This window comes from Sphaeramia orbicularis, chromosome 17 (assembly GCF_902148855.1).
Source record: "Sphaeramia orbicularis chromosome 17, fSphaOr1.1, whole genome shotgun sequence".
Lineage (NCBI taxonomy): Eukaryota > Metazoa > Chordata > Actinopteri > Kurtiformes > Apogonidae > Sphaeramia > Sphaeramia orbicularis.
The window spans coordinates 27,447,490-27,519,012 of NC_043973.1; the positions used below are offsets into that span (position 1 = coordinate 27,447,490).

The 71,523-nt window shown below is 37.8% G+C and overlaps 5 protein-coding genes and 2 long non-coding RNA genes across 8 annotated transcripts; 1 reads left to right on the top strand and 6 right to left on the bottom strand.

Annotated features, from left to right (window-relative positions):
• The first annotated feature begins 3,781 nt into the window (after positions 1–3,781).
• LOC115437375 (arf-GAP with GTPase, ANK repeat and PH domain-containing protein 3-like) lies at positions 3,782–6,676 on the top strand. Its single transcript, XM_030160604.1, has 3 exons — positions 3,782–3,786; positions 4,508–4,847; positions 6,281–6,676. The coding sequence occupies exons 1-3, from the start codon at positions 3,782–3,784 to the stop codon at positions 6,509–6,511; spliced, it is 576 nt and encodes a 191-aa protein (XP_030016464.1). The 3' UTR covers positions 6,512–6,676.
• An 8,387-nt stretch (positions 6,677–15,063) lies between these two features.
• Positions 15,064–16,653, bottom strand: LOC115437730 (homeobox protein GBX-1). Its single transcript, XM_030161054.1, has 2 exons — positions 16,203–16,653; positions 15,064–15,675 (listed from the first exon to the last, which is right to left on the bottom strand). The coding sequence occupies exons 1-2, from the start codon at positions 16,651–16,653 to the stop codon at positions 15,161–15,163; spliced, it is 966 nt and encodes a 321-aa protein (XP_030016914.1). The 3' UTR covers positions 15,064–15,160.
• Positions 16,654–18,870: 2,217 nt separating this feature from the next.
• Positions 18,871–30,838, bottom strand: asb10 (ankyrin repeat and SOCS box containing 10). Of its 2 annotated transcripts, none has more exons than XM_030159385.1 (5): positions 30,448–30,838; positions 26,481–26,748; positions 21,441–21,945; positions 19,895–20,008; positions 18,871–19,543 (listed from the first exon to the last, which is right to left on the bottom strand). In XM_030159385.1, exons 1-5 carry the CDS (start codon positions 30,764–30,766, stop codon positions 19,358–19,360), a joined length of 1,392 nt encoding a protein of 463 aa, XP_030015245.1. In that variant the 5' UTR covers positions 30,767–30,838; the 3' UTR covers positions 18,871–19,357. The 2 variants fall into 2 exon arrangements, with proteins under 2 accessions (XP_030015245.1, XP_030015246.1); XM_030159386.1 differs by lacking the exon at positions 30,448–30,838 and adding an exon at positions 28,432–28,683.
• Positions 30,839–36,134: 5,296 nt separating this feature from the next.
• Positions 36,135–39,817, bottom strand: LOC115437376 (GREB1-like protein). The gene is made up of 4 exons (XM_030160605.1): positions 39,653–39,817; positions 38,608–38,808; positions 37,807–37,945; positions 36,135–37,198 (listed from the first exon to the last, which is right to left on the bottom strand). Exons 1-4 carry the CDS (start codon positions 39,815–39,817, stop codon positions 37,035–37,037), a joined length of 669 nt encoding a protein of 222 aa, XP_030016465.1. The 3' UTR covers positions 36,135–37,034.
• An 18-nt stretch (positions 39,818–39,835) lies between these two features.
• Positions 39,836–40,230, bottom strand: LOC115436566 (uncharacterized). Its single transcript, XR_003937847.1, has 3 exons — positions 40,203–40,230; positions 39,972–40,074; positions 39,836–39,857 (listed from the first exon to the last, which is right to left on the bottom strand). It is a non-coding gene; the product is annotated as an uncharacterized LOC115436566 (long non-coding RNA).
• Positions 40,231–45,882: 5,652 nt separating this feature from the next.
• LOC115436567 (uncharacterized) lies at positions 45,883–49,048 on the bottom strand. The gene is made up of 2 exons (XR_003937848.1): positions 48,968–49,048; positions 45,883–45,990 (listed from the first exon to the last, which is right to left on the bottom strand). It is a non-coding gene; the product is annotated as an uncharacterized LOC115436567 (long non-coding RNA).
• A 5,239-nt stretch (positions 49,049–54,287) lies between these two features.
• Positions 54,288–55,676, bottom strand: h2bk1 (H2B.K variant histone 1). The gene is made up of 2 exons (XM_030159436.1): positions 55,563–55,676; positions 54,288–54,524 (listed from the first exon to the last, which is right to left on the bottom strand). Exons 1-2 carry the CDS (start codon positions 55,674–55,676, stop codon positions 54,288–54,290), a joined length of 351 nt encoding a protein of 116 aa, XP_030015296.1.
• Positions 55,677–71,523: the final 15,847 nt, after the last annotated feature.

A 71,523-nucleotide genomic window follows, 5' to 3' on the forward strand; every position in this document is an offset into this window, starting at 1 on the left:
TTTTTCCATCTTTGTCGTTTTTTCCCTCTCAGCCCCTCGCTGTCTTTTCTGTTCCCGTCCCTCTCTTCCTCACTGTCTGTCTCTTTCTCCCCCTTCCCTCCCCTCGGTTTGTGGAAGTGAAGCTGCTGGCTGCATGGGAATCGGTCCCATACAAAGTTGCCCACCCCCACTGTGAAGTCTGTTCAGGCTGGTCAAATGCAAAGACCCCTCCAACCCTTCACCACCACCACCATTTCTCCCCTTGAGTGCGTCTATTTGATGTGTCCACAGTGAAATTGGAAGTGCGGGGATGAATAGGAGGAGCCAGCTAAACCTTTGATTGTTTAGGAGGATTCAGTGTTGTTTGAAGGATGGGGCTGTTGGTGGGACGGACATCCTGCTTTCCCTGCGGACCTTATTCTCGTAGGTAGTCAGATTGGTCATTCTGCTGCTACTTCGACTCTGGCTCCGCCCACTCTGTCTCAGCTTCCCTTCCCTTCCTATAAATTCCCATTCGCCTTTGTCTTTCAGGCTTGACTAATTATCCTTGTTTGTCCCTCTTTATTTGGATTCAGTCATGTGTTCTTGACTCCGTGGGCTGGGTTTAGGAGAATCATTCCGCCATTTGCCACTTAATTAAGTCAGGGTCAGAATCCATTGCTCAACAGAGGGCTGAAGGGACAGAACTCTAATAGAATTATAAAAGAGGCCTTCTTTGAGGCTTTCTACTGTTAAGGCTGCCTTTATCTAGGTGGGTTCTGCGTAGGCAAATGAAGGGAACACCAGCCCCGAACAGGAATCCAATTTCAGTGTTTTGATGTTTGCTCGGGTTGTCTTCCCAATCAAATTTAATGAAGAGAGGGGGGTTAAGCAAAGATGTATCAGTTCCATCAGCTGTGAGAATGATAATAGGATGTTTATGGCGAAACAAACACCAGTTGTTTTTACGTGAAGAGACAGGCATTTTTATTGGCAACTTTAAGCTCCCCTCTGTCCCCTTAGCAACAGAGAAATTTAGAACAAGTATGTGCTCAAGGGTGGGGAAATTGGTGTGTATTGGTGCTTACAACGTAGATGTGTAAGTAAGAGTAACCATCAGTTCAGTTTCCTAAATATCCCCCCATGCTGAGAAAATTCACTCATTTCCCTCTCCATCTCCCCCTTACCCTGTCCTGGCGCTTTGACATGCTAAATCTGCTGATTTTATTTTTCTTCCTCCTGCGGTGAGGAAGTGTCCTTTTCAAGGGTCTCAGTTTTCCCCCTGACAGTCTAAACCCTACCTCTGTTTGGATTGTTTTTCTATTTCAAACAAAAGACAGAGGCGGGATTACCATTTCACTTCCTTTCACACTCTACCTTTCAAGTGGCAGCAGCTGAGGAATTTTTAAAACCACCGCCGCCCGGCTGCTTCTGCCATGTTTTTTTTTTTTTTTTTTTATGTCTTAAACACAAACATCCAAAACTGTGGTTGAATTTTAAGCTCAGCATCAGCAGCGAGACCTTTCCTGCAGGTCTCCGGGGCTGATTTTTCTAGCAGAGGCTAACAAAGTGTCCTCGGGCCTCCTTTCTGAGATGTTGACGTCTTCTTAATGGCTCTCCTCAGCCTTTTTGTTTCACGTCTTGGTGCAACTTTCTGCCTCATTTAGCTCATATCAATTCACTTGGCTCCACCGATTCAGCATCTCATTCATGGTCCAGCTTTCTGAAACAAACTTTGGACGGCGGCTCTTACTGATTGTTTTAGCCATTCTCGGGTTTTTGTCAAACCAAGTAAGGTTGTAGATTTTTGCCTTGAGGATTACTAAGTAGGCTACAGAGTTTGGAGGCGTAGTTTATTCAGTTAGGAAGGAAAAAAAACACGTGTTTCTAACAACGCACCGGAAGTAAGAGGGGAGGGCAGGACTGCCCCTTCCTGTTCTGGGCAGTCCACTTGTTCTAAGGCCAATTGATTTGCTAACAGGCTTGTCCGCACATAATTACTGAGTAGGAATTGATGGAGGTCTTACACCATAAAACCCGGAGCTGCTGCAATTGCCTGCCATTATAGCTGTATTGTTGTGCACATAATACCCTCATCCTTAAGAAAAGATTTCCTTATGCTTTAGTGCCTTAAAGGACACTCTCCCCCGCAGTTTTTCGAGGTCATAACCAAAATGTACCCATATGCTTACCAATCCAGTTGACTATTTTAAGATATGGCTTAAGTACCTTTATTATGTGCTCTGCAGTTAATCATTCTGTGCTTGGCCATTGATATAGACTTGCCCCTTTTCCATTACATCCTTAATCCTGTAGTTAGGGCCAGTGCCAGGCTCCTCTGTGCAAGACGGACTGCTCTGTGAAGTGAGCCTGGCAGCTGACATATGAGTCTGAAAATGGTTGCTGTCTGTGGGAAGTTGGCAGCTTTGACACATGGCTGTTAAGACCGTAATAAAGGAGAGTGACTAAAGTGACTAATGTTGAGCCGGTTACTATTCTTAACTAAATGTTGTAACTGAAAATTAGTTATTTGGGGATGAACAATATATAAGACGTCAGTCCACATAAATGACAAAACGCAGCTCAGTGGTGTCAGTTTTACATTATTGCCCCTACAGAGGGATGTCTGAATTATTTAGAGTAGCCAGGATAGATGTAGATGTAGGATACGGCTTTAAAAGACATTTGTGTTTTGTCAACAAATGCTGTGGATATAGTTGAATACTTACTAAAATGGGCCAAATTCAGATGAGACAAATAACATGAAGTTTTACTAAACTGATTAAAAATGGTTTAAATCTGTGGAGCTGCTTTTATTTGGTTACTAATTCCCAGAGTGGAATGTGTAATAATAAAATGGCTTTTGAATTCATTGTTAAAATGAAAACAAACAAAGCATGTTCTCTGTCTAAAAGAATGCAAATAACAAAAGACTAAAACAATATAAATGTCAAAAAATATTTACAACACAAAATGATGTCATGAAGCCAAAAATGACACAAAAAATGTGGGTCGTTGGTCTTTTGAGTTTCACGCAGAAAAAGTTTAGGCACCACTGTCCTCACCAGTTGTCAGCCCTATATTTAACACTTATACCTTACACCTGTATTGTTTTTGTAAATCTGATATCCAATAAAATAAATTAGTTAAAAACTGCTATTTTGGCTCTTATGAATCCACTTCTCTCTGTAGCTGATTTTTACCATACCATAAAATTGTCAAAATATGACTCGTAACTGAGAGTCGATTTTTACTTTTGTTTTTTTACATTTTCTTTATAAAACTTCTAGGAGGTATTTGTTTAATTTATTCTCGCATAAAGAATTTTGCTTTGAGCTTCCTGCACTTTTTGTTCTTAAGATATTTTACACTATCACTGCATATATCAACTATTAACCCCCATCATACTAATAATTAGTATTATCAGGTGACCCTTACTCAAATTATAGTCAATATCTCCAGGGTTAAATACTTGGAAGTGAAAGGATATTCAGAATATATAAGGATATCCAGTAAGATGCAAGACATTGCATTTAAATTCTAATTACGGTTTCTTTTTTATTTACGATTTTGTGTTATATATTGACCAATTAACCTGCAGGACCTGTTTTTTCCTGTGACTGTGGTAAAGTGAATTAGATTATCAGTGGGTACATGCTGCGAGGCCCAGACCTGATGATAGAGGGTCCCATGAGGGGCTTGTCACTCTAGCCGGCGTCACCACTTTAACTTATCCTTACAGACATTCTCCTCTCTGTCACTCACCCACAAATCCAAACAACAGTCTCTTGCTGTGACTCTTATCACATAGACTGACAGGGTCATGAGGTTAGTGCCATACTGGGCATGCTCAGTCATTCACATATTGATATTGATTTTTTTTTTTTTTTTTTGGACAGTTTGTATGTGGGCAGAGAATAAAATGGAGTGGGGGGGTGAAGATGGAGAGCAATAGATAGAATTCTACTTGGCGATAGAGGATGGACCCTTCCCTGAGTGTCTATTCTCTGCTGCCGGCTGGAGTGACGGAGCCCCACATCCCACCGTCCCTCTCTGGCTGCCATTCAGCCCCATCGATCTGACTCAGGGCCCAGCCACCCCAAGGGAGACCGGGACTCGGAGACACACTGCCTCTTTTGTGGGGGGATCCACCAGTTCAGACTGACAGCCGACAGCGCAGATAAAAATATGTCCCCCTCCTTTTCTGTATTGTCCACAGTAGACATGCTGTTGAAGATGTGTAACCTTTAGAAAGCTCGGCCAGGCTCTAACCGTCCTGCTGTCATCCGTAATCATACAAAAGTGGAATATTGTCCACAGCGTCACACCCTTTGGCATTCTCCCATCTCTCCAGCCCATCTCACTGTATTATTTCCCACTGTGATAGTAGAGACTAGTGGCTTTTCTGTGCTCGAATAATTTAGAAATGTCACTTCACATCAGCGAGTCTCTTAGGCCAATTACTGTAATCTTTCCCTCGTGTCTCTACATTCCTTCTTCTTTAAATCACCGCCTCTGAATTATAAAATATGCTTTGAAAGTTCTTTAGCATAGGTGCTAAATTGCTCGGAATACTTACCGCATGCTTCACCCCGGCTGACCTGAAGCGTCTCTGTCATTTCCGTCTCTCCAGGGAGGAGAAGGAGCGCTGGATCCGAGCCAAGTACGAGCAGAAGCTGTTCCTGGTGGGGCTGCCCCAGTCGGACGTGCCCCTGGGGCAGCAGCTGCTTCGAGCCGTGGTGGAAGATGACCTGAGGTTGGTGGTGGTGCTGCTGGCCCACGGCACCAAAGAAGAGGTTAATGAGACCTACGGGGACGGAGACGGACGCACCGCTCTGCACCTCTCCTGCGCGATGGCCAACGTGGTCATCACACAGCTGCTCATATGGGTGAGTGAAGGAACACACAGTTAGTGATGCACCAATACAGTCCAGATGGAAACCCTGAACTTGTGGGGCATTTTGAAAATCAGCATGAGAAGTCTGAAGGTTTATCAACACCATAGAGATGTACACAATGCTTAATCACGGGATTTTACAGTACTAGAAATCGAGCTGCAGCTATTGATTTTTTTTTTATCAGTTAATCTGTTGATGATTTTCTTCAATTCATATAAATAATTGTTTGAATAGGCGAAAAAATAGTAAAAATGTTAGAAAGACTTGTCTGAAAATGACAAACAACTTGTCCTTCATTCCAGGACCAGCTGAAACTGCAACCACAAAAACTATAAAAGTAAAATTAGATTTAAAAAAAAAAAACAATAATGACAATATAAAATTATGTATAAAAAGATCTAACAATATAGAAATAATAACAGTGATCTAAAAGTATATATAAAAATATCCATGTGTATATACATAAACAACAACAAACAAGTCAAATGACATCTACAAACTATGTGCACTGCAGTCTGCAACAAATTTATATACAATTTACTAACAACTTCAGATGTTACTGACATAAGACTTTGTGGTGATCCTGGCATGTGTGTTATGATGTGTCAATGTTTAGTGTCAGCAAAATTAAGGCAATGAAGTTTCGATTCATGAAAAGTGTAATTGAATAATTCTTTTAATCGATTGGAGTCAATGAATCATTTCACGTCTAATTAGAAACTTAGTAGAACATCAATGCATTTATATTTTGTCACAATAATGAAGAGATAACAGGTAGAATTCCTTGGTTCCCTCCTGGTATTAACAATATAAAGTCATTTAGCACCAGTGTTGAGGATACTTTAGAAATGTAAGATCTTACAGATGAGATGTTAGCCCGTTAAACAGAATAACTGATCTAGTTTAATAGTACATCAAAGTAATGTAACCTATAGCATTTGATTATTTCATCTTTACCCGATTACATTTATTTTGTCGTGCAAACATAATACCACTACATGTATCTATTATAGTTCCCACCATTGTCTGACACATGTACCTGACAATTTAAATATACTGGATGTAAAAAAAAATCAAAACTGAATCTTAAATATGCCAAAAAAAAAACAAAAAAGATTACAAAATTCCTTATTTTAGTGTTCTCAGTACTGCCTAAAACACTATAGTTATGTTTGCAAAGATTCATTCAAGCTGTTTTCAGATGCAATTGCTTGAAGTCTTGGCAAATATGTGGAAAAGGATGGAAAAGTCATCATGGATATTTTAATTTTAAAATCCTTCCCTTTTTTCCCACTGTTTAGGATAATTATATCAGCTACTACACATAGTTTGGAAATTCCTGCAGTGGTTATATATATATATAAAAAAAGTTTCTACTGATTGATTTGATGATGTTTCTTTACTATCACTACTTTGCCTCACAGTACGGCGTGGACGTGAAGAGTCGGGACGCTCGTGGTCAGACGCCGTTGTCCTACGCTCGGCGAGCAGGAAGCCAGGAGTGCGCAGACATCTTACTTCAACATGGCTGCCCCAACGACACCGGCAGCCTGGCCTCCGTCCCCACGCCCAACATGAGCCGTCGCAACCCCAACCCCAACATCAACAACAACAACGCTCAGTGTGAGCTCAACCGCAGTATTAGCATCATGTAGGAGCCAGAGAGTGGCCGCAGACAAACACATCCCACCTTGAACCCGCCCTAGTCTCTTCCCAGTACCTCCTCTGTTTCACACTGTGTAATCCAGAACAAGCACCAACGCGGAGATATCAGGAGTGACGGACACGATGTTGATATTCCACTACGCTGAAAGAAAGAAGTGGGTGTTTGGGGTTCGGACAATGTACATTAATTGTTTTATATTATTATTTGTATTTGTCTGTGTTTGTAAAACCCATTCAGTCTTGGTTTTAAATGGTTACGATCAGCTTTAAGCTTTTTTTGTTTTTTGTTTTTTAAGCATCAACCAAACAAATGACTTACTTTGGCATTCATACCTACCCTACGAAAGCATTCCTTAATGCTCGAACATTTCCTTTTATGTCTTCCCCTTTCTTGAACATGAACTGATTTTATAATGAGGGTGAATGAGAATTTCCTTCAGATTCCAAGCCTAAGTATAATAACATAAAACTGTGAGGAATAGTTTTTCAAGTGACGAAACAATGATGTGAGAAAGAAACTAAATCTTCCACCGTACCAGTGGCTGCTACAGCTTTAGTAATGATGCATGTCTTCAACACAGCTATCAAACTCTTGACATACTGTTCATATACAAGGCAAAGCAATTATGGTTAAAAAGTCCAAATGATTTAGACACTTAATTTGCGGCAAAATGGATTCGGATTCCCATAAAGGGGTTGATTGCAGAATTCCTTTTGGGTGAAAGTGAGTCATTTCCATCGTCACCCTTATCATGATCCTCTAGTAGAAGTGTCCATTACTATAGAGGAATTAAGGGGCATGATGTTTTATGTCCATTGACGCACACAGCTTTGTACGTGTGCCTCTTCAATCAGAATTTATTCAGATCCGAAGCTTTCCTTGAACATTGAGATTGTGCCATTATGATCTCTTTGTTGAAGTAATTTTTACACATTGACTAGATTGCGTCGGTAATTGTTTGACACCGATTTCACACAATTTCAAGCAAGAGTGTACTGGAATATCCCTTCACCTCCTGTGGCCTAAGGCACCAGATTGGTACTCTCAAGAGCATTTCTTCTATTGTTGCTGTGAAATACATGTACGGTACTGTGAGTGTGTGTGTGTGGATGTATGTGTGTGTGCGCACGCATTCGTACATACGTCTTCATCTGTGACCACGCGCAGCAGAGATCAACCGGGCATTTCTGTTCATAAACATCGGAGAAAGGACACTGGAGAGAAGACGAACGTCCGCAGTGACGATGTGGGAGCATAACTGTGTTTTAATGTACAGACCGCTGTAAAAAGTAGTTCTTGTTCCTTCACCTTATTCCTTATACAAACAGTTTGGACTTATTCTGACTTTTAGAGTCAATGAAACGTACCCTTTTCCTTGTCCTTAAACCTGTGTGCCCTCTCCCGTCCTAAAAGCCTATAAGCCTAAAAAGCAGGGACTTAACAAATGCATTCAAGCAACAGGCATAAGACTGACAGATGCAGCAAAGAATAGACTGACAAATAAAAAATGAGCAAGGTTTATAGACACTTGTTGCATTTAGAGAAATGTAAAGTATTCCTGTGTGTTACTTCAAGACATGATAAGCCATTTGAAGTAGTAAGTCATATGAGCAGAACTGAGTTCAGGGGAGGTTGGCACATGTCTGTTTATGTTGTATTTTCCCTTTTATTCGACTGCCATTTTAAAGGTTTTAAACCATCTTTGTTTTAAGGGTTTACAATGCCAGGATGTATGTTTACAGAGCAAGTTATTAACTTGGTACCTTATCTACATAAGATTGATGTTGCTTTACAGTATTTTAGCTCACAGACAGTGAATATGTGGTCACTAGAAGACATTAGGGGGTTTCTAAAGGAGTAGCTTGATATTTTGACTAATTCACTTGCTGAAAGCCAGACGAATTGATCTACACGTCTCTTGTCTGTGTGTAAAGAGGCTGTTAGCTTAGCATGAAGATTGTGTCGCAGGGAAAAAGACTTAGCCTTGCTTTCGGAAATTTGGCAAAAGAAGCACTACTAGAAAACCCCTTATTTATGTGTTGTATTGTTTGGTTGATAAGTAAAATTACAAACAATAAGTAGGAGTTAAAGGGAGAGTTGTGTATTGTACTCTTTATCAAAGCTAAGGTAGCTGGTTTCCACTTCAGTCTTGAAGCTAAGCTAGGCTAACAAGCTAACTCTTAGTACAAAGGGAAATAAGTTTGTCAAAATGTCCAACTGTTCCTTTAAAATATCCCACAACTGGCCACAAATTCAACCAGATTACATATGAACTAGCTACACTTGTACTGTACAGTGGTACTGGCCTTATTTCCAACCTTTACTTGATTTTACTGAGTACAGTAGTCCGAGGGGATTACTAGGAGACTTAAATGTGTACAGCGATAACCTGAAGCCACACTATTTACAAACTGTAGATGCTAAGAAAAAAAAACACTAGAAACCTGCCTGTTTTACCTAAACACAACATGAAGTGTACATATTAGCTTAATGCTTTTACCGGCAGAAAAAGTCCTCATAGGGAAACAAATTGAACTGGTTTTCGGTCAACGGGCCCCTTTGACCCGCAAACCATATTTTGATATGTTGTTTTTGTTTCTCCTTAAGCATATTTTTAAGGTACTTTGGTTTGGTCTCGACATTAACCGACCATCTTTGGTACTTGTGTATAATGATGTACATTTGACATATTTATAATGCAGTATGTAAATATTTTTTTGTTTTGTTTTGTTTGGTTTAATTTTCCTATTGTAATTCCTTTGCGTTCAGAACGTGAAACAAAGCAAAAGCTAAAGAGTAACTTGTTGTATGCTTGGATGCTTGGCTGACTGTTGACCTATTAATAAACACTCAAATAAAACAATGTAGCCTTCCCTGGATTTGGGGAAACTGATGTTTGCGTCTTGTATGTGCTTCAGTCGTCTATCTGTCATGTCCTTGTGTAACATTTGACTGATTTCAAAGTCTCCTTGTCATTTTACACATGCACTACCGTGTTTGCATGCTCCATCAATCACACTGAAACCGACTCTTGTAAATGTGCTAGAGACAACTCAACCAGGCCTGTTTCGAGGTAAGTAAAGCAACCCTCTTCACTTCCTGCTATTAGGACCCCCCTCAGTTGCTGAAAGAGGATTAAGATACAGAGCCGGGCTTAGTGTCAGGCAGCACAACACTGTGGGGAAAAGTGAAAGGTCTCAGTGTTCAGAGGAGTCGAGCCCTCACTAATCCACTTCTTATTTCCTGCTAATCTTGTCTCAGCATATCTTCATCCCCTTCCTCTCTCTGTCGACTGGTATTGTTTGTGCTTTATCACCTGGTTTCTCTTTAATTTCCCCTCTTCCTCCCTCAGCATGGCTCGACATGGATCCACTATGCATCAGGTCGTGCTTAAGTGGCTTGAAAGTTGTGAAAAATGGCATCCTGCACTAATGACTTCCTGTGTTAACACTAATTTCTTAAAGATTCAACCATTTTTGTATTTCTGTATGTTTATTCCTTTGAAGTTGACATGTCAAAAAGAGCTATCTAACCTTATCAGATAGAACATTGCCCTTTTTTTATGTTTATGTGTTTATTCTGAATATTCAATATCTACATATCGTCGGCTTCCTGATAAAACCTGCTAAATGACATTTTTGGTAGGGAATAAAAACCTGCTATCTCTCCTAGTATAGCTTCAAATTTCAGTCTCCTGTGAAAGTTGTTTACATTCCACCGTAAGTAAATTAAAGAAACAGATTTTGTTTTTGTGTCATATTTCACAGTTTCCTGTTATATCAAGTTTTTTTTCTCCTGTAAATTTTAGGAAGCCAACGTTATCTCCTTTTTAAACTACCTTCTTTTTCTTCCTCAGGTCTTTTAATATTCATCATGAATTCCTGTTGATTAAAAGTTTTCGAGGGTTTTTGTGAAGCCTTGAAAAAAAACTGTTGCATGCTTATTCCACAATTCTAAAAAAAAAAAAAAAAACAACATATCTTTTAAACAATCTGTCCTAATTTATTACCATATTGCCTTGGCACACCCAGGCCACTTGTGTTTGTTGTGGTGAGACTGGAGCGCTTGCTTGCACTGCTGTGTGTTTTGATATTTCATCAGGGCCTGCTAAACAGTGAGGAGGGCTCTCTGCCGCCCACCTCTTCTCAGACAAATTGCCTCCAAGATTGCAGAGGTGGGTCTGAGGCTGATGGATGGGTACACAAAGACCTGACGAGACCATATTTGCAAACATTAAATCCATATTTCCATAACATGTAGGAGCTCCTGGCCACGGGCCACTTTACCAGCCCTTTTAGTGAGCTCCAGTCAGTGACGTGGCTGCCTGGAACATAAATGTTTCATCACGGTGGCGTTGAGCAGAGGTTTGTCTAACATGTCTGCTCAAGCCTGTCTTGATTTTAACAGGTTACTACTCCATCCTGTTGTTTTTTTGGGGGTTTTTTTTGGTCTTTTTCCATCCCCTCCTTTCAATCCTGTAACCTCTTTAACCAGTAATTATATCCACTCTGACCATCTCCCCCCTCTGTGGTCCCCCCAGACCTGAACATCCATTTATCAATTTCAGCTCCATCATGTCTCACCAGTACATCCATGTTGTACTCTGCCCTTTCTGACTGCCCCATACCCATGTCTTCACACTCATTTCCATATCCTTGAACCTCTTGCTAATCAGTGGATTTCAGTGTCTCTTTTTCCCTCTCCTGCCGCCAACCTGGATGTTTCATACCCACCATGCCTTCCTTCTTTCCTCCCTTCTTCATCCTCCTCTCTCTCTATCCTTTGTCTTATCTAAACGCTCTTTTCCCATCACTCTCTCCTCCTTTTCCTCTCTCTTCCTCTTCTCTTCCCCGTTGGCTTTTGCCTGCATTTCTCTGTTAATTTGCCTGAGAATGCATTAGCTGTAATGAAGGCTGAGGGCCGAGGGAATCCTCCAGGGTTCCATTAATCATCCCCCCTCAGACAGGCAACCTTGATTACAAGTGGCAAGAAATTCATTAGAGCCGGGCCTCTGACAACTCTTATCTCCGCCACTAGATCTGACTCATTAGGCAGCCAAATTAAAGCTATGATGGCCCTGATGAAACTCATCGCTTGTTTATCTTGTGCGATTTGATGCATCTGCCCATACATCACTGTAGCCACCACCGTCCAGACCCTCCCAAGAAGTCAGGCCTTCCAGTCGGTGCTGAGCAGCCCTGCACTCACACAAGCAGCAAGTAATGAGGTCCCTCGCTTTCCTCTCTCTCCAGGTGGGAATGTGGAAATGGTTTAATGTCTCTGCTGAGGAGAACCTCTGATATTTCAATTTGTGATTCAAGCAGCAGAATGGCAAAATGATATACGTACTGTCTTGAGACTGGGGTGTTCACTGAAGATGTAGGCTTAATGGTGGAGAGATTATTAAAAATCATAAAGGAAGAAAAGCATCTGAGGAAGCTAATATTTTAAAGAAGACTCATTCCAATTTACACCTACACAGGAAATTTACCTGTGTAAAATTTACTCAAATTGAAGAAAATTTTACTCTACTCAGAAAACATTTGGTCCCTCTCTAAAAAGAGTAAAAGGTAGAGCTTTAGAAACTCAATATAGAGCCAAATTTACTCTAAATGTTTCTCAGTAATTTTTCTTGTATATTAACCCTTTCATGCATAGGTCACTCCAGTGGACAGTTCTTCTCCAGCTGTTCTCTTGTATATTAATGGGTTTTGTTGTTTTAGTTCCATATCAGCCAACACAGTGATGCTTATGCTCCATCCCATGCACTGACATTCATACAATAACTGTAACTGTGCTGTTCTTGATAAAGCTGATCTGCAGTAACATGTTTGAGTGTAAGTCAATTGTTATTTGTTAGGCAAAAAGTTTTTTGTTTTTTTTTTGCATATTATCTCCATGAAGTGAATAATTACTAGCATTAGAATATGTTAAAATATGAGAAGACATCAGATTAGCAGCATTAAAAATGTTTTTATTTCATTGTTTTCATATCACTTTCTGATATTGGGTTTTAAACATGTTTCTTTACTTCAAAAATTAAAAACATGACCATTTTTCTAATTCCACAGAAAAAATAACTCAATCGCATTGTTTTTTTTCATGCCTAAGGAGGAATAAAAAACACTCAAAAAAAAAAATCTTCACTATGGTTCTCATAATTCCTGCATGAAAGGGTTAATATTGCATGGCACAGTATTGGGAATAACCAGATTCTGTAAAACCCTACTTTTTTTTCCTGTCACTTTGGAGTAAACCTGGACTCACTTGCATGGTGCTGATAATAATAGTCAGCTAGGGGTTAGTAACTGAGCTGTGTCATGTCTCCTCATCACCACCTCCACCATGAGGTTCACGGATACTGAAATAGCTGTTGCGCTCTGGCACAATGTCGTTGAATTGACCATCTGTATTAGTCAGCTCTCAGACCATAATAAAACTTCCACTGCCCCTTCACACCAGCAGTAGGAACAGCCTCATCATCACTCCTTGAATCCCCATCCAAGTGTCACAGTCTTGATGTATGAAGTGGACGGTGAAATAAACTGTACCACTCATGGGTGCCCAGGTCATCAAGTGTCTGTTTATGCACTGAGGTCAAAGTGAGATAAAACTATTCTCAGTGTGATGGTGCAGCCTGACATCCATGAGAGGCCTGAAGAAAATGAAATAGAACATAATAATGCACAATGACCCCCACCCACCCACCCACCCACCCAGCTGTAGTCAGGGTTTTAACAATGCACAGCACATTTAGTTTAAATACTGACTGAAGAGATGGTCGGTTAGTCTAATAAAATATTAATACTAATAAAACATTTGAAGAATTCAGCCCTATCATCATACTTCAACAGGTGCTGCTGGGTTAAATATGGCTTGAGGCCTGAGTCTTATTTTGGAAAGAGTGAAACCAATCACTTTCTCTCATCTGAGCTGTGTGGGTTTAGTGAAATTATTCCAGCATAAGCCTTTTTGGAGACAGTTCAGAGGAAAGCAATGTAAGCCCAGAACCACTCCATATGAAAGTTTGCATAAAACATCAAGCGTTATTTCCCCCCTTTTCCTGTAAATGGATAGCTTTGTGGGTAGATGTTATTTTAGTTGTTAGAAAATTTCAATAATGCCACTCTTAAATGTGCAGTATTAACACATATATTTGAAATGGCAGGTTTATTCACTTATGTTACCCAGTAGCCATAACTCAGCTTTATACGTTTATTGACCCATAAAATATATAAATGTGTTTATTTATTAACTTGGGTTTTGCAGCTACAATCCGTCTTTTTCTATAATAATAAAAACAGAATTGCTTCTATAAATTCATCAAACATTCCCTGTTTGACGCATCCACCCTCTTTATTTTCTGTTTTTTGCGCTATTTCCTTTAAATTAAATTTCTTTTTTTTCATACAAGCAGCGTATAAGCCTTTATTTACAGGTTTGGAAATAGGTTTACGGTGTGATTTTATTTGTAAACCTGCAGGAATGGATGCTGTCGGTTCTCTGATGGAGAAGTTCATTACAGTGTGTTGTCTAATGAGGATCCATCATGGATTCCTAAAGAGAAATCAATCACTCCAGTTGGTTAAAAAACACCTGTCAGGCCATCACTTGGTTTTCTTTTTGTTTTGTTTTTTTAGTAAATTAAAAATAATGTTCGGATGTTGCAGCGTTTTCATTTTGAAGTTTCAAAGCGCATCTTAATTGTAATTCAAGCACCTTGCACTTTTTCAGTCGGATTTTTCACATACTTTACATTCATCTAAAAAATGCAACGATAAATTAAACATATTAATTTATAAAAAGGTTAAGCATATTGCAATTTTTCATTTTTAAATGTCTAAATATCACAAAAATCTCATATCATATAGTGCTGTATCCTCTTTCTGTTTAGTTATTTTTTCTCCATTTTTTTTTTATATATTTAAGGCCACATTTTACATTTTACTTAAAAATAAAATAAATCCTACGCATTTTCCCACTCATACTTGAGGATGCAATATTTTATCCTCTAAATAAAAAAAGCAAAATGATTCAATCTGATTCAATCTTTCGTATAAAGCGATTTATTAGGTCAATATACTTTACAATTGTCCCTTGTTTGGTCATTTATTTCCTTCACATCTTTTTTTTTTTTTTTCACAAATAGCTGTCAAACGTGATTCCTACAGTCGCCAAACAAAATGTCAAACGTCTTAAGTTACATGCAGATGTGGTCAACAAATTGTACGAAACACAAAACAAAATTTCAGAATACCTTCACCAAATGAGTAAAGAACATGCACATAACCAACAGAACAATTTGGCCCCACATATAAATACTTAAAAAAATCTTTACAGTCTCATTTCATAGTGCCCATTTGTACCGTTTGTTGTTGTTGTTTTTTTTTTTAGCCCATTGAGATTATATTTACATATTCACAAAACAATAAATAAAAATGACAGCGTATTGCCAAATTATGGATCTGTCTGTGTGTGCAGATCCTCTCTGGTTCTCTGCTGAGTCTCACCTCTCAGTCCAAAATAACTGAATCCTCCTTTTTGTGCTTCATGCGTTCAACAAATCAGTGGAACATACAGTCAGTGTGAGTGTTTTTGTTTTTCTTTTTACTATTAATATTTGTGTTTTCATCTGAGTTCACGGCCTGGTTCCTTGCTCTATTTGTTGATGCTGACTCCTCACTGCAAACCTGTTGACGTGCACCGGGATGGGGACCACAATTTTGGGGTTTCTCACCGGTTCTCCTGACCGGTTGTTGACGTTACCGGCTTTGATCCGTTTCCATTTGGCCCTGCGGTTCTGAAACCAAATCTTCACCTGCACTTCGCTCAGTTTAAGTGCGTGCGCAATTTGGGAACGTTCAGTCAGAGAAAGGTACTTTTTACAGTGAAATTCCTTTTCGAGTTCCAGCAGCTGCTCACTTGTAAAAGCTGTTCGTCTCCTCCTGCTCTTCCCCGCTGAGCTGCCGGTCGGTATCGTCTCCTGTGAACCAGTTTTTAGTTTGCTCTTCTGGGACAGAGAGCCACAGTTGTTTCCATCCGAGAAACTTTCGTTCTCGCTGTCTGCGGAGCTGTCCTCCCGGTCGCTGCAAACGGTGTCTGCAGACTTTAGATCCAGCTTCTCGTCGTCTGAACTGTACAGTTTGGTTTCACCTAAAATGTGGAGAAAGAAACACACACACACTTTTAAGTCACTCATTTAACAGGATGCTTTAACCGAAGAATTACGCACGATGAGAGAAAATGGACTTTCTAAATAAATAAATAAAAATACTTACATTTATAAAAGTATTGGCCTTATTCTTAATGCTCCCCAATGTTGGAATTATTGCTACATAAATCAACCATATTTTGGTAAATTTATAAGCTGCATGTTTACTTTTATCTCCAAACGAAACCACTCTTCTTCTGTTATAGTTAAAAGCGTCACACTCGTTATCCAAATTCATTATCTTTACAGATAAAAGTCTGCTTTGCTTCATTTAACTACATGTAACTGGAAAGTAATTTTCACAGCCTTTAGAAAATATTTATTACCTCCTTCTTATTCCATACCATCAGACCAAACAGGTCACGGATCGGCCACTTTCTTTTTTTGTTACTTTTACGCACGGTGGTAACTTTTACGCATCAGCCTCGAGGTTTAAAAAAGATTCAGTTCGAAGTAAGGCCGAGCTTACCTGATATTGTTTGGAAAGTTTCTGTGAAGTTGAGCAGCTCAGAGCCCTTGTCCCGGCTGTGCAGCTCCTCTGAATGCGGACTTTCCTGCCTCCTCGCTCCGGGATCGGCGGCGCTTAAACGCGGACCGGGTAGCTCTTGTGGCGGATAAAAACTGTCCGGTGGATCCGAGAAACTTGGCATCGTGGTGGTGAGCGCGACCATGGACGGCACCCCCTGTCCCAAACTGGCACAGAACGTGTTGGTGAGCCGGCCCGCAAAAGAAGCCAAAGGCGCAAGTGGAGGTATACCAGACGATAAAGGCGAGTGGGATAAAGCTTGAGGAATAACCAGAGGTCTGTAGGGCATGAACATGGGGTAGCCCGTGTAGAGCAGGTGTCCCGGTCTGGGCTGGGGGGTCCCTATCAGGGAATCGATAGAAAACGCCGTCCCTTGGCCGCCTGGTCTTTGCATTTTGCAGGCAAACACTCTATTTGGTAGAAACTTGAAAGCAGGTGTCCTTTCCCCCCCTGGCGACGCACAAAACTTTCAGTGCAAAGACAGAGTGAAATGAAAGTAGATCCTGCGCCGTGTTGTCATCCCTGGGAGTGGACCGCTTCTCCGGATCTCTGCACTCTATATGCGTCAGTCAGCCGGGCGCTTTGTTGTGTGCCCAACCGCTACCTTTTCCCTCTTATTTGTCACACACTGAGACATAAACACACGCTCTCTCTATCTATCCACCTCTCCCCTCTTTGCAACTCCTCCCTCCGCCCCTCTCCAAGATCTCCAGCGTGAGTGTGTGTGCGCGCAAAGAGAGAGAGAGAGAGAGAGGGCGAGAGCGCATTGGTTATCATCTGCAATACAAGAGGAATGAAAAGGGGGTGTTTCCCTGGGGGCTCATCCATCTTCCTCAAATTACGCTTCATTTCCTTATTCAGCCTCTGACTTTTTGGCCGTCGTGAGAGGCGGTAGTTTCCCAGTGGAGACCAAATAGACGGGTCGCACCCCCAGCACTGCACACCCCCCCCCCCTCCCTCCCTCCCTCTCTCTCTCTCTCTCTCTCTCGTTGCCTCCCCTCCCTCCTCCACCCCTTTTGCCAGGTTCACCACTGACTGCAAAAACGGTGTGAGAGTCTGCTCCAGCCCTTCCCCTTCTATAATCGTTGACCACACCAACCCAATCAGCTATTATTAATTTTGATTGATGATAAGTAATTACTCTGGATACAAGGGACAGCGTAAAACAACGGTGGCTTTTGTTGGAATATTGGGGCCGATGGGCATCAGAGTCAGGAGGGTGGAGAGGCAGATGTTTCTCCGCTCTCTGTCCCATTCTCTTGGGTTTAAAAACAATGCGTTTGGCTTCAGAAAATAAAAGAAGTGCTACAACAATTGTTCCCTGGAGAGAGATACTCTGTGCGAAATTAGATGCGGATAAAAATGCGAGGTCAACTGCCGTGTGGGCTAGGACGCACAGGGGCCAAAGTCAGATTTGGAGAGATTGATCTGAGATATAGCACATTAAAAGAAAAAAAAAAAAACTTTAGTCAATTTAGATAAATTTAGTCTTCTTAAATAAAATGACGCCTCGGCCAATATTTTTCTTTGTAATTGTAATTCATCCCTGGTCAAATACGCGCGCAAAAGGAAAAAGAAAAAACACATTTTTCTTCTCTTTAAGGACTGGTTTAATCGCACATTATTTCACCTTCTAAATAGCAATGGGACCTGATGATGATTAGCCCTATTGAGTCCTGGGTGCCCCGGCTCTCCAACCGGTCTTCTGATTGCATGAGGACATAAACATATCACCGCCGACTCTGATTAGCAGTGGAGGGCCAGGCCAGGCTAATTCTTGTAATTGCAAGTGACTTCAGCAGCACCTCTTTTTGATCTATTGAAACCATTTCCCGAGCTCCTCTCATTGTCTCTTCTATGTGATATCATCCTCTGTCTCCTCCTCACATTTTTTCACTGACCGTATAAGAAATATCTCAAAAGGTTTTTTAGATTTTTGTCTATTTTATTCGGTTTATTAATGATTTGGCACCATCACCACTGCATCCTCTGATCACAGCAAAAGCTATAGGAGAGATTTGCCATTAAAAATTATTAAAGTCTGTTTCCTCATTTTTTTTAAAGGGGAGAAATTTGATAAAATACAATCCGAAATTAGTCTTATTAGTTGGTTCAAAAACAACCAAAGGATACACCCAAAACGTTTGTTTTTACGCAAAAAATGAAGACGCAGAAAGCAGGTGCAACTTAATGAACTCTGTTTTTTTCTCCACTTCTTTTCACAACCTTTCTGAATAAAACAATCATCACTTTACTTGATAAATGCACAAATTTCACTGTCATAAATACAAATTCTATTTAACATAAATATTTAAATGTTGCATAAATGTTCAAACTTTTACCTTACAGTTGTCAAAAAAGATCAAATCAGAACATTTATAAAATATCAATCCCTGATTTCATATTTTATTTAGATATATATATATATATTCTGTCTTAAATATCATTCTTTCCATTATGCATTCTTTAGAGAAGAAAAAGCAACGACCAGTGATTTCTAATCAGTATAAACACACACAGGAGATATAGAGAAAAAGAATAATGCAGAGAATACAGCAGTAATTTGGACACGTTTACATTTTGTTATATTTATTTAATATCAAGCCCATATTTTTACATCAAAGTGTAGCCACAATAGACACTTGACATAATTCTTTATGCAAATATTGCATAACAATTTTCAATGTAAAAACACAATTTACTATGCCCATTAAAACTAAACTAGCATTAATATAAATTTGTATAAATATACACAAGCAGCTTAGCGTCATACATTTAAAGTGCAGAGGTGAAAATGTGATCAAAAAAGAGATACAATCAAAACGCACACTATTACAACTATAGCCTATTGGACTGATACAACTCTAGTCTGTAGCTCCCTCTTGTGGTGAAAACTCAAACCTGTGCTTGTCAAGGGAATTTGGACAGGAGGTGTCAAAACGAACAGTTTCTGCTTGCTCCTGCAAAGCTCCTGCATGTCTGATGTCTTTAAAATACTATTGTGCAGTGTGCAGTGGGTATTCATACTCAGTGTGCTTACAGTGTCATATTTAGCAGCGGTCAGTCTTTATCTCACACTAAAACTGCTCAGAGTGCTCTCAGTGGACATAACCTCTGTACTCCAGCAGCAGGTAGTTCTTGAGGAAGGTGGGCAGACCGAGTTTGGGGACCACCTTAGGCACTTGACCCTCCAGAAAACTCCTGATACTGCAACGTGCCAAGTGCTGCAGGGAACGAGGAGTCAGTGCCAAACAGAACACTGACTCATAGAACTCCTTGTGCTCCTGGAAAGAAATATGGACATTTCATTTACAAAAGTGTATTGGTCAAGTTTTAATTTTACCTTTTTCATTTTGCTGCAGTTAAACTTATATTTCAAAATGATTAAAAAGCAAATGTAATTAATCTATCCCTGGACATAACAACGCATGTACCTGCATGAAATAAGTATCATTCACAGTTAAAATAGATTTTTTTTCCACATTTTATTTACTTAGAATTATTCCAAAGCCTGCTGTATCTCTTTTTTTCCAATTAATTTGGTATATTACCTCAAACTTATCATGCATTGAACTAAAAATAAGGGCTGTAAGAATAAAAAAAAGTGATCAAATGTCATAATCTGAAGCTCTTGCCTTAAACACCTCTGGTGACACCGACTCAACCCATGTGTCTGTGACTCTGAGGCGGGTGTAGGCGTTCAGCAGGACCTCGATGGTGCGTGGAGATGCAGAACAGTGCTTCAGAACCTGGATGAAACATCCCAGCAAAGAGCAAAGCCATAGGATCCACATAATTGTCATTTAAGTTTGTGAGCAAGCTTGTGACACCACAGAACTGAAGAAATAAAGTAATTAAACACTTGGAAATGAACAGATTGGTCTTCCCTCCAGGGGTTTAACTGGAAATTATGCAATTAGTGCTAATTAATCTCCTATTAACACTTGCCTAATTAGGAACCAGGCATTTTGTCTGGTGCACGTGGGTTCACTGATAGTTGTAGTCTGTTTCCCGCAGAGAGTGCAACACTTCATGTTGTGTCATGAAATGGGAATGATTTGAAGTTGTGAAGGCTGGAATATTGCAAGAAACAGTTTAGTGTGTCAAGATGCTTACTCAAGGTGTTACATGTGCTAATTATGCAAAATGGGACACCTTGATAACTAACTGGTTCAGCCTGTGAATACAATACACCACCGTAAACCATCCTGAGAAATCACTGGGCCATCAGAAATACAGATGTATGCATTTATTTAGAGCTGCAACCCATTAATCGATTAGGTGCTTGAAGCAAATGCCAAAATTCACGATTCAATTAATCGACTCGAATTGATTGAAGGGAAATATTCTATTGCAGTTTTCCTGAATTGAAACTTCTTTGTGCGTCACAATAAGCGTCCATGTGAAACACAACAGTGGAACCAATGTTTAACAGCAGAGAAATGAAGGAAACAAAGCTTTGATTCAGGAGAATTGTGGTTGAATGATTTTTTTTGGATCACTTTGAGTCAAGGTTATAATAGTTTTGGATTTTTCATTATAGTTTAGTTTTATTTAGTTTTGACTTTTTTTTTTTTTTTTTTTTTTTTAATTCAGTTAGTTTTAATTAGTTTTTAGAGCAGGTTTGCCCGTTTGTATTAATTTTCGTTATTTTCTAAATGCTTAGTTTTAGTTTAGTTTTAGGTTGTTTTTTTTATATCTTTTCTCTTCTTTGTCGTTGAATTAAAATAAATCCCAGACAGTACTCAGCTGCTTTCTCCCAACTTTAGTCTCCATGTTTCCAGGTAGAGCGGGGACCAGAAGACAACTCTAAACCACAAGTGACGAGAAGTGACGGATCATTAAATATCATATGGTGCCAGCAGCTAAAATTGCTTGAGGGAAATAAATCGATTTCATATCAATCTGACATTGACAAAGATGAAAACGAAGGGAATTTTATCCAGAATTTTTATCCGTTTTAGTTAGTTTGGTAAGCACACAATACAGTTTCAGTTAGTTATCGTTTTTTTTCTTTTAATTCTAGTTTTTATTTATTTCAGTTAACGAAAATGTTTTTACAATTCTAGTTTTCATCATTTGGTTAGTTTTCGTTAACGATAATAACCTTGCTTTGAGTCGATTAATCTTTTGCAGCTTTACATTTATTATGAAATGACTTGACAGTATTGGATGTCCTACCGTGGGCAGAGCTCCAGGCCACACCCGAATAGACCCATGGTTAAGCAGAGCACGGACAACCCTCTCAGGCTGATGGGAAATCTTGTAGCAGACCACCTTCAGGATGTTGTGCATGGGAGCTTCACCCCCATAGTCCATGTTGTTAACACAGGCACCATTATCCAACAGCAAATCTACTAAATCTGCATTTGCATTCTTACAGGCCATGTGTAAAGGAGTGTGTTTGTCCTGGTCTTGGGTGTGGACGTCAGCTCCTGCATCCAGCAACAGCTTGCACACTTTGAGGTAACGTTCAAGGTCCTTCACCTCTTGGGGCTGTGAGCAGGCAGCGTTCAGGGGTGTGACTCCTTCGTTGTTGGGTTTGTCCACGGCGGCCCCGTAGCGTAGGTAAAGGTCAACGTGCTCTTGGAGGCCGTTCCTGGCTGCAGTGTGTAAAGGAGTGTCATCTTCATCTAGAGTGCGCCCATTGATCGCTGCGCCATACTGGATGAGGTACTTGGCACATCTGTAGGTACACAACATTTCAGATTGAAGACAAAGTTGGGATGGTTTGGAGAACATGAATCAAAAGCTTCTGTATCACTGTTAGGGGAGTTAAACTGTGGAACAGATTGAGTGCAGAACTAAAACAAGTTGCCAGTATAATTGTGTTTAAAAAGAGGCATACAGAAATGATTTTCCAGAGGTACATTGATAAATAAACTCCATAAGGTATTTGTTTGTTATTTGGATATCAATTTTGTAATGTGTTGGTGAATGTGTTGTAATATGGATGAGTGACTAAATGTACATGTTTCATAATTGCTGATAAATTTGGGACAGTGTTGTTTTCAGTAAGCATGGAAAGGTTTGAAGGGGTAGGATTAGAAAAGTTGATACTTCTTCTTAGTCCTTTTCACTCATGTAAATTTTGAGGCTTAAGACGTTACAGTTTTAAGTTATCATTTTGTTTTGTTCTCATTCTCTTGATTCTCATTTATCTGCATTTCTGTTTCTAAATTATAATTTACATGATCGAAATAAAGATATCAATCAATCAAAAACACAAAGCACCGTCATTGCAGGCAGCATTAAGATGAGATATTGTTGGGGGGGGTTTTGTTGTTTTTTGTTGTTTTTTAACCTGCCACTACCCCTCTTCGGAGGACAACTTTACTTTTAATTACAGCTTGTGTTTACGTAACAATCTCAAACTTTATATTCACATGTTCATCCATTCGTTGCTTGTATACATATACATAGAGCACAGGTGTCAAACATGCGGCCTGGGGGCCAAATCCGGCCCGCCAAAGGGTCCAATCCGAGCCTTGGGATGAATTTGTGAAATGCAAAAGTTACACTCAAGATTTTAATAGTCAGTCGTTTCACTTTAGGGCCCATAAAAAGCCCTACTTAAGTCTCAAGTGGGTCAGAGCAGTAAAATACTACCATAAAAACCTACAAATAATGACAATTCCAAATTTTTCCTCTCTTTTATTGTAAAAAAGTGAAATTACACGAAAATGTGTAAATTTACAAACTAGCTTTTCACAAAAAATATGAAAAACTAGAAATGTGTTTAGAGACGTAAGTGCACTTTTTAAAATTTTCTGCCAGTTACTAAAATATTTTGTAAATTTGCAGATCCATTGCGATCAAAATTGCACTGATTTTTCTGAATAAATTTCAGTTTTTTTCATGGTTGTTCATGTTATTCACATGTTTAAAAGGACAGTTTATAGATGTAAATGTTTCCATAATGTAATTTTACTTTTTTCACTATGAAACACATTGAAATGTTTTGAGTTGGCATTATTTATATATTATTATGTTATTAATTTACTGGTCTGGCCCACTTCAGATCATATTGGGGTGAATGTGGCCCCTGAACTAAAATGAGTTTGACACCCCTGACATAGAGGGAGGGCTCATATAGACGAAAGTGTACAGGGACAGGATGAGTCAAGACAGTGGGGCAAACCAGCTAAGTGGTTGCTGTTGAAAACATAACAAAACATGTGAAAGACATGACAACAAGTAAGACAAGACAAAAACTGATATTGATTACATATTCATCATTATACATTGGTGTGTGTGTGAGAGAGAGAAAAAAAGAAAGAAAGGACAATGCAATGTATTGTAAATGTTCATCCATTCTTGCCCTTTAGGCCTGCAGCATTCTGAAAAAGTTGGGATGGGAGTAATTTAAGATGTGTAATGAGGTAAAACTTTGGATAATGCTGTGATTGGAAAAAGCTGATGACAGCAGGTGATTGTAATCATGAGTGGATACAAAATCAGCATCCAAACCACATCTGTGTTAAAGAAAGCACGGTAACGTCTTTCTTCCAGTTTGATTACAGGTAAAAAATTATTATAAAAAGAAGGAAGTTCCTACTTTTAAGCTCTGTCTGAGGAAACTGACTGACACCTCTCATCTAGGAAAAAATTTGTATTTGGAAAAAAAAAAGTCACATTTTGATTAAGATTTAGTGTCTATATGTTTGATTTGTCTTGTTTGCCTTATCTTCCATTACATCCTTTGTCATTTATACATAAAACATTTGGCATATTTACCTTGGCATATTTAAAACGTTATGTTTTTTTCTTTTTACTTGGCCATTAAAATACCCATAAAATAAATGAAATATAAAGTCATCATTATGCTCTATAAACCATAGAATAGAGCCATCATAAGGATGATACGTAGACGAAGAATCATACAGCATTGCCACCAAAGGGAAAATGCGATGCATATAAGATGTCTAGCTTCAGCTAATTTGCAGTGTTTGTCCCTGGTCAGACTTTTGAATACATTACAATTTAGGTTATTTTCCTACAAAAAAAACAAGCTAGGTCTATCTCACTGTCAATGTCACAATCACATTCCTTCACAGAAGAAGCCAAATGACTTCTGTAATCATTTTTGGTGTGATTGTGGTTAAATTAACGGTAATGGTGAGTCTTAGGAAACAGCTGTGGAGTTCTGTTAAATGTATACCTATCCTGCTTATTAAGTAAATATTAAAGTTAAAAGGACTTAAAAACACTGGGACTCACTTTTTCTGATATTTGTTGTTCTCAGACCAACCATCTGCACGTTTCATGAACATTATGAAATGAAATCAAATTTTGGACGCAAAAAAAAGGTTAATATTTTCAGATCTGTCAGGTGTTCTAATAATTTTGGTTACCACTGTATTCTATTTTTGTGAGCAGAATGGGAGAGTGGGTTGATGGGTTAAGAGCCCTTTTTTTTGCATGTGTCTCTTCCTATGATTTAGTTCTTATATTTTCTTGTTTTGCAAAAAATGCAATCTTTCTTCCCCCACTTTCAACCCTTTTTCATCATCAAACTGGCTCCAAGTTATTTTGATTAAAGGAAGATGGGAAGAGAATAGAATAATGTAACGGACTATATTGGAATCTGGAGGGATTTCCATGTGAACAGAGTAAAGTGCAAACCTAACATAAATACTCCATGATCTGTAAACACTCTGACGACACTGAAGAACCTCAAGAACCATCCTTTATCTATAGCTGACAGAACAACATGGGCTCAGAAGTACTTTAGCCAACATTTATAGTTTAGTTATACCTAAAAATGCAAGTCAGTTAAAGTGCAATATGTTTCTAGTGTGATATGGTAATTACTGAAATGTTGTAGCTCATTATTAATCTGATTGTATTACGAGCATGAATGGCAGGAAATAATATATGGCATAAAAAAAAAAAAAATAAAGTAAAGCTGACCAGAAAAAGACTTTAAACCTTTCATGTATAAATTATGAGAACCTTGGACAAGATTTTTTTACCTGAGTGTTTTTATTTGTCTTTAGAGATGAAAAAACAATGCGAATGAATTTTTTAAATGAACCTATTTTTTATGAAGGTAGATTTGTTTCTTTATTGCTCTAACCATAAAAAATATTTTCAATTTTAAAAAATTGCAATAAAAAAAAAAAAAACTTTCAATCAAGGAAAAAAAAGTGTTGAATGCAAAAAAAAATTTCAAGATCCAAAAAATTGCATTTGAACCCTTTTTTTCTTTGATTGAAAATGTTGGGTTTTTTTGTTTGTTTTTTTTTTTGAGTGAAGTGAAATTTTTTTTTTTTGGTTGAAATTATTCGTTTTTGGTTTGTATTTGTAGCATAGTAAATGTACTGTGGTTCATTCCACTGATAGAAAACAAAGTCAAATAAAGCAATTTAGGGTGATTTCACTGGTAAAATATTCAATAAAATAATCAGAAATATAATTAAAAGTAACAAAATAAGACGAATGCAAAAAAATATTTAAGATCCCAAAAACTGCATTTGAAAACTTTTTTTCTTTGAGTAGGTTTTTTTTTTTCTTGAAGTGAATTTTTTTTAATTATTATTATTATTTTTTTAATTGAAAACATTTTTTTTTTGGTTAAAGCAATAAAGAAACAAATCTACCTTCATAATTTTTCGTGGAATTCCAAAAATGTCCACTCCGCTGGACACTGTGTGTTTAATTTTTGAAGCAAAGAATATAATATCAGAAAATGATATAATGTGTGAAAACAATAAAATCAAAACATTTTTAATGCAGCTAATCTGATGTTTTCTCACATTTTATCATATTCCCAGTTTTTTATCAGCAATTGATTTACACTCAAACATGTCACTATAGATCAGGTTTATCAAGAAAAGCGAAGTTACAGTAATGGTATGAATGTCAGTGTATGGGAAGGTGCATAAGCGTCCACTGTGTCAGCTCATATGGAACTAAAACAACAAAACCCATGAATATACAAGAGAACAGCTGTAGAATAGCTGTCCACTGTAGTGACCACTATGCATGAAGGGTTAAAGATCATACTGTCCATATGAATAATGCACCAATAATGTCACCAATAAAGTTGGAATAAAATAGTTCTACTTCTTCTCATGAAATGGTTGTGACAATATGATTTATTCTTGATAGAAAAAGGTGATTACTGATGTGAATGAATGGGAATGAAAAGAGGAATGTGCCTGAAAACAATTTTATGGGCACCAGTGTGTAATACTCTGGATGAAGTATTTGACTCACTGTAGAGATTCAGGTTTTAGACACATGTGCAAAGGCATGTGGCCATCCTCTGAGACAGCGTTAGCGTTGGCGCCATGGATCAGCAGCAGTTTGGTGCACTCTGACTGGCAGTTTACACAGGACTCGTGCAGGGCGGTGTTGCCACTTGGAGCCAGGTCGACGGTGGCCCCACGTTGGAGCAGGAGTTTGAGGCAGTCTGTGAAGCCCCGGCCGGCTGTGATGTGGATCGGTGTGGTCAGCTCCTGCTCGTACGTCAGCGACCACAGCCCTGCAGGAAACAGTCACAGAGTAAAGCAGAGTTTGAATGTGGGGGTGCAGCGCTGTACCCTACCACAAATCTGAGGTGTTTGTAGTTTGCTTGATTATTGTGATTTTATGTAACTTCATACTTCTACTCCATTACATCTCAGAGGTAATTAGTATTTGTGTGACAGCTTTAATTACTCTCATATTACAGTTTTTTTAATCCCCTCCTGTCCAGTGCAAACCATGTCTCCAATTGTACTAATGCTGAATGTTTGAACCTTTTTAATTTATGGAAAAATGAAAAAAAAAAAAACTGTTTTTCTGAAGTGATGAAAAGACTTTTTGGCCACAGATGGTGATTTTACAGATTTTGATGCGGTGGGTGAAAATCAACATTTTCATTTGCCTAAATGTGTCACATCAAGAGCTCAGTATTAGGTAAAGAGGGTGTAAATTGTGGAGCCAGTTTTCACATGTTTTTGGAAATAGCACATCAGAGATATCCTTTAAGAAATTGATACATACATATATATATTTATATTGTCTTTCTTTTTTTGTTCAAAGTGTTTTGTATTACATATCGAGTCACAGAAAAATATAATACAGTCATTGTTTTTTGTTTTGTTTTGTTTTTAAACCCAAACCCATGAACATTCCCACCCTTTTGCACCAAAAAAAAAAAAAAAAAAAAAAATTGAAAATAAGAATAATAAATAAATAAGAAATACATATATTATTCACAGACTTGTATTAATAAGACTATTGTGGAATAAGTGAGGGATCTACCTTTTTTATGTGATTTAGAACAGGTTGCCAGGTACTGAAAAACTTATTGGCACATCCTTTTAAAGAATATCTAATTTTTTCCAATGTTAAATAATGTAAAAGATCTAGAAACCAAGAGTTAAATGTTGGAGGTTGTTCATCTTTCCATTTTAGTAGTATTAGTCTACGAGCTAGAAGAGTCATGGAGGCAATTAGATTTTTAGATTTTTTGTTCAAATGAAAAGAACGTGATGTAATGCCAAATATTGCAATTGTTGCATCTGGTTCAATATGAGACCCTGTTACATCAGAAAGAAATTTAAATATAGACTGCCAAAAGTTTTTCAGTTTTGAACAAAACCAGAACATATGAGACAGTATGACAATATTGTCTTTCTTTTTTTAATGAATTCTGACTGTGTATGGACTATGGAAGTCTCATAACTTTTATAATGTTTATGCATTTGTAAGGTGGAGGCTTTAAAACAAGACATTTTAGGCTTTCTACCTCTCCCTGCACCTTTACTGTTTTATTATGACTTTGATCAATGTTATGTATGTGCAAAACAAATCAGTAAATCAAAAATCAATAGGTCAATTACCTTAACCTCTACAGGCGTAAAATGCAACATACACATTAATGCAGCTGTTTAATCATTTTAAAATTCATATAGTGTATATAAATAAAACTGACAGGAAACCTTTAGTATCTTTTTCATGATGGCTACTGTTACCTTGTCACTGGTGATTTTTAGGCCAACACACTGTACATTTAAATGCAGAACTTTTACATATAGTAATGTAAAAGTTACTGTGGTATTTGTATTTTTGCTCAAGTAAATGATCAAAACATTACTTCCACTAATGAATGCAACTGATTAGACCTATTTAGCACAACTGTGACAATTTTATAGAAAAATCAAAGTTCTGGAAAACCTACTGAGGCATCTGTAGTTAAATCTGAAGTTCTTCCATTCCTCTAGGTTGCTGGTGTCATAAATGGCGTCCACAAGGTAGGCGTACTCATCGTCATCCATGATACTAATAAGTGTCAGCTCATCGCCCACGAGGAGAGAGTTCCAGAACTGCAGAACACAACCTGTGGCCTTGGCTGTGGCGATCACGTCGTTGCGGTAGGTCTTCGGCTTTTTCCACTTTACCTTAGGTGCCACGTAAGCCATATTGAATGTGACTGTATTTTCAGAAGCCATGCTGAATGTGACTGTGGTTAGTGTGGTTTAACCTGAAGGAAATAAGCACTAATGTAGGTTGTTTGTGCAGACTGGGGCTATTTCAGGGCTGTTATTTGATATTTTGGCTGGCCTGGTGAACCTCACAAATGAGATGACATGGGAACCAATGACTGGTGCTTTCCAGGTCACCTGTCCTCCACTCATTATCCAACTGACCCATAAAGTCAGAGGGCAGAGGATGCACTTTTGTATTGAATTAAAAAAAAAATAAATAAATAAATAAATATATATATATATATATATATATATATATATATATATATATATATATATATATATATATATATATATATATACAGGGTGGGGAAGCAAAATTTACAATGAACATTTAGTTGTTTTTTCTCAGCAGGCACTACGTCAATTGTTTTGAAACCAAACATATATTGATGTCATAATCATACCTAACACTATTATCCATACCTTTTCAGAAACTTTTGCCCATATGAGTAATCAGGAAAGCAAACGTCAAAGAGTGTGTGATTTGCTGAATGCACTCGTCACACCAAAGGAGATTTCAAAAATAGTTGGAGTGTCCATAAAGACTGTTTATAATGTAAAGAAGAGAATGACTATGAGCAAAACTATTACGAGAAAGTCTGGAAGATACTATTAAAGAAGAATGGGAGAAGTTGTCACCCAAATATTTGAGGAACACTTGCGCAAGTTTCAGGAAGTGTGTGAAGGCAGTTATTGAGAAAGAAGGAGGACACATAGAATAAAAACATTTTGTATTATGTACATTTTCTTGTGGCAAATAAATTCTCATGACTTTCAATAAACTAACTGGTCATACACTGTCTTTCAATCCCTGCCTCAAAATATTGTAAATTTTGCTTCCCCACCCTGTATATATGCGCTAATTTATGTATTAAGTATGCTTCATCATATATAGAGGTGCATTAATATTATTTTTTTCTTTATTTGTAATTCAGTTTTTATTGTTTTTTCTTTCCCTTCACCCATCAAACATCCCACTGTGATACAACAGGATATGTTTACAAGAAAATATATCAATTAAAATATGAAAATCAAATGCAAAAAAAAAAAAAACAAAACAAAGAAAAACAGCAAACAAACAACAACAACCAACCCCCCCCCCCCAAAAAAAACCCCACATTCAACAAAAAAAAAAAAAAGAAAAGAAAAGAAAACAAAAAAACAAACAAAAAAAATTACACAAACCATAAAGTACTGTCAGTTTTGTTATACAGGATATGTTGTTACATTATAACTCCTTCCAGGTGACATAAGACCAAGGCCAGGACAATAAAACATTTGCCATAATCCATTGTAGTATCAGAATATTATATATTATATATTAGAATATTATTTTTTTCTATGACTTATGCATCAATCATAAATTTAATCCGTGACAGAAGTTCATCATCCTGTGTCTCAGAGCTATTGCAGGTGTAAATTGGTCTTTAACTGTATACTATTTTGTCATCAGCAAAAAGCCTAAAGTAAATCCAACGTATTAAGAGTCTGCACACAAAACAAACAGATGACTACGAACTGATAATGTGGTGGACATATGACACAGAGTTTCTATAAATACTGACTCCTGCTCTGGGTCTATAAATATTTCATCACTGCTTCGTGGTCAGATACAGCTGCAAACTGCTCACAAAGGTTTACTCTCTGTTTTTCCGTAATAACAGTCACTTCTTTTCAGACTTTTGTAAATCTGTGATGAATCTTACCTTCCCCTGTGGCCACCCAGCGCATGTCCCCTCCCTGTGGCTCAATGAGAAGGTTTGCTGTAGAACCTCTTGGAAAGAAGTGCTGCATGGCCTCCAGGTCTCCAGTGTACAGAGCGTTCTGGACCACCACATCCTGGCAGACCGCTGGTGGCAGGGCGGACCTCAGAGGTGTCCTGTCCCTGGCCTCCTTCTTCAACAAGTAGCTGCTGAATTGGTGGGAGGCCAACTGCTTCTTGTACCTGTATCTCTCCAGCATGTCTTCATCATGTGCAAGAGAGCGCAAGGCCGTGGGTGTGAAAACAAAGCTGCCACGGGACATGCTGTATAACTGGTGTTAAAACGTGTATGATTGAGTGAGGGAGGCCGTCTGAAAAGGCCTGTCTCTCTCTGTTTCTTTTTGTTGGTTCACTCTCCCTGGCTAATGTCCACTATGTGCCCGCCGGCTGTTCACAGGGTTGGTTCACAGAGTTGTTTTGATATTCGGTATGAGACCCTCCCTGCAGTGTGACAAGCGATGCTATTTTTATGTCTCACATGCAGCCATTTGAGCCTCTCCTGTTTGCCTTGAGCTAAGTTACAGCCATGAAGTCTCTTTTTTCAGGTTCAAAGTATGAAAGGGGTCGAATGAAATGCAGCTTTCTAACTAGAATACATGCAGTTTTGGGGGCGGCAGGTTACACATCACTCATATAAAGGACAAACTTAGGGAATAAGGGTTAACATGCAAACTAAACCTCAAAATTAGATATTAAAATATAAAGTTAGACATTTGGATAACTTTTTTTATTTTTTTCTTGGTAGAAGAGCAAATAAGAATGCCCTGTTTGCAAGCTCTTGTGTGTACAGTATGTGAGTGCAAAATGTCGTTTTCTGTTCACTGTTTTCTTCATGAGCCTTAATGGATTTTATGTATCCACATGGCTCCCTGCATTAGAACATTAGGCTGAATGACTGGCAACCGCTGTGTCACTCTGCCCCACGTGTAGGGCTCTGATGGCAGAAGGACGGTGTATAATTAAGCCTCTTAAGCCTATTTGCTAGGCATCTGACAAACATTTCTTTTGAAGGATTGACAGCCATTTCCCAGCGCTGATAGTAAAACAGATTCTATTTTTTATTTCTCCATTTACTATATTTTTACATGACTGGCAATAATGACTTAAAATCACCTTTGTATGTTTGGAAGCTTGATCATATTGCTCAGATTATCTCTTTATCTTGAAATATACTGTGTTTAATATATATATAAGCAACACATTACAATACACATATTTTAATGTCTGTTTATCCACCTCTTTGTCAGAGTCCATCAAGATGTCTGCGAGCTCAGTGGAAAACAAGGTCTGCACCACAGGTGGAGAAAAATATGATATTTGTAAAGGGGTTTTACCTTCGCATCTGAAAACACAGAAGCATGGCTGTATCTCATCTATACCTTAATGACTGTTCTGGTATGGAAATCAAGGTCATTTATTTTATGTTACAGTTTGGTAATAGATGCCACATTAAACTGAAGGCGAGTAAGAGTTTCAACTTTGAAAACACACATTACCAGAGAGAGACTAGGAATATTGTTTTTGCGGCTGGAGTACATCCTTTTAAATGATATACATAATGAGTTTATAATATGCATCTGGGCTACCTCCTCTCTACTTTGATGTCTTCCAAATGGCCCGGGTGTCATCAGCAAAACATGTAGGCACTTTCCCGCCTCATTGACTCCCAAATGTATTTTAAATATCATTCCTGGTAACGCAATTATTTAAAACGCTGAACTAAACACTTACTAATGGGGAAAAAGACAGCAGCTTCGATAAATTCATTTCTCAAATGGTGGGCATTCGTGGTTTTTTTCCCCCTCTCTCTGTCTGTGAAGCGAAGGCAACTCTGATGACACGAAAAAAATATCAGTGGTGATAACACCCCCTGCCCTCATAACCCCCCTGTGGACATATTAAATCTTTGGTTTCCTCACATTACCCACTAGTGGCTGTCTCCAAGGTTTTCTGCATTGTGGTCAACTGCCTTCCTCTCCTAAGGCGGTAAGAGACTGGACATCAGCAACAGCCTTGATGAGAGTGAAGCACTTCATTTATGCAATCATAGGCAATTAGTTCCCTCTGATTATGTGCCTCTTAATGCTGTTTTGAGTACTGTGGCACACAGTAATACTGAAAGAGATTAAACTATAGCCCTCCCTCCACACTGAGCAGTCATTTAATATAGTGAGAACATAATGAAATGTACACAGTAATTACAGTAATATTAAATGCTAATGGGTTTGGAATTGGATTCGTTGATAGTTTAAGACAGAGTCGGTTCAGTGAAAGAAAGTCTAAGTTTAGACAAAGCGTCGGTGATATCACAGCACTCAGACGTCTACCAAGAATTTCTGGTTTTAATCATCTACGTGCCATTTAATGTTATTCATATCTGAGGAATACGAATCAGACAAATGTCACACAGCGACGTCTGCACAATTATTAAGCAATTTACACATTTCAGCTCATATCTATGACGTTAAAGGAGAATTAGGTTGTAAAGTTTGTGTTCTTGTGGAAAAAGAACTGAGAGATCACCATGGAAACATAATAAGCGATTATGAGCATGCTTAATTGGTTTGTGGCGTTATGTAAAAGGACGCTGTTGTTCCTGCGTCTGCTTCTGAATCACATCTAAATGATTCTAATTTTCTTTGTGCTGTGTACTATCATATTGACACCGTGGCCCGTTAAGGTCACACTGAGGCATATGCAGACTATTTTAAGCCTTTGATGCCATTAAAGTGTCTTCAGTGGACGATCATAATTGGCTTGCTTCCCTGTGCTCTACGGAACATCAGAGTCCAAAACAGGGCTTAGACAAGGTCCTGTTTGCAAATCTCCCTAAGGTCTCATCACAATGCTTGTGATGTTGGTGGTAACTTAAATGAATTTATAGAGCCCTGAATTGAACAGTAGCTCTAAACTATTCTGTGGAGGCATGATTACTTTTTCTGTACTCTTTCAGCTCTGAGCCCACTATCTATAATGTATTGTATCAGTCTTTGCAGATTCCAATTGTCTCTCAATGCACTGATCACCACACAAATAGCCCTCTGTTTCATCATGACAATTGAGAGGTTCATATTTCAACCTAATAGTCCTGTATAACTTTAACCATCTATCACAACCTCATTTCATTGCGGTTGCAGTTAATACGCGCTTCCCTGCCAAGTGGAACATTTTCTAATGATGCACTCTCACATGAAAACAAGGCAAGCCAGCCCGGGCTCTGCATCACTCACTAATGCACCCATCCATAATGTGTTCATAGCAGTCTGCCTAAAGGAGACTGCGATGACTACCACCAGGCAAAGGCATGAGAGGGGATATGCAGAAGAGTGCAAGATACAAAACCTAAATGACCATGATAATCATGAACAAAGTCACAGCCATGAAAAGATTGTATCACCATCATAATAACATCTGTAGATTTCACATCATTACCAAGAATACTGGGAAACATCCAAAATGGGCATCTCAACAACAACAGTCAGTGGTGCATTATCACAGAGAGCCTGGCTTTGGAGGATGTTGATAAGGGTAGTCTAATAGATGTATGTAAAGCCTGATGTAAACACCATCCTAATTAGAGAGACCTTTATCAGTTCCTTCATTTTAATGCAGATTGGCCTGGTGCAACTGCTAGAATCATTATCATGTAATCAAGTACTATTCAGCTGACAGTGTTGTCTTTTAAAACTTGATTAAAATGCATGCAAAGATACAGAGATCTCTTTTCTTTTTCTTTCTTTCTTTCTTTCTTTCTTTCTTTCTTTCTTTCTTTCTTTCTTTCTTTCTTTCTTTCTTTCCAGTCACAAAGCTAAATCCCAAAAAATACTTGTTTAAAAATAATTTTGGCTTTTCTCATTCTAAGAGTGCAGCTGGCCTTGAAAAACTATGTATTTTAGATTAGCTTATTCAATTTTAATGTCAAACTCAAATTCCTCTTTAGGTTTTTTACAACCCACCAAGAAAACAGTGGAAAATAATTCTTTAAAAAAAAAAAAAAAAAAAAAAAAAAAAAAGGACTTTTCTGATATAACAGATGGGTTTCTTTGTTTTTATTGGTTAATTCGCAAAGCGGATTCTGTTTCTATGCCAATGTCTTGTAAATATCTTTACAACAACTTCAGTGTTAAACTCGTGGCCTTTTTTATCTGTCAGAAAAACCTTGGTCAGCAAATTTAACACAAATCCTCTAATGAAAAAATAGCCAACTTGAGTCAAACTGGTGCAACACCAATGTTTTAACACACATACTACTTAACATTAAGTAACTTAAGCATTAGGGACTGCTGAATGGATTTTACACACTTTACATTCATCATCGTCTAAAAACATGGTGGCCTCATGACAACAAAACCCAAACAAAACAAAAAGGCATTGAAAGGGTTAAAATCTTTTTTAAAAAAATATTTATTTCAACACTTAAGTCTGTCATGTTGGTGAAAAAAATTAGCTCAATTATAATATCAATTTATAATATTTTCATAGGGTCTTTATGAAAAGTGCACTTTTTTTGCTTAGCAGTATGGGTATTTGACACTGCACAAGAAATAATGCAAAAACACTAACAAAAATATATACTTTGCATGTTGTACGTTTTTTTTATATTCTGGTTTTTATTTTAATCAAAAAAAGAAAAAGTTGACAGGGAAAAAAAACTGGCAATCAAAGGGTTAAAATCTTTAAAAAGCTCAGACATAGGTGAAAAAATTTGCTCAGATAAAGTAGAATATAATATTAATATGTATATATAGACAGACAGACAGACAGATAGACAGATAGATAGATAGATAGATAGATAGATAGATAGATAGATAGATAGATAGATAGATAGATAGATAGATAGATAGATAGATAGATAGATAGACTCCTCACTTGTTCAGCTTTCGTCTCACTACTAAACTCTGCCAGTTGGTGTTGTGTTGTCATAGTGACATAAGTCTGCTGTAAATCAGTCCAGTCTTGTCCGACCTGACCAGGGTAGCTGGAAGTAGCATTTGGAAATAATTTATTTTGGTGCTGATAATATTTTAAATTGTGGACTATGATCACGCATATATCTAAAAATGAGACTTTTTTAAGATCACACAGAAAGTCTGTACAGGACCTTTAACAGTGAGGACACATCTAGGTAGATTCTTCTTATCTTCACGAAACATAAAATGTATAAAGACAAAATGACCAAAATATACTGGCAAAAGTTACACAAGATTAAAAAACAAATATTAGTGGCCCTCAGTTGTAAAGGGGATGATACAATATATTAATAATGTAAACACAGCTTTAAACACAACAGCAGTCCACAGTCAAAATCTTCCTTTTCTTCACCTTTTTGCCTCACAGTTACATGGTTTCTTCATTCTCATTAGTCCAAAAAATTAGGGACTTGAACAATGACATCTGTATGAAATATTACCTAAGGTATGTTCTTTGGACAACCCTGTGCAGAAATATATATATAACATTTTCCTTTCAAGTATATGAAGTGGTGTGGTGAGCTGTTTGCAATTTCACTTTGTTCTCTGTTTCTTTGGATAAAAGCTGATATTTGGGTGAGATCCCAGGCACAGTCAGTGTTGTATTTGGCAGTGATTAGGCTTGACACTGAGGGCGAACTCTATTATTTTTTTTTTTTTTATGTTGCTTTATCTTACAGATCTACAAAGAAACACTAATTGATGAAATGTAAAATTAAAACTATGTGGTCATGTGTTGTATATTCAGGCCACAACAGACACATTAACATCCTACAGTCACCAAAGGAAATGACCACACTGTTCATTATTTGGATGAATTAATGTGAAAATTATGCAGTATCGATACCACATAAATATCTGAGAGGCACATGAGTGTAACCATTTTAATCCTGTGATAATACTGCATGATAATTATAGAATGTGATACTCTTGTAATACACTAGTGTATGATCAGTACCAGCTAAACACCTGCTTAAATTTGTTTTGTTATGAGAGAGTTCAAGGAGTGAAGAAGAAGGGAAAACGGATGTGAAGGGAAAAGGCAAGGTGCAGCAGAGGATGTCTTTGGTGCCAACATAAGTTAATGCCAAAAAATACACTGTGAACAGGGAGAAAACAGCTTTACCCTTTTAAAGAACCTCTCTTTTACTATAAACCCTGAGATATAAAGGTATGCCCCGGACAGGACATACGCAGAGTCCCTGTACACAATACAATCTTCAAATAGTCACATTATCAATTGGGGAGCGTGTATTTATGCAAAATACAAGAACAAAACAAATAGAGTTCATTTTCAGCTGTGTTTTTTTGTCACAGCAAAGTCTGTATCAGTAGAAGTCAAGTGGAGATGAGCCCAGCTTCAAACACAAGGCAACATACGCTGACCAGGGATAGTGCAGAGTTAAGGAAAGCTGTGTTAGGTCCGCTCACAGGGGTGGGGGGCACTTTGGGGGTTTTCCGTTCCAGTGTATCCACTCTGACCTTCCACAGGAACAGCAACATGTGTGGTCGCTGGCTGTTTTTTTTTTTTTTTTAATCAAATCTAATTTCTGGTTTCAGGTCAATTGTGGCGGCCTGTCAGAAAGTAGAGGGGTCGATCTGCGCTGCAGTTGGCCGTCTGAAACTCGTCCCACAGGCGGAACTGCCATTCGTCTTCCAGTTCCAGTCTGACGATGGTCTGACGCAGGGAGCTTCTGTCTTGGCAGATCACACAGAGGGTGGCACCTGAGGACATGACGGAAGAGGAAACGTAAAAGATGAGACGGAAATCAGAGGCAGAGAGTTTATCTGAAACCCCCACTAGTGGTTCACTGAGATGAGCTGCTGTGGTGAAATGAACTTTGCCCTGGATTATTTATAGAAAATAATAAAAGAATTTAAATGTTCTTCATCAGCAGCATATTTAATAGAATATTTACAGGGTTCCTAAAGGTTTCTACAAGTAAAACTTAAGACTTTTTAAGACCTTTTTAAGACTACTTAGAACAGAATTTAATGCCCATTTCACAGCCAAACATAAGACTGAAGTCGCATTGCAAAATATCAGATACGTATCAGATTTAGGACCACATTTGAAAGTGTCCTGGGTCGGATTTGAAAAAATCAGATTTGTGCTGTTTAAACTGTCTTTAACAGATCAGATACAGGTCACATATGGGCAAAAAAAATCTGATTTGGGCCACATTTGCTTGAAGTCTGAATGTAGCCTAAGAGTCAAAGGAAGACAGCAGCAAACTCACAGAAATCACTGACAACACAAAAGAATCACTTCAACTACCTTACAAAACAGAAAAAAACAGAGACATGCACGAGTAATATGTCTGATGAGTCACCTTGGAGGAAACGGAATTTCTTGAGGAGTCCAGAGACAATGAAGGAGTCGCTGAGGTACAGCAACAGGCCGCTGAACACCAGACCCTGGTGGTTCAGGTTGGTGGAGTGTGGACGAGAGCTGAAGTAGCACACAGTAATCTATGGTAAAAGTAAAACAAGATAAACCACTCAGCAGTAATGAAAAGTACTCCGATCGCCTGTTACAGTAAATTAAAGAACCATTACAAAGCCATAGTGGTCCCTGTGGTGAATCATTAGAGGTTCTCTACTTACAGAGTTATTGGTTGATTTATATGCAAGAATGTGCTGTGATTTATTTCCATAAGAAAATTAAAAACTAACACCAAAAATGTGTTTAGGAATGCATGTACTCAGGATGTGCAAAGGTGTGCAACGGGACTCAGTTATCGCCTCTTTTGCACAGTCCAAATATGCACAGTTAGCATTCAATGTTTGCACACGTGCATGGATGCAGGTCAGAATGTTCTGAGTAAAACAGATGGTGGGTAACATCTAACATCTGCAGAGTGCTCCTCTGAGGGCTGAGAACATTCTAGAAACTTTAAACTACTGAAGACATTTGAAATAAACCCTGACAACAGGTGTTTCTTATTTTAAAACTGAACACATCTAAGATTTTCCTCAAACAGTGGGACTCAAGCAGATAAATATCAGCATGTTAAAGCTTCAACAACAGCTCACAGACGCTCACATTACTCGGACCATTGTGCACTGTGCTTTAAAGTCAAAGGGATGATGCTCCTTCTTGTTTTTAACTGTAATCCCAGGGCAGCTCTTACCTCTGGGCTGAGGCTGAGGTAGCTGTCGATGGACAGAACTGGGTTATCTCTGTTCTCAACAGCCATTGGAAACAGTCTATGGCTGCAGCTCTGGAGGAACTTTTCTAGAAGGAACTGGGCCGGGGCGTCCAGGAGGGTCTGCTCACTGTCTGGGGCGCAGACGTACTGCGCTGGTCTGATTGGGACAGGATTTTCTATTTCCTAGAGGTAAGAGAAATCAGTTCAGCTTTGAATAGTGTAATATATTAACTGATATGGAGACAAAAATCACATAACATTGTATATGATGATAGGATACAAAGCATGTATGTAACTCCCAGAGAAAGGTCTAGATCACAGATGTCAAACATACGGCCTGGGGCCAAAACTGGCCTGCCAAAGGGTCCAATTTGGCCTGCGGGATGAACTTTGTGAAACGCAGAAGTTACACTGAAAATATTAATCATTTTAGTTCAGGTTCCACATTCGGCCCAATTCAATCTCAAGTAGGTCAGACCTGTAAAATACTATCATAATAACCTATAAATAATGACAACTGCAAAATCTTCTCTTTGTTTTAGTGTAAAAGTAAAATTACATGAAAATGTTTACATTTATAAACTATCATTACACTAAAAACGTAAAAAATCTGAACAAATATAAAACCAGAAATGTCTGAGGAGAAATGCAATTTTAACAATATTATGTCCGTTACTGTTGTTGTTACTCCTAAATGTTTCCACTATGATCTGTAAATTGTAATGCACTTGTGTAAATGATAAACTGAGGCAGAATATTGTTAAAATTGTACTTATTTTTCTTAATACATTTAAGTTTTTTCATGGTTGTTCATGCTAAAGGATTATTTGTAAATGTAAACATTTTCAAAATGTAATTTTACTTTTTCAATCTAAAACATAGAGAAAAGTTTGGAGTTGACATTATTTATACATTACGTCATTATTTTACTGGTCCAGCCCACTTCAGATCATATTGGGAGGATGTGGCCCCTGAACTAAAATGAGTTTGACACTCCAGGTCTAGACTGTATGAATATAACACTTACCATGAGTTTAGGTTTGACCAGAAAGTCTTTGTTCCCCCCAAGTGGAATGTGTTTCTTCATGAAGCTGAAATTGTTGAAGTGACACAGCAACAGCCCACTGCTGTTCACCCTCAGATTAAAATCCACCTCCTCACAGTTGTACCTGCACACAAACACACAAAACATTAATGTCACAATGTCCTCCTGATGTCATCTACACCCACATCTAGAAACATCAAGAGTGAATCATTAAACACTATTTGAATGTCGAAGAGTTGTTTTCATGATGTGTTTTTGTAAATGTGGGTCCTGAGGAAACAGGAAGTGGATTTGAACTGACCTCTGGATCTACTGGATCTGATGGTAAATGACCACCGATGGATGAACGGCTCCATCAGACAGGCCTCCTCCTTCACAGAGGATCTACTTCGCTGTTGTCTTTCCTGAAACACAGTCAAATTAGACCCAGGTTATCCACTGTGACACCCACTGACACACAACAACACAAATGTACAACTGTGGTGGACATTTCTGATCAGATGCATCTTCAGAGGCCAACACGTCAACTTACATCTGGAGACGATTGCATTTCCTCGTCCTGCTGCTGAAAACAAAAACAACAAGAAAGTTGTAGATGAAATCCCATTGCACTTGAGCTTTGACAATATCAAAAAATATTAAATCCAATTGAATACATGACCTGGACCTGTTGTGGGTCCCATGCCCTATCGTCAGGTCCCAACTGGACATGACACCTGTGGCTGGTCTGGATCTGTACTGGTCCTCTTCCTATGGTCTCTCTCCTCTGGTCTGCAACAAAAATGATGAATAAAATTAACAAATGATCCCAAAATGGACAGTTATCAACAAAAATACACAACACTGACCAACAATTGAACAGCAATTTCCAATTCAACAACTAAATGTGTCACCTGTCTACAGACAAATATTCAACTGTGGTGGACATTTCTGATCAGAGATATAGAAAAATGCATCTTCAGACACCAACACTTTGACTTACGTTTAGAGACCAAGTCTGCTGTTGTTGATTCAAACCAAAGTCCATGTTGTCTCCTCTCATGCCTCAATATTTCCTCGTCCTGCTGCTGACAACAAAAAGAGCAAGAAAGTTGTAGATGAAATCCCATTGCACTTGAGCTTTGACAATATTAAAAAATATCAAATATAATTGAATACATGACCTGGACCCGTTGTGGGTCCCATGCCCTATCGTCAGGTCCCGACTGGACATGACACCTGTGGCTGGTCTGGATCTGTACTGGTCCTCTTCCTGTGGTCCAGGAAGCTGCTGCTCCTGTCTGGAGTGTCACTCCACGGTGGACAGTCAGGGGCCTCCAGACAGTGGGAGGTGGAGGGAAGGGGGATGTCGCTCCACTCTGAGGTGTCGGGGGCCTCTGGACAGCGGGAGGTGGAGGGCAGGGGGTTGTCGCTCCACTCTGAAGTGTTTTGGGCCTCTGGACAGCAGGAGGTGGAGGGCAGGGGGCTGTCACTCCATTCTGAGCAGTTGGGGGCTGCTCCACTCTGGGAAGGGGGCTGCCACTCTGCTACTGTCACTCTGCTGCCACTCTGCTCCAGACAGGCAGATGCAGAGGGCTGCTGCTCCAGACAGCTGGGGGAGTCAAGCAAACTCCGGACAGCCGGAGGTGGAGGGTAGGGGCCTGCTGCTCCACTCTGGACAGGCGGTTGCCTCCGGACAGCCCGAGGTGGAGGGCAGGGGGCTGTCACTCCATACGCTTGCCTCAGTCTGGACAAGCGGACAGCTGCAGGCAGAGGCAAGGGGGCTGCTGCTCTGCTCCAGTTAGTTGGATGTGGAGGAAAGGGGGGCGCTGCTCCACTCCGGTGTGTCGGTTGCCTCCGGACAGCCAGAGGTGGAGGGCAAGGGGCTGTTTTTCCATACACCTGCCTCAGCTGGGACAGTCGGACAGCTGGAGGCAGAGGCCAGGGGGATGCCCCTGTGCCCCGGACGGTCTGGGGGTCCCTGGAGGTGGAAGGCACAGGTCCTGCTGGTGGGGGGCTGACGTCAATTGGGGGCAAAGTGCTCCGGATCCTCGGTCGCTGTAAAGAACAGAAATGATGTAAGCATTGAATCATTGAAGTTTTTCATGCTAATTACTAATTCTGCTTTTGATCTCATGTGATTTGGATGTGGTTTGTTTCAGGGCAGGGTGATTTTTTTGGTTTTAGTTGTTGAAAACAGTGTCAACAAGTCAGTTAATCCATATTTTTTCTCTTTCCTATTCAGTGTTATCAGTTTTTCATCAACATCAGTTTTTTCAAAAAGTTTTTACAAAATTGAGTGATTGAGTGATTTTTGATGAGTTTTGCTTTGGTTTTTGTCTCAGATTCATGTAAAATTAATTCTTACAAATATACCTGAGATTTTCTTCAATATCAGTCTTATTCTGAGTTTTGTTAAATAATCTGACAATGTTTACATTAGTTTTTCATGCAGTCCTGCTTTAGCCTAAGTTTTATTTAGATGACATGAGTACTTTAATTATCATCCGGGGTGATTTGACTTAAAACGCCTGTAAAATACCTCTCCAAATTAAAATTACAGCTGTTCTTCAACCATTTGGAGTACAGATAAAAGAATGGGCTCTTTGTAAAGGTAACACCCTGTAGTTTGTACTATAGTGGTCATTTTTGCTGTTTATGTGACGTATGTGGTAAAAAGGTGTACACTTAGAAACACAAAGAAATTTTTTATTTTTTCCCCCCTTGCCTGAAAATTTTTGTGAAAACAAGGGTGTATATATAAAGTTGCAGTTGGTAGGTATGGACTGACACACACCATTTGCCAACAGACCAATGTCTTGACAATTTACATTTCAAATTTGAGAACTTTACCTGTAAAAATGTCAATCCATCTAGTAACTAGTATCTAGTAATCATACTCCAAAATCCCTTCCAAGCTACAAAAGTGTGTTTGTTTTTGTCTGAAATATGCTTTAAAATTAAATTCAATGATGAATAAAATACATTTTCCAATAAGTATGTCATGTATCTGGAATATTTGGTATTAGTACTTCATATATTATCAGCACTAACGCTAGATACTACTTTTACTGTGTACTTATCTGGTAATCATACTCCAAAATCCCTTCCAAGCTACAAAAGTGTTTTTTTTGTCCGAAACAGTGTAAAAGACTAAATTCAACGATGAATGAAATAAATTTTTCCAATAAGTATTTCATGAATTTGGAATTTCTGGTATTATTACTTCATATAGTATTAGCAGAAACACTATAAAGTACTTTTACTGTGTACGTTTGGAGTAATCATTCTCCAAAATCTCTTCCAGGCTACAAAAGTATGTGTTTACATCTGAAATAAGCTTTAAGACTAAATTCAATGATGATTAAAATTAATTTTTCCAACAGGCACCTCATGAATCTGGAATATTTGGCATTATTATTTCATATACTATTAGCACAAATACTATAAACTACTTTTACCGAGTACGTTTAGAGTAATCATACTCCAAAATCCCTTCCAGGGTACAAGTGTTTTTGTCTGAAATAGTGTAAAAGACTAAATTCAATGATGAATAAAATACATTTTTCCACTAAGTATTTGAAGTATGACTACTCCAAAAGTACACAGTAAAAGTAGGTCACAGTGTTGGTGCTAATAGTGAAATACTTATGGAGGAAAAATAGCCTTAAAACCATTTTAGCTAATTTACTTTACCGTTATTAACAGATAAATAGCCACATGAAAAACCCTAGGGGCTGGCTGGACCACAGTGTGGTACAGTACATAAGCTAGTTCAGAAGTTCAAATGTCTGTTCTTACCGTCCTCATGGTAGAAATCGCCTCCCAGTCGATGTCTGCCACTGGAGTCCGGTCCCGGTCCCGGTCCTTCTCGGCCGATGTCCGGTCCTGGTTCTGGTCCTTCTTTCTGCTCTTCGGTCCCGGTCGCAGGTAGGATCCTTCCTTTTCTGGTTACTTCTTTATGTTTTTCTTCTTCCTCTGTCATCGGTAGATGCTAGCTGCTGTTAGCTTACAGTGAATAGCTTCGCAGAGCTCAGATATGTTAGCCTTCCACTCTCGAGAAGAGATTGAAAAGTGAAAAAGTTAATAACTGTCCAGTCTTTATTTAACAATTTTGCAACAGTAGAATTCCAATGCATTGTATACATTTTGTGGTCTGTATACATTTTTAAACATGAGCGCTACAAAGGCTAATGATGGAAACTGTGTTGTAGGCTAAACCACCAGTTCACTGTTTTCAGTCACTGTTCAGCTAAAATGTTTCCTAATTTTATTTTTTGTTTAAGCACAAATGGTCAAATAGTTTATGAAACAAATACAGAAATAATCAGAGCGACACAGTAGAAACATGCAGATACTGACAAACCTGTTAAATATATTAGGTTTTATTCCTAGTTGTGCCTGTAAAATGGTCAGGGGTTACTAATACGCTATTTGGCTAAAATTTACATAGGGGGTCAAATGAGTGGCCATTTTTGTCCAAAAAAAAAAAAAAAAAGTTGTAAGAGATGCATAGAACTGTGTTGAAATAATGCTAATACATTTGTGCACAGACTACTGATATTATTTGACAGTGGAGGCTCTATTTTCATAAATATTGGATTTTGAATAGCACGTGTATGTGAAAACTTTTGCTGGTGGGCGGATGTGACATTACCCATGATGATCTGGTCAGTACCAGTACTTTATTAGTAACAAACTTATATACTTATTATTGCTAATTATCCTCTTATTCATAAATGTTAGTATTGTGGATCTAAAACAATAACAGCTGACACAAAAACACAAAATGTGGCAGCGGACGGATGTGACATGGTTGTTACAGATCCCATCATACTGATGCTCGGCAGCCATGTCACCGTTTCCACAAATGATCCCTGTGCAAAAACTAGGATCAGAATTATTTATTGTATAGTTTATCATCATACTAAAGAGTAAATAACAATATAGAATTGTTATTTCTTTACAAAAATGCTTATTATTAGAAAACTGTTGATTTAAAAAGTGACGTGTGACATTCTTGTGACACGTCACATATGACGTGTGCGACTTATTGTTCTTATTTATCTATTCTATTTATTTGTTTATTTTATTTGTATTGTTTTTAATTGTATGTCTCTTTAATCTATTCTTGCATTTTATTCTTTTTATTTGGGTTTTATTTATTCTTCTGTGTAGAGCTTTTTTTTTTTTTTTCGTTTTTGTACAGTTTCTATGTCTTTAAATCTATTCAGTATTTTATACTTCCAATTTAGTTTTAATTTTTCTTCTGTGCAGCACTTTGGTCCACTGCAGTTGTTTTAAAGTGCTTTACAAATAAAGTTGGATTGGATTCTTAATGTATGTATTGGCGTAACTTAAGCAGGATGGATCAGCACCCTACTCCATATTGCAACCTGTAAAAATAAAACATGTGATATGTAGTATATAATCTTGCAAGAAAAATTGGGGAATATAAAAGAATAGAATATTTGTTTTTCAGGTAAATTCAGTTAAAATATAACTTGGCCATTTGTGACATGAAAATATAGCATTAATTGTGATGAAATTGGACATTTTTGACCTGAAAACTTAGTACATATGACCATCAACATGTTGACACATAACTGAAATCCTGTAAATTTGCATAACTTGCATTTACCAACACAAAGTTCCTTTGGGGATTCTTTTATATTGATTTCTTATGCACAAAGACAGAAATAAGACCTCTAAGCAAATTTTAGCCGATTATATTAATACATTTTGAATTCATTTTACTACTGCAGTTGTATACTGCATTTTACTGTTGTGAGAGTGAGCTCAGCGAAGTAATTTAGACCCCCACCACCACCACACACACACACGCACGCACGCACACACATTTCATCACTTCAGATCTTAACCCTCTGAGCTTATGACTGCACATTTTTTGGCATTTTTGTGCAGACCTCTTTATCTTGAATATTTTTACGATTTTCCATTATTACTTTTCTTTGCTTGTTGCTCCTCAAAACATACACCTCCTCACATGCAGACAATGCTCAGAAATTGATTATGAGCACATTATGAGCACTGTGTTACATCAGAAAAAACAAATCATAATACACATAATTATCATGATAAATGTGAAAACCTCCTGAATTGTGAGTTGGTTGTAAAGTTCTCTTACTTGGCCTTCAGCAGCTGGGTCTTTTTCAAACAGTACTGTCGGTAAAGAAACGGCACTCCAAGAGTCACTTTCATCTGACTTTTTTCTGTTGTGGCCCAGTCCAGGCTTTTAAATTGCCTGCTCTGGGGAATCTTTTTCTGGATTCCCTTGAGGATTTCTTTAACAGAGGATTGTGGTTTCTTTGTCGCTGAGGCTAAAAGAAAGGGATATAAAAGTAGTGAATGGGTTTGTTGGGTTTGGATTATGTAAGAGTGACATTTAATAAGGAAAGAAAGGGTTGTGGTGAATCTGTAAACAGCTGTTGGTCTGAAAACTGGGCAATCCTGTGAAACCTCCTCCTGTCGATATTAAACAAGGCTTACTTTTAGTTAATACACAAAGAATACGAATAACAGCACAAATACAGTATAATACAGTATTAGATTCTCAGTTTTAGCTTTTCAAAGATCACAACTATAGAGAGCAACTACAAAACAAAGCCTTTTTGCAGTTTCCATCAACAGTATTTCTGTCTAGGCTCATATATGACCCCTGTTTACAAAAAGGGATGTTGTGTAAAATAGAAATAAAACCATATTCCATTGACTTGCAAATCTCATAAACTCATATTTTAGCCTTAGTTTAAACATTTCATGTTTGCTGTGGTCTTTTGTGAATCACATATGGGTTTATGAGATTTGCAAATCACTGTATTCTATTCACATTTCACAGTGTCCCAAGTAGGGGTGTAAGAAAATATCGGTTCTGCAATATATCGCAATATTTCATTTCACAATACTGTATCGATATTAAAAAATACTGTATCGATATTTTTAGGTATTTATACAAATGCAGATATTGTCGAGGTTCATTTTTTTTTTTTTGTTTATATTTTATTTATTATTATTTAACACTGTTTTATTAAATAATGTTAGTTCCTTCGTTGGGATTGCACAAAAATAATGTTATGATGTTAGTTATGAATTAATAGAATATGAACATTTGAACAGGATCTTAAGCTGTAATGTCTGTAAAATATAATTTAAGTTTTAACACAGGAAAATTTTGTGATATAACATTAGATCCTGTTGTGATCAAATAAAAATGTTTTTAGTATTTGTACATATTTCTGGTGTAATTCAAGTCTTCAAGGAAATAATCATTAAAAAAAACAAACAAACAAACAAACAAAAAGCCTTTTAACAGTATCATGATATATCGTGATATATGGAATCGTGACCCTAATATTGTGATTTGTATTGTATCACCAGATTCTTGCCAATACACAGCCCTAGTCTCAAATTGGGTTGAGATGAGGCTGTCTTTATTTAGAGACTATTTTCATAAAGTATTGAGAATGGTGTTGAATAATGAACAGAGGAGTGTTTTGTGACTTTTGACCTTTTGGATACCTCATAACCTTTTCATTTTATCCTGTTTTTTGATCATTAGTAAATGAATTCTTGAGTTATGACTTTTGATAATCAAAGTTTACTCATGTCATCTTTGAATCCAAAACCACGATGCCTAAAGCCATGACTGTTGCCAGCATGGATGCCAAAATCCCCCCATTTGAATGAATAATTGTTGATCCTGTTGTATTCTTTGATCAATATGTTTCATGAATCTCTCAAAGTCTTCCCAAACACAAATTAAACTAGAAGCACTCGGAGAGCGCAGACCTCCGCCAAGGCTGATCAGTGGCCGCCCCCGTGGGCCCCCCTACGCCAAGGAGGTTATGTTTTTGCCAGGGTTTGTTTGTTTGTTTGTCTGTCTGTCCGTCTGTTTGTCTGTCCGTTAGTGTGCAACATAACTCAAAAAGTTATGGACAGATTTTGATGAAATTTTGTGGTCTGCGCCCCTCCCGTGGGCCCCCCCACCCCCGATCACCACCAAAATGTAATCATTTCTTCCTTATCCCATTTCCAACAAACCCTGAAAATTTCATCCAAATCTGTCCATAACTTTTTGAGTTATGTTGCACACTAATGGACAGACAGACAGACAGACAGACAAACAAACAAACAAACCCTGGCAAAAACATAACCTCCTTGGCGGAGGTAACTATCCTGAATGTTCTACCTCTATATTTCTGAAACTTTTGAAGTATTTCTTGTCAAATTCTGAGCCTTAACAAGAGCTTAAAACCACTAATAATGATCTCAAACACTTCCATTTGTTGCAAAGTTAGTTGATTTTACCCCTGCTTATTAAATACATTATTATTCTAATTATCCTGAATGTTCTACTTCTATATTTCTGAAATTTCTTAAGTATTTGTTGTCAAATTCTGACCATTAACAAGAGCTTAAAACCACTAATAATGATATCAAACACTTCCATTTGTTGCAAAGTTAGTTGATTATTCTAATCATCCTGAATGTTCTACCTCTATATTTCTGAAACTTTTGAAGTATTTCTTGTCAAATTCTGAGCCTTAACAAGAGCTTAAAACTACTAATAATGATATCAAACACTTCCATTTGTTGCAAAGTTAGTTGATTTTACCCCTGCTTTTTAAAGAGTTTATTATTACCTCCACCAAGGAGGTTATGTTTTTGCCAGGGTTTGTTTGTTTGTTTGTCTGTCCGTTAGTGTGCAACATAACTCAAAAAGTTATGGACAGATTTGGATGAAATTTTCAGGGTTTGTTGGAAATGGGATAAGGAAGAAATGATTAAATTTTGGTGGTGATCGGGGGTGGGGGGGCCCACAGGGGGGGGGCCACTGATCAGCCTTGGCGGAGGTCTTCGCTCTCCGAGTGCTTCTAGTTCTAACTAGTTAGGAGGTTATGTTTTTGCCAGGGTTTGTTTGTCTGTCTGTTTGTTTGTTTGTCTGTCCGTTAGTGTGCAACATAACTGAAAAAGTTATGGACAGATTTTGATGAAATTTTGTGGTCTGTACCCCCCCCCCCCGTGGGCCCCCCCACCCCCGATCACCACCAAAATTTAATCATTTCTTCCTTATCCCATTTCCAACAAACCCTGAAAATTTCATCCAAATCTGTCCATAACTTTTTGAGTTATGTTGCACACTAACGGAAAGACAAACAAACAAACAAACAAACCCTGGCAAAAACATAACCTCCTTGGCTGAGGTAATTAAAAGTGATTCACATCCAATTAAGTGGGTTTCATGAAGACAATAATTCCAGAGTTTCAGCCCTGTTTAAAGCCCATTGAGTGTCTCACCAAATGTCTGAAGCTCCATGATGACTTTGTAGGCAGCAAGGAATCGGAAAGGAAACTGTCGGCTCTGAATGATTGCTTTCTGTAAGAGCATCAAAGCAAAAACTCACAGAAACAACAGCTTTTGGCTTTTAAAGGCTGTGGTCTTAAACTTTTGATCAGCTGATGAACAGCCTATTTCAGTTTAATAGTTTTAAATAAATTGCTTACTGATTTTTTTTTTTTTGTTTGTTTCTTTTTTGTCGTTAGCTCAGGTGTAGCTGTATTAGCATTAGCTCTGGACTGTCCACGTCTGCATTTTCAGAGGAATGACATTTATGGAGACGACATCCTTGAAGTCAGTCAATAAGTTGTCATACCAATGAGCTGTAGTCATAGAAAGAGACGCTGCACTTTTCTCTAGTTTGTTGTTTGTTGCATTAGCCACCTGCTTCATTCCACACCTGTGCAGGCATTTATTTGTGCCTCATTATTTGAAACAGGTGTTACCTTAGGACTGAAAAAGTGGATGTTGACTTGCACATGTGGGACAGGTATGAGGAGGAGGATTCAAGTAGAACTGACTGACTGTGATGTTATCTCATACATATGACATGCATTTTTTCCCACTTCTGCTTCTGGAACATGTTTAATATTATGACTGTAGGAGCTATTTGTCCATTTAGGTTTTTTTCGACAGTTAATTTACTTTTTTGTTCAGTAATTTAGTGGGTTTTTTTGCTAATTGTTTAATATTTAGAATATATTTTTTGACTTTCATGGTTATTATTTTCATTCTTTAGCATTTAGCACTTTTTGTTTTGTTTTTCTTTTTGGTTTAGACCGTGGGCACCTGGGCATAAATAGGCAACGCCAAGGGAGACCAGCATGCACCTGAGTGGGCCTGTGGTTTTTTACCAGTCAGTCAGTCAGTCAGCCAGGATGAACAGGAGAGGCAGCAAATAGGCCTTAATTGTTGTTTGCCTGCAAAACTTTAGAATAAAACACCTGAAATACATCTAGGGTATGGACATTGTGTTTTTGATGGTGTAAACCACAAACCCATGGTATATCTAGTGATTATTTGAGTTGTGGTAAAGTTGCATCTTAGATATTCAATTCAATTCAGTTTTATTACTAAATTATTACAAACAGTTAAGATCAGTGATTCATTTACAAGATATATTTTGTAATAGGACACCCCAGAAGCAGTCCTCAGCTTATAAACGGGGGCCCTTAAGCATGTGATAAGAGAGGCAATTTACACTATAATCTTTAATAAATTTAAATGTTCTAAACAACTACAAACATATTTTAAAATATTTGCCTATCTACCTAACGATGATTCATTTATTTTTTTCCTGAGTCCTGTTGTAGTCAGCATATTCCAATATTCTCAGATAATTTAATAGTCAGACATGGGGCTTTATCCACATAAATAGTTGACATGATTTGTTTACATGGATATACATGAATAGTTTACATGGTTTAGTGTCAGGCATATTTTTGAAGTAGCTCTGTTCATTTATGTTTACATGCTTTGGTTTGGTTCATTAGGCTGTATAAGGTTACACTAAGCATAAAGCAGCAACAGTTTTTGCTTAAGACGCTTTTTAAATCTATTGAAAGAAGGAGATTTTTTTTTTTTTTTATAGAGTTTTCAATCTTATTCCAGACCTCCAGAGCCCTAGTCTTAAATTCAGTCACTTTTAAGTTGGTTTAAATTTGATGAGAAATAGTCACTACAATGTCAAATTCTGTGTTTTTGACTGATAATCTTGACTATACATGTAGTTTAATGTAGCCCTTATTTCCCTCAGAGGGGTGTAATAAGTGTAACCTGGGTCCGTGGGTTTGGTTCTCACCTGTTAAGCCTTTTGAGGAAACTATGAGACTTAACCATCCATGCGATACACTTGACACAAATAAACAAACTAGTCTAGCCAGTGAGTGGATGCAGAGATCATATTTAAACAGAGAGTGTACTGTAACAGCAGCGCTGAGATTCCAAATTGGCTTTTGGTATGCCACTAGGTGGCAGTGGCATATGGCAGTGCAGTTCTGCCATATACCATTTAGCAGTGGCTTATGCCAGAGCCTGGACTGGTATATGCCCAATTTTGTGACTGGTGGTTTACACCTAAGGGGGCAGAGCCAAATGCCTGCTGTCCATCACACAATAATAATACCACCCACCCACCATTTCACTTTATTTTTTTTCTTTATTTACAACAACGCTGAAAGATTGTTGACGATGCCCAGAAAATGTCATCATTCAATGTCCTTTTGATTCACGTGCGGTGCAGTGGAGGTTTATTTTATTTGTTTGGTATGTTCCTCACAATGACAGTAAATCTGCACACGTGTGGCCGCCGATAAGACTTACACTTGTATTTACTTACCTTGTACCACCCCTCTTCTCCTGCTAGATCCCACCCACTATATTATCTGATGGGAAGGCAGGGAACCTGACAGTGAGCTTGACCTATAATTATTTATTCTACCAGCGATAACGTTAGGTTGATCTACTTAGTGTTCTCACACACAAATCATGTAAAGAAAACAAAAAAACCCCAATATTCAGCGGTCTGTAGAAAATACCTTGTCATGCTATGTATGTGTGACAACCAGCTAGCTAGGAGACTGTAGCGATACCGTGTAAGCCTGCAACGAAAATACACCGCTATAAACACAGAGAGCAGTGCCAAGTCTAAGCAGCAGGGGTCATAAAATAACCCTGGGCTACATCAACAAGAATGAACTGAGACAGATCTGCTTTTAGAACTGGATATATATTTAATTTGCAGCATGGATAGAATGACAGTAAATCTTTCCAGACATTAAAAGAAATGTAAAGCAGTTTAACCCTCAAAGACCTAAACAGCCACCGGTGGCCAAAAGCATCCCCTTATTTAAAATGTTTAATAACTTTAGAATCATTAATCTGATCAATTCATTTTAATAATTAAGATAAAAATGTTGTTTTATCTGAATGTGTGTTTTTTGGACACTGACAGGTTCAGTTGTGAATATGGAAACACTCATCTTCTGCAACATTGATTCACCACCATGTAGTTTGATAAATAACATAAAACATGGACGTTTAGGTTCAATAAATGATATAATTTGGCTGGAAATGTCATTTTGTTTAGTTTTCTCTAGTTTGATAGAATAACCTTTGAATGTACTCTGAGCTTTCGTGAACATCTACGTGATCAGCAAATTAATTAAACTTAGGAAAATAAGTGATTTTCACTGCAAAATGCAAAGTATATTATAATATGTGGAGGTAAAGAATATAGGCTATGGAGAGAAAAAAAGTTCCAGGTCTGTAAGGGTAATAGTGTTAACTGAGTTTATTTATACCACGTACGAGCCATGTAACGTTTCAATGCATTAGGAAACAATTATTTTAACATCTAGGTTTGCTTATAGACAAAACTGTAGTGCACGTCTATAAAGTAAAGCCTGGTTCCAAACAGACAAATGATACAGCAGTGCAATGAAAACCTTCAACATAATAAATGTGCAAATCCCCCATCTAGTAAACAATATGGACTATACATGTAGTTAAACAAGAATGAAGTGAGAGAAACATCTGCTTTTGGAATTTGATATATTCTCTTCCGACCCAGCAATGCATTTTTGTCCTCTGTAGGAGACACATTTCACCGCTTTACTTTAAAAAAAAAAGTGGATAGACAGTAAAATTACATTAAAACTAAATTAAATGTGAAGCAGTTCATAGTTTTCATAGTGTTAACTGAGCTTATTACCTCCGCCAAGGAGGTTATGTTTTTGCCAGGGTTTGTTTGTTTGTTTGTCTGTCCGTTAGTGTGCAACATAACTCAAAAAGTTATGGACAGATTTGGATGAAATTTTCAGGGTTTGTTGGAAATGGGATAAGGAAGAAATGATTAAATTTTGGTGGTGATCGGGGTGGGGGGGGCCCACGGGGGGGGCCACTGATCGTTAGTGTGCAACATAACTCAAAAAGTTATGGACAGATTTGGATGAAATTTTCAGGGTTTGTTGGAAATGGGATAAGGAAGAAACGATTAAATTTTGGTGGTGATCGGGGGTGGGGGGGCCCACGGGGGGGCCCACTGATCAGCCTTGGCGGAGGTTTGCGCTCTCCGAGTGCTTCTAGTTTGTACAATGTAACATCGATGCATTATTTGACATTTATTTTATTATTTAGATTTGCACATATTAAATATAAGAGAAGCTGTAGTGGACTTCCAAACAGACTTCGTACCTGATGCAGCTTTGCAGCAAAAATTTTCAACACAAATTCCTCAACTAGTGGATAATATGAGTAGTCAGACAAGAATGAAGTGAGAGGTCTGCTTTTGGAATTGGATATATACATTTAATTTGACAGTAAACAGCATTAAACTCCTGAGACCCAGGAGAGTAAAACTTGTGGCTTTTTTAAAAAAAAAAAAAACTTCAAATAATTGTCTCTCTTGGAAACTGCGTGATACAACTGTTTTAATGGAGTGTCCTTTTGCAGTTGGCAATTTATTTATTTTTTTTGCATTTTTTTCCTCAAGAATGCATTTCTGAGTCTCAAGAGGTTAAATTAAACGTGAAGTAGTAGTAGTGTTAACTGAGCTTATTTGTACATAACATCAGTGCATTATTTAACATGTATTTTGTTATTTAGATTTGCATATAAATATATATTAAACATAAGAGAAACTGTAGTGGACATCCAAACAGACTTCATACCTGATGCAGCTTTGCAACAAAAACTTAATCAAAAACATAAATCAGTCATCTACTGGATAATACATGTAGTTAGATAAGAATGAAGTGCAAGATCTGCTTTTGGAATTGGATATATATATTTAATTTGACAGTAAATACCATTAAATTCCTGAGACCCAGGAGAGTAAAACTTGTGGCTTTTTTTTTTTTTTTTTTTTAAACTTCAAATAATTGTCTCGATTGGAAACTGTGTGATACAACTGTTTTAATGGAGTATCCTTTGCAGTGGACGATTTATTTTTGTGCATTTTTTTTCTTCAAGAATGCATTGCTGAGTCTCAAGAGGTTAAAATAAATGTGGAGCAGTAGTAGTGTGAACTGAGCTTATTTGTACTTTGTAACATCAATGCATTGTTTAACAGTTTATCATCAAGATTTGCACATAAATTAAACATAAAAGAAGCAGTAGCTCTTGATGCAGCATTGCAAACAAAAACTTCCAACGTAATAAATGAGCAATCCCTCCATCTAGTGGACAATATGGGGTGTTACAATTTCGGTTAAAAAAAAAAAAGTGAAGTTTTGCTTTTGTTGTGCATCCGGCTGACATGTATTCGGAGCCGGGGTGTGTTCACTTGGAGCTGGTGTACTTGGTGACCGCCTTGGTGCCCTCGGACACGGCGTGCTTGGCCAGTTCCCCGGGCAGCAGCAGCCGGACTGCGGTCTGCACCTCTCTGCTGGTGATGGTGGAGCGTTTGTTGTACTGAGCCAGACGAGAAGCTTCAGTGGCGATCCTCTCAAACAGGTCATTCACAAACGAGTTCATGATGCTCATGGCTCTGCTGGAAATGCCCGTGTCCGGATGAACCTTCGGTAGGCAGGGGGAAGAGAGCAGTTAGAGAAAAAAAAAAACAAAACCCTTTCATGCATGAATTATGAGAACCTTAATCAAGATTTTTTTTGGAATTTTTTTAATGAATTTATTTTTCACAGAGTTACAAAAATGTCCATTCAGCTGGACAGCATGCATTTCATTTTTGAAGCAAAAAAACAAAAACAAAAAACATTTAAAACCCATCATCATAAAGTGATACTGTGTGAAAACTATGAAATGTATATATTTTTTAAAGCAGCTAATTTCATGTTTTCACACATTTTATCATATTCTAATACTAGTTATGGAGATAATATGCAAAAAAAAAAAAAAAAAAAAGTTTGAGTGTAAATCAACTGCTAATTTTCTCAAACATGTTAGTGCAGATCAGGTTTATCAAGAGCAGCAAAGTTACAGTCATGGTCTGAATGTCAGTGCAGATGATGCATGAGCATCCACTGTGTTAGATGATATCCTCCTGAGACCCAGGAAAGTGAACATCTTTATTTTATTTTTTAATTAACATTAAACAAAGCTGAAGATGTTCACTTTCCTGGGTCTCAGGAGAATATCATCCAACATAGTGGACGCTCATGCATCATCTGCACTGACATTCAGACCATGACTGTAACTTTGCTGCTCTTGATAAACTTGATCTGCACTAACATGTTTGAGTTTAAATCAACTGCTAATTTTCTCAAACAAAAAGTTTTTTTTTTTTTTTTAAACAAACAGTCATCTTCATTGGAAACTGTGTAATGCAACAGTTTTTTCAGATACATTTTAAAAATTATTTTCATTTATTTTTTAATGGAATGTCCTTTGCAATGAACAGTATTTTTTTTCAGTGAAAGTGTCAAACTTTAGTCCCCTACAGAGGACAAAAATGCATTGCTGCATCTCAGGAGGACATGGAACTAAAACTAAACCCATGAACATACAAGAGAACAGCTGGAGAATAGGTGTCCACTGTAGTGACCACTATGCATGAAAGGGTTAAAAAAAAAAAAAAGTTTTTTTTTTTTTACTCACCTGTTTCAAAACTTTATAGATGTACATGGCGTAGGTTTCTCTTCTTTTTACTTTTCTTTTCACTTTTTTATCTGCTGAACTTTTTCCTTTCTTTTTTGATATGTCACCAGTCATGATGGAGACCGAGCAGACAAACCAATTTAATATTTAATTAATTTATTTTGTTTTAAATTAAGTATGCTACATTAAAATGCAGTAGCACTGGAACAATGATTCCAGGTTCCCCTCCACACACACTAGTTTATATAAGGTGCTAATGAGAGGGAAATGAAAGCCACCTGTTTTTGTAACGATTACACTTGTGCTTCACACACACAGAAACACAGCTAATTGACTATTATGAATCTGTCGCCAATACGCATGCGCCGTACCACACTGTGTGTTTCTGATTTGTTTTGCACTCATCTACCGCAGCAAAATTATTAAACTAATAAATTGCTTAATAACGTTGCGTCACTTGCATTTAATTTATACTCCCTCTGGGTGGCACTCTTGTAACAGGTTTAAGCTGCATAGGAACTTTATTGCAGTTTTTATTGAAGTAAATTAAACTCTGATAAATTAACACAGAAGCAATGGTTATTAAAATGGACAAAAAAAAAAAAAAAGAGTGGATTAAGACTCACCCCCCCCCCAAACCTTAGCCCCATTTTATCTCAATAAATGTGTGACTGTTTGACAAAATTAAGATATTTTGTGGAATTTGCATTATTAATGTCTGGGTTTTCTTCAGTTTTATTGTATGCATGGGCATGATAAAATGCAGAAGTCTCCATTTAACACTGCTGCTCGTGTTTGGATGGTGAACAAGGTCTTTTGTGTAAAATTAATTCTTTATTGTCCCCAAATGTTAAGATGAAGAAAGACTCCAGCTTTGTGCTAGTGGTTGGTTTTTATTGCCACAGGCAGAACACAGCTTGTGCATGTTCTCCTCTCTCATCATGAAATGTTCATGGTTCCAGTACAGTCATTTTACAGTGTGGGTGCATGAAGCAGACAGTCCACAATGGAAGTAAATGGTGGTGGGTGAGCCCTGGTAGTTTTAGCTCTGAGGCCCCCTAGTGGGTTCATTTACCCTCTTGATGTGGGATCAAAATGTATCTGCAGCAGAGCTCGGTTGAATTCAATAGGATTTCTACTCTGGATGAAAAGTATTATATCTACGTTGGCTCCTGTGGTTTGGTTGCGCAAGTCATTTAGAGACATTTTTAATACAAAATCTGCAGGGTTTTCTCTACTATATGGCTTTAGCACAGCACCCATTTAGGCATCACCAAAGCCACTTTAACCCATAAAGACCCAGTGTTACTTTTCCAGCAGTTCCCAAATGAATTTTTCTCTCTGTTTAACCTTACTTAACCGATTTATCACCATTTATTAAAAAATTACCCTCAAATCAGGTATTTTCCGATATTTAATTCCCTGATCATATAGATGTTCATAAAAGCTTAGATTAAAATTGTCATAATATCAGAAACAGAGAAAAATGAAGAAAATGTGACTTTTTCAACAAAATTTATCATTAACTGAACATAAAACAAATGTCTCCATCCACTACCATTGATCCAACTCCATAGGTTTTACTGGTGAATCAATGTTGTAGAAGATGACGGCGTTTCCACAGTAACTACAGAGCCTCTGAACACCCAAATGGGTCATATCTGATGACCATGAAAAGATGACAAACTGCATTTTACAACAATTATTTATATGGATTGATAGGTTTAATGGATCAGAAGTTATTTAAGCGTCTTATATTGGTAGATGATTTTGGTTGCCAGTGGTTGTTTGGGTCTTTATGGGTTAAATTCAGAGAGCATCAAAGCTACCTATGTGATTTTCCTGGACCTAATGGAGATGGTCTCCAATGGATTTCTTCAGGAAGTATTGTTTTGAGTGTTTTTGACATAATTTATCACATGTCCACACTTTTTACACAAATATGATAGTAATTATAATAAAGTATAAAAATGATGTGATGTTATATATTTGTTAAAAAGCAGCAGAAGGAGACCTCAGGCGGGGTGTGGGGGTTAAGTCTTTGACAAAATTAGGTGAAAACATTGGAATAAAGCTGTAGCTATCGAATATTTTTGGAATCCATTGATCTATTAATTTTTTTTTTCAATTCGATTCCATTAAATGATTGTTTGAATAAGCAATACTACTACTACTACTACTACTACTACTACTAATAATAATAATAATAATAATGTGGAAAAAACATGTTTAAAAATGAAAAACAATTTTTCCTTTATTCCAGGACCAGCTGAAATAACAACCACAAAAAGAGTAAAAGTAAAAGTATTTGTGAATATATACATATATAAATGAAAACATCAATAACAAAAGTATTTATATATGAAAATATCTATGTATATTAACAATAACAGTCAAGTCCAATAACATATACATACAATATGTGCACCACAGTCTTCAGCAAATTTGTATCTAACTTATTAACTTACTAACAATTTCAGATGTAACCAACATAGAACTCTGTGTTGATCCTGGCATCACGTACGCCACAATAAGCGTCCATGTGAAACACAGCAGCGGAACCAATGTATATCAACAGCAAAATTAAGGAAACAAAGCTTTGATTCAGGAAAATTGTAATTCAGCTCTACGAAAAAGGGATTAAAATGATTTGATATTATATATTTGTTTAAAAGAATGGAAAAGTTTTGCCTCCTCTGAACAGGACTCAGGTGGGGTGTCGGGGGCTAAGTGTTCGACAAAATGAAGTAAAAATATTGGAACGCACAGAGTGAAAATCATGACATATTCAGTGACTGACATGATACAAGCAGAGGTGCACAACTTTGGATTCACAAACCTAACGATTTCATGTTTTTCTGACTTGAGTTGAAGTTGAACTTTTTTACTAGATAAACTAGAATATGGATACAGTAATTCAGTTAAAAGAAAAAAGTTCCACTCTCTGGTTTTTTCATAACTCAGACAGACAAACAGTCGAATGCAAACATAAACTTCTCGACTGAGGTAATAAAACATTTCTCATTTTGAATGTAGGACCCAAAATAACAAGTCAAAGACGTATCCATCATGCCTAATTGTGTGTGTGGTTCCCAGCTCACAGATATTTGATTGATGAGATCCAAATCACTGGATGGAACTGAACACATATAATTCTGTTTTATATTACATTATACAAATGCATCTCTCTGAAGCTAAAGCACTTCATCATACTCATTCATTTTTATCATACCATCGCCAGGCGCCAAAGCCCCAGAAAGTTGCCGTTATTAAACTTTTCTAATATGAATTTGAATAAAAACTCATTTCTATCTGTCGTGTAGTCTACACTAACAAAAATACAAATGTGCATATATTTAGTTTATACAGCCCAAGGAATATAAAATACTTCGTTGCACAGCAGAGAATGAAAAAACAAACATTCATTTTATTTGTTGTCTGTTTTTTTTCCCCTCTTTTTTTTCATCATAAGCTTTTACCCTTAACTGACCCCTTCTTTTGCTCATTTATTTACTGAAGCATCTCCTCTACTACAGTTGGCTGAACATGTGATACCCCAGTGTTACAATGCGAACAAAAAGATTAAGTGCCAACTCTCTTTGTAGTTGTTGCTATTTTCGTATTCAGGGTCTTGGACTTTGTCTTCATCTCAGAGTTTTTCTCTCCTTGACTATGCAGCAGATATTGAGCAGTAGATTACATGTGAATCGGTCTTTATCTCATAGAGCATTCATGAAAGGTCATTTGCAGTAACTGTCACACATTTTATAACACTGTGGTTGTACTGTGAAGTCCATCTTTCTCTCTGTTTGGCAGATTCCTGCTGTTGGGTTGTTTCATCTATGAAGAGATGGAAAAAAAAACGGTGAGTGTGTTTGCACATCTGCTTCCTCGCTATGTTTGTCTCACTGTGACAGAAAACGAAAAATGTTGGCTGTTCTCTTTATCGCAGCCTTTCATATCAGCATATTGCTCAGGGCCACAAGGAATGTTTGCCTTATTATTGACAAAACCTAAAAGAACAAAGCTTAGTTAGATACCTGTGGTGATTAATCTGTAGCTGCAAAATGTTTGGCATTCATATGCAAATACAGCTATGGGACAGGTCAATAGATAAAGGATTTGACTATTTATAGATATACTTTTTAGTAAAAGTAACACTTACATTTGGTCCAGTACCTGCTGACAATATTTCCTCCACATTCCAGATGAATATGTGATCCTTCAGAGTGTTGTGTTGACAGAAAAATCACCTAGTCATTGTCATCATGTTATGGATGTGCTTGAAAAACACAACACAAAAGGCAGATTCATAGCGAGTCATTAACAAAGACTAGACGCAGGGGTGTCCAGTCCTAGTCCTCGCTGGCCGGTATCCTGCATGAGAGTCTGGTTTTGACCGGTTCTATATGTAAAGTTTCATGAGATAACTTTTATTATGATTTGGCGCTATATAAAAAAATTTGATTTGATTTAGATGTATCCCCCCTCCAACACACCTGATTCAAATGATAAGCCTGTCGTCAAGCTCTGCAGAAGCCTGATAACAACCGTCAGGTGTGCTGGAAGAGGGAAATATCTAAAACATGCAGGATAGTAGCTCTTGAGGACCACGATTGGACACCCCTGGACTAGAGGTAGACCGATATATGGGGCTGATATATTGATTGTATTTTTTTTTGAAAACTGGTATTTGATCAATAGTAGAAATGTTGTTAGACATTTGATCAGGCACCTGTGTGGGCAGCACTTGAAGTTCAATAAATGTTACAAGAGTATTATGTGTACGTGTAACAGGGTCAATTATTTCGCAGCAATGTGGGTATAGAGATGATATTGTGTATTGTTTGTTGTTATAATTACACAAAATCTGTTCATTTTATTTTCATTTCTTTTGGTTAATACCTGACATTATGGGCCTCCGAGTCAATATGTGGAACTTTTAATTTGAGTCTGTTCCCCAACAAGTAATTTACAGTGTGACACTGCCCTCCATAACTACAGTTTTCGTGCCTTTACCTCTTCCCTTTTGTTCCGGATCTCTATGGGAGAGGTAAGCAGCCGTGCAGTCAGGGGAAATTTTTGGTTTAGCCTCTGCTAATTTAATTACCTCCGCCAAGGAGGTTATGTTTTTGCCAGGGTTTGTTTGTTTGTTTGTCTGTTTGTTTGTCTGTCCGTTAGTGTGCAACATAACTCAAAAAGTTATGGACAGATTTGGATGAAATTTTCAGGGTTTGTTGGAAATGGGATAAGGAAGAAATGATTAAATTTTGGTGGTGATCGGGGGTGGGGGGGCCCACGGTGGGGGGGGCCACTGATCAGCCTTGGCGGAGGTCTGCGCTCTCCGAGTGCTTCTAGTTTTTAAATGAACTGGCTAGTTCCAACTGTATGAGGTGCTTATGATGTGCTGAAACACATTTATGTATCATTTGTTTTGTGTAGGGGCATGTTTTACGGGGGTCGCTGACCGGAGTTTTTTGTGTCTATTCCACTTTTGTCAGGAACAAAAAAAAAACAAAAAAAACAGAGACCGCCTCCAAAGTCATACATGCGAGTCTTGTCCTTGAAAAACAAAATGCAGAGCCCGACACCACTGGTTGCACGTGTTTTAATAATTTAATTTATATTGCTCCATAAAAGTCTTATTTATCTGAGTGTTTCAAATGTATTTTATGGTCTTGTGCTTTTCAAAAAAAAAATCGGCCTTAAATATTGGCCTCAAAATTCGTCTGTAGATATTGGCCATCGTTTGACCAAATTTTAAAAAATCTGCATCGGCCTTAAAAAAAACCCATACTGGTCGACCTCTAAAATAGACAATAAGGAAAAATGGAGGAAAAAATGAGGCTTGCGCATGTTCAAAATACAGGGTGCCCGCGCAGGTCCTGAAAGTCTTAAAAAGTATGGAATTTTGAAACGCCGCTTTCCAGACCTTGAAAAGTCTGGAATTTTTTTGTAAAAGTCTTAATAAAGTATAGAAAAATGTTTCTCACATAGTCAAATTTTAGAGTATGCACAAAGGCACATAATCTTATAAAATAAGAAATAACTAGCATAATAAAGCATATAACACACTTGATAGGATTTCACTAGTGAAGCTTCTAATGAAACTTGTTTGTGTGATATCCATGCACTTTTGTGATTTTCACACGTTTTGAAAACATTTCTGTCAGTAAAATATAATTTACTGCGAATTATGCATCCATTCATTCATACATTTATTAAACTGAACTTTTCTACAACACACAACAGGTATAATCTCAGCCAAAAAAGGAGGCACGCATGTATTAAAGTACATAAAGTCAAAGTCTTGGGGAAAAAAATTGCAGTTTTGAAAAAGTCTGGAGTTTTTATTTGGATAGAGAGCAAACACCCAGGAATAAGTTATTGAATTGTTTTCAGTAGGTATAGGCTGTTTTAGGTCTGTGTTAGCAGGATCATATTCACAGTTATCACCCAGTGGGACACACTCATAGTAACACCCCCGTGTAGACTTTCTACCACTGCCCTCCAGTTATTTTACTAGGTTTATTTAGCTGGAATGCTGCATGGTTGTTGCGTAAGTGAATGTCATAAGTAATGAGGAGATACACTTAGGTTCTTTTACCTGAATCCTACCATCCTAGTGAATGGCACTAGTTCCTCGTGCACTGCAGCAGACTGTAAATGAAGACTCATTTATACTGTAGAAACGTTTAACTGACACTGGAAACATGATCAGGTTAGATTTATGTCCTCGGATATTGTGTTAAACTAACCACTACTACTTTCGCACACTCAATTAATGAGCCATCATTAGGATGAGATCGTCAGCTAGCATAAGCTAATCAGCTTCACCTTTGACAATGAAGTATTTCTAGTCTTTCACCTCCAAAAGAGCAGCAGCAGCAGAAGCAGAAATAATCCATCCTGCTGTAAAATATACAGAACTGTCTATTTTCTACACTACAATCCTATAGTAGTGTCAGCAGAGGCCTTCTCCTCCAGAAGTAGCCTATAGGTTATTGGATGTAAACATCAATAAGTGTAGCTGTGGCAGAGACTTTACTGATTTTAGTGATGAAATACTGTGGAGAGTGCTGTGTATGGATGACAAGTGTACAGACTTGTCACATATCTTTGTGTTGGAACTGAAAACCATGAATTAAAGCAGAAAGACTTAAGAGTTATATAGCTTATATTCATGCTTCAGTATTGTTTATTGTTTATTCATCGCAAGCCATGTTACCATCATCACACTGAGAAATTTTATCACATAGTATAGATTTTGCTCACCTTGTGCAGGCCTAATTTAGAGCATTTATTGTTGGAAATGAAGAAAAAGGATAAAAATGCAGTGTTTTCAGGCCCCAAGGAAAGCTTGAAAACCTCAGTACTAATGTTCTGACTTAGGAAGAGTTCAGAAATCAATATTTGTTGAAAGAATCTTGATTTTCAATCCCAGCTTCTATTCATCTTGTCGTGGTCTCCAACTGTTTTTTTTCTATTGTTAGGGGCTTTATGCTACTTCTGGTGCAAAAATGCATGCAGTTCATCTTTGATTGATGGCTTGTGATTATGCATGTTCCTCTGGATCAGATTCCACAGATTCTTATTATTTTTTCAGAGCTGTGGATATGTCTGTGTTTCTGTGAAGATGCACACACTCAAGAAATGTAAAACCAATGGGTGAAACATCATTCAGAAACACCCAGATGTGTCAAAAGTATTCACATTCATTACTCAGGTAGAAGTGTAGATACTAGGTTTTAAACAGACTTCTGTAGAAGGGGCCTATAGTGCACTACCCCACCTCCCCAAAAAACATTTTTCTAAAGACCATAATGACTATAATGTTATATTAAAATGTTAAATTTGAGATGCACTAGGCTACCTGTTTCAGCCATAGATATGCCCATTGAAAATGGTCTTCCTGGCTGCTACCAACCTCCTCTCTGGTGCTTGGTTGGGACATTTCGCTTGAGTTCTCTTGAGTCTCTGCCACAGACATTTTCATACTAGGCTACATATGTCTGCTATGTCCTTGCTGGAGTGTGATGTGATTTGTGTCATGTGCAGGTGCAATGGATCGCAGTACCGAAGTACAGATAATTGTGTGAAAATGTAAGGAGTACAAGTAAAAAGTGGGCTGAAAAATTATGACTCCAGTAAAGTATAGATAACCAAAATTTCTACTTAAGTAAGGTATTGAAGTAATTGTACTTCGTTACTTGAAACCTCTGGAAACACCAAGTCCAGCTAAAGGATTTGAACTCATTATAGAAAAATCAGGTGGTCCAGAAAATGAGAAGCATCTTTAGACAGATTTATTTTAATGCCTTCAGGGCCACGTTATTATGTGCCTCAGAGGAGAACAAACAGATATTCAAACTGATTTATTCCCTCTGCCATCCAGTTGTTAAATGATTCAGGTATAATAGTCTGTTTTTGAATAACTTGTTTGTGTGTGTTGACTTACTTACCTGTGTTTGTGATAAATGTGTTAATTATATTGTATATTTTAGTTTTGATTCACTTCTTGAGGCACAACTGGAGACTGTTCAATTGAATTGCCCATTCTGTGATCTATCTATCTATCTATCTATCTATCTATCTATCTATCTATCTATCTATCTATCTAGCTAGCTAGCTAGCTAGCTAGCTAGCTAGCTAGCTAGCTAGCTAGCTAGCTAGCTAGCTGTCTGTCTGTCTGTCTGTCTGTCATGTTCAATAGAGATGAAAACCACTAATATGGCAGTTTTTTTGTCTTTAACATGACCCACCTACACTACTGTACACTTCTCTTATTCTTACTGTTCATTAACATATTTGCACATAAATAAATACATATTAACACTGCACTATGGTAGACAGAGGGATGTGTTGGATGTATCTGCTTTGTACTGTGACCTCGTTACATGTTGCCATCATTGAACTAAGAGTGATCATGACTGCCTACATTCATGATAACAGCCACAACATACTGAATTTCTATGTACAGGTTTGTGTTCCTCTACAGCTGCAACAGTGTGCAACATGAAACACTGTTAGCTTAGGTGTGCAGTTAGCTAATGGCAACAGATGTCCGACTGCCAGCAGAACACACACACCAACACAAGTTTCACATGAGCAGGAGTAGGTGCAAATCTTATATCCTTTAAAATACTTTTAATAATTCATGTTTTATTCCAAGTGTGCTGCTGCTAAATACAGAACAAAGACTTGGTAGAGGGTGGGATAGGTATGAAAGATCACACTTTTTATGTGCATCATAGTGTGGCTGAGCCGAGTGCAGTTTTGCATCTGTCATTCCTCCTTTAACTTCATGATGTATGTGCTTTTAAATGTCGGCTGCTTTACTGTGGGCTTCACTTTCTAACGGGGTAATCTGTCCACTGAGTTGCTTGCCAAATCTGCATAACTTGGTCATCAAAAGAATGACTTACTGTAATTGCTCCTTCTAGCTCTGCATCATATCAGGACAGCCTTCCTGTCAGAAGAATTTTTGCTGAACTGTAGTAATTATATCACATTATTTAATATGCATCATTTAGATTCTCATAGCAAGCGGGGTAACAGTACATTACTGTGTATGCTAAACTAACATAATCTAATCGGGCTGAAATTCTGTTTTGAAGATAGAGTTTCTCCAGAACTTTCTCAGCGCATCTTTGAAACTATGAAATGTTTGTAATAAAATACATTAATAGACTTGTCATCCTGACCCATAACAATCAGCCCAGTAATCTAGTTTGGAAATCAGACTCAACACTGATGCTAATAAAAAGGTGCCTTTGTGAATTACGGCGACTGGGGACAGTTTGCATTATACAGTAGATAGACCCACAGCACATTAGATACAGTAGCAGAGATAGCTGTTGTATGTTAATGAACAACAAATGGATTTTCAGTATAAAAATGTAGCATATGCATAACACTGGAATGCAAAATGAGAAACAAATCTTTTAATCAAGGAGTTCCTTAATTATCACAATTATGATTCCCACATCTTTTTACATACACTGTGTATTAAGCGAACATACTGTGTTCAATACATACCGCTGTGTTTTGAGCTGAAGTTGTTTTGTCTTTTCTAATTTGCATTAAGGGCGTCTGTGCTATAACAGGTGCTGCATCTACACGATGTAAATACATTATTTACATACAAAATGTGTGGGATTTTTCCAGCAGTAGTTAATTTTACATGTGCGGTTTATGCAATAGTGGGAAAAAGTCACTTAGCCCCTGAGCCAGTAGTGTATTCTAATATGAACCTTTTCTATAATAGTGGTTAATAGTGAAAGTCAAAGTCAGAGACCCCCAAAAAACAGAGTGCAGTGCTGCAATTATTATCCCTCCTTATTAATATTCACTACATTATGCTGTGCATTCTACCATCCACTTGAAAGCCAATTACTGTTGAAAAGTCCGCCACTTTCATCCTGCAATCTGCAACAACAGACATGTCTGCTGGTATGATGTTGAAATTAAAGTTTGTTAATCTTTACACACGACAAATTACCTAAATGTAAAGAGAATGCAAATAAATGCAGCACAAACTATATTTGCATTTGACTATGGAATATGTAAATTTTTATTACAGATGGAAAAGTGTGCAACAACACAAATCTAATACTTTAATATTAAACATTAGATCAAGATGTGGAGACACATTTGTTCATATGTTTCAGTCACAGAAGAAAAATCATTTATTTGCCACAGTCTTTTTATCAGTTGCATCATTGTCAGTATGGCCTCAGTTTTCCCATCTCATCTTATTTAAAAGAGACATATTAGTGCTGATAAGAAAGATGATACTAAGTCCGCTACATTTTGCAAGTAACAGTAGGTAATCCTCTTTACATGAATGCTGCTGGATTTTTTTCAGTCCTATGTTATAAAAGGGAAGTGGACTCTTTGTGTCTCGGGCATCACACAAAATTTGGAAAGAGCTGACTGCTGCACTTTGGCATACTTATGTATTTTTAGTCAAGGAAGAGACTTGTGAAAACCGCAAGTTGATAGGACCAATATTTTTGGAGAAATTAGTATTTTTGGAATACGATGGCCTCCCAATGGCCAATCATGTTGCTATCAGAATCATAGAATCACCATTGAAATGGGCTACCTATCAGCAGATAAACAATAAGGCCACGACACCATGGTGTCACATTTCATGTGCAGAAACAGACATGCCAGATGAGAGGTTATTCAACTGAAAATGCCAGTGGAATTTACCTAGAAAGTAAAGAAAGTAAAGGAATGAACTGTATCAGAGGATCTATAGCTCATGGTTCCCCACAGGTCAACGGGTAGTTTGTTTTAAATGTGCATCTGATTGTATTTATAGGTAGAGGGTTTGGTAAAGAATGCTATTAATTATAAATGTAGCATTGTATAAAGCATTTAGTCATATCCTAACTCTCTTTAATGAAGGATATTTGATGTTAGCATTTGTCAGTAACATTGACTTACTAGAACTGTTTATGAATAAAGACATTATTAAACCACTGATGGTTTAAGCAGTACAGTTGGATTCTATACAGCTTATGTTATCGTAATAACATTTTGAAATGACTCGCCTATTGTAAATGAAAATATCTTAATCAAATCAGTCAAATGACAAGGAATGGTATTACACGTTAAGTTGTCATAATTTTATGGGTTATTAAAGTTCCAGGGGCTTGTTCTGAATTTGCTGTGTATTGCTTTTTGCGGGGAAGGAAATTTTACAAGGCTGTTACCTTGTGGTGTTTTGATTTTCAATATCTCAGATATTGTTTTGGCGGACATATGCTGAATGACTTAACATCTTTTGTCAGATAAAAATATTGTGAGAGGTGGATACAAGAACACAATATTCTATCACTTGAGCTGTCATGTTGCATTTCTTTCAGTGAACATTTTTTAAATTGCATCTGGACTGTAACGGTGTATGGTTGACATTGCATTTCCATCGAAGTAGTTTTCACCATTTCAAGAAGGTGAAAGGGTTTACCTAGTTTATCTGAATTGCAATCGTGCGAACTGTTGTTGTGGGCAGTGGTTGCTAGGGTCTCAATGCATGGTTGCTAGGGTAGAGTATTGATTTAATCCTCAAGGGCTGTGGTCATATCCTTCGCAGTTCACCCATTATTATGATAATAAGACATCCCGGGCAGCCAATGAGTGATAATCTTGTTTGGTCCACAGAGAAATGAAAAGGTTTTTTTTTTTTTTTTTTTTTTAAGAATGGTGTGGTGAACTTTTAACCCCAGTAAAATCACCCATCATGATACAGGTCAAGCCTGAATTTCTCATGTAGTCTCACACATTATTCTGGGATTGGTATAGCTGGACTAATGGAAGATGAAAATATTACGCTTATGCTGTCACAAGAGAAGACGTTAAAGTGAGATGAATGAGATGATTTATCAAGTTAAGAAAGAAAAACCCATGACTTGAGAATATTCAGTATATTTGCTTCTTTATTTGTTCGCATTGCTATGCCAAGGTTTAAGTGTGAACATAAAGAGCATGATTTAGCTGTGTTTTCACATGTGTCAGCACACTAAACATGCAACCTGTGGCATTCTTGTATTCTGTCAGACACGCTGATGACACAGGCTGTTGGACCAGATTATAGAATTGTTAATAATGGTGAAGGTGGTGTCCAGATTGAGAGACTCCCCCTATGAGCAAAGACACACAGGCAAAGCAGCCATTCAGCAGTGGGATGGATCCTGACTACTAAAGAGGAAAAGGGAGAGAGAGGGATACTGAAATAGAGAGAGAGCGAGAGAGAGAGAGAGAGCGCAAGAAAGGGGGGAGTGGTGGGAGAGAGAGAGAGGAAGCGAAAAAGAGAGTGAAAGGCTCCACACGGCAGAATATAAATCTGTATGTTAACAGGACTAAAGCTGGAGGTCTCGATGCGGCTTTAGTGGGTTTGCCGGTGGGGGGTGACCATAAAGCATCAAAAGGTGGTCTTGTCTATTAACTGAGGATCTGTGCAAATAAGGAAGTGGAACCCGTGGAAGCTGTGAGCGCCGGTTGTCAAGCACAGTGGTGGGCTGGTCGGAGGTCTCTGACCCCCTCATTTTCCTTTCGGGAAGCAAAGAGAAGAGCAAAAGAGACACGAGAGAAAAAAAGAAGGTGGCAGCAAGAGACCAGTGAGCCATTTCTGTCTTTATTACCTCCATTCACAAAACCATTGCATCCCATTATCACAGCGATGTAGAGGCATTCTCTCCGATTGGAGGAGGAAGGGTCCCATTGACTGCTGAGGCTTAGCACCTCTCTCCAAACGCTAGCCCTTTTCATTGCAGTCCCCCCCCCTCCTCTCATCTCTCGTCTCTGTCCTTACGTCTGCTATTTTCTCTGTTCTCCTCTTTTTTTTTTGTCCCTCATATTCTTGTCCCTTTTCACACCACTCAGGAATCAGAAGGCATTGCGTTTTGGTAGAAGTGGGTGTTTCTGGAGCTGTCATTGTGTTTGGTGCCGCTACAAAGGACAGCTGAGCAGGGAGTGAGAGAGACAGCTTTGGAGATAATAAAATAGCAGCCTGAAAGAAAAAAAAAAAAAAAAAAAGAAAAAAAAAGGGGGACCTGGGACTACAGAGACAGCTGACTACCACGAGAAGGTGGATTGTGATGAAAAGAAAACTGTTACAAAGACTGACAACCATTTTAAGGTAGCTATTTATTGAGAACATTACCACTTCTTGAAGGAATAAAGAAGCAGTGTACCAAACAATACTGCCGCTTGGATTCTGCTGTTGCTGTTGCTAAGCAAAGTCTCTAACCTGAAGTTCTTGGGGAGACAGTATTGAACATCATCTACAGCCATGAAGGGAAGCTCAGAGGAAAGCATTGAAAGCGTCAGGCCCTCCAACCTGCAGGCTTTTGCTAATATTTCCACCCTACATGGGATGAGTCACATATTTGCCTATGGGCATATGACATTTCGCCGGTTCCTTTGGACTCTTTCCTTCCTTGGTTCTTTAGGCTTATTGATGCTGGTTTGCATGGATCGAGTGTCATACTACCTGGAATATCCTCACGTCACTAAGCTGGACGAGGTGGCGGCTCCTAACCTCACCTTCCCCGCTGTTACCTTCTGTAACCTCAACGAGTTTCGCTTCTCCAAAATCACCAGAAATGACCTCTATCACGTAGGAGAGCTCCTAGCCCTCCTCAATAATAACTACCAAATAGCCAACCCACACTTGGCTGAGCCAGAGGTTCTGGCTGCCCTTAAGGATAAAGCAAACTTCCAGAACTTCAAGCCCAAACTGTTCAACATGACTGACTTTTATAACCGCACGGGTCATGACATCGGTGATATGCTATTGCAGTGCACCTTTCGAGGAGAGGAATGCTACCCGGTGAACTTCTCCACAGTAAGTAGCCAGTTCTCTTATATTATCCCTTAACATGCTGTAATTCTGTGCACTATGTGTGATGTTGTGTTGAGCTCTACACATGACAGTCTCTCCTTTTCTTTCATATTCAGATGAGCTTAGACTGACTTTTGATGTTGCTTGAGTGTTTTAAGCGAAACACATGCCTGAGCTGAATGCGTTGAACAGATTTCTCTGATAGAGACATTGATATTAATGCAACTGTTTTCAAAGTGCTCCAACTCGTTGTTCGTTTTTGCAAAAGCTGTTTTTAATATGCATTTTTATCAGGCGTTGTTGTTATGTCGCTATGTTGATGCCTGCCAAGAGAAAATCCTGCATACAACTTACAATAAGTATAAGGTCCTGGGGTGAACTGCTGGGAGGATTTTCGGTTTTGCCTCTGCTAAAGTTCAATATTTTTAAGACAACTTGTTTTCCAATTACACTGAGAAAGTCCTGATTTTCCCTTTCTTATATTACATAACATTAAAACCTAAAATCTTGAGGAAAAAAATGATGTTCTGACTTAAAAAATATGCACATCAGTGTCAGAGGAACATATGCATCATCTAGATTTAGGTTCCTGACTGATTATTCATTTCATTCTGTTAAAACTTGAGGTCACTGTGTATCGCCTGTTATTAAATCTGTTCTTCTGATTTATTCAGATCACTTCAATATCCATCACTGTTTTAAATGTTTTATATATTTTATTGCACAGTCGTCAGGAGGCACTAAAATATTGCTTGTTGTGTTTTACAAATGACCATACAGAACCACCGGTGTGATTGATGTGGTAATTATTCAGAGAAGTCTTGAATGCTGGTGCTTTCCTTTTAGGTTGTGCTTACACATTCCTTTAAGGTCCTTGCAGTTGGTTGATAATATATGATTGATAAAGACACTGCCACATGAGTGTCCATGGCTGTTTGTTGAGACTATTATAAAGTGGGAGTCAGTCCTGAGTCATTCAGTTTTAATATTTTTTACTGAAAAGGACATGTCCCTATACAGAATTTGGAACACGGAAGAAATATCAAGTAATAAAATGTGTGTTTAGTTACTGTTTCTTCTGGCTGCCATCCAGTCCAGGTTTGATCTTTTTCTTTTTTATTAAAGATAAGGTCCCATGAAAAATAGCAGAGCTTTCCCTGATTTTGTCAAATGTCTGTTATTTTATTTAGAACGATTATTGTACCAAGAAGAATTCAGCCCTGTTATACTACAGGTTTCTGTTTGACTTCCAGCTCTGATTCTCAGACTCTTTATCATTCTCGGTGTGTCTTTGTTGTATATCCCATCTCTTTAAGTGCAGGAATGATGGAGTAACACCTAACTTACTTATCTCTGAACTGAGTCTATCCGCTTTAAAAATAAGATTCCTTATCTATATTGTATCTTTAATCAGTCCAGAACGAAGTCCCCACAGATGGCCAGTTTTAAGTGAGTGACTCTTCCATCTTCAGAGCTGATCAAAAGCTCCTCTCTGGTGGTGAGGATGATAAAACACTAATTTAATATCACTTTTCAATCTAGTTTCTCTTCAATTTGTGCCACAATACAGTAAATGGGAACTGTCTCTATTTACATTTTGTTTCCAAG

Bases quoted from the DNA above. Each gene is read 5' to 3' on its own strand.
- LOC115437375 (XM_030160604.1), top strand. The intron at 4,848-6,280 runs GTGAGTGAAGGA...TTTGCCTCACAG, and splicing joins TCACACAGCTGCTCATATGG to TACGGCGTGGACGTGAAGAG.
- LOC115437730 (XM_030161054.1), bottom strand. From the start codon at position 16,653: ATGCAAAGACCAGGCGGCCAAGGGACGGCGTTTTCTATCGATTCCCTG. The intron at 15,676-16,202 runs GTAAGCTCGGCC...TCCACATTTTAG, and splicing joins AACTTTCCAAACAATATCAG to GTGAAACCAAACTGTACAGT.
- asb10 (XM_030159385.1), bottom strand. From the start codon at position 30,766: ATGTCCCGTGGCAGCTTTGTTTTCACACCCACGGCCTTGCGCTCTCTT. The intron at 26,749-30,447 runs GTAAGATTCATC...TGTTTCCTGCAG, and splicing joins CTGGGTGGCCACAGGGGAAG to GGCTGTGGTCGCTGACGTAC. The intron at 19,544-19,894 runs GCAAGAGCTTCA...ATTTCTTTCCAG, and splicing joins TGTCACCAGAGGTGTTTAAG to GAGCACAAGGAGTTCTATGA.
- LOC115437376 (XM_030160605.1), bottom strand. From the start codon at position 39,817: ATGTTTTGTGTGTTTGTGTGCAGGTACAACTGTGAGGAGGTGGATTTT. The intron at 38,809-39,652 runs GTAAGTGTTATA...TCTTACCTCTAG, and splicing joins TGGTCAAACCTAAACTCATG to GAAATAGAAAATCCTGTCCC. The intron at 37,199-37,806 runs GTGACTCATCAG...TCATGTCCTCAG, and splicing joins GAAATTCCGTTTCCTCCAAG to GTGCCACCCTCTGTGTGATC.
- h2bk1 (XM_030159436.1), bottom strand. From the start codon at position 55,676: ATGACTGGTGACATATCAAAAAAGAAAGGAAAAAGTTCAGCAGATAAA. The intron at 54,525-55,562 runs GTGAGTAAAAAA...TGCCTACCGAAG, and splicing joins TCTATAAAGTTTTGAAACAG to GTTCATCCGGACACGGGCAT.